General features: G+C 50.4%; 6 protein-coding genes and 1 long non-coding RNA gene across 9 annotated transcripts in view; 4 read left to right on the forward strand and 3 right to left on the reverse strand.

Moving 5' to 3' along the window:
- The window catches only part of LOC124469521 (glutamate receptor-interacting protein 1-like), a 4,145-nt gene extending 2,893 nt beyond the window's left edge, over window positions 1–1,252 (forward strand). Inside the window, exons 6-7 of the mRNA XM_047022872.1 lie at window positions 487–633; window positions 715–1,252. Of these exons, the coding sequence (XP_046878828.1) occupies window positions 487–633; window positions 715–1,035 (468 nt within the window). The 3' untranslated portion in view covers window positions 1,036–1,252. The remainder of the gene's footprint in view (window positions 1–486; window positions 634–714) is intronic.
- Window positions 1,253–3,915: 2,663 nt separating this feature from the next.
- LOC124469535 lies at window positions 3,916–7,699 on the forward strand. 2 transcript variants are annotated; one of them, XM_047022893.1, is made up of 5 exons: window positions 3,916–4,106; window positions 4,916–5,091; window positions 5,199–5,300; window positions 5,720–5,845; window positions 6,494–7,699. In XM_047022893.1, exons 1-5 carry the CDS (start codon window positions 3,983–3,985, stop codon window positions 6,626–6,628), a joined length of 663 nt encoding a protein of 220 aa, XP_046878849.1. In that variant the 5' UTR covers window positions 3,916–3,982; the 3' UTR covers window positions 6,629–7,699. The 2 variants fall into 2 exon arrangements, with proteins under 2 accessions (XP_046878849.1, XP_046878850.1); XM_047022894.1 differs by having other exon boundaries at window positions 3,989–4,106; window positions 4,935–5,091.
- Window positions 7,700–11,866: 4,167 nt separating this feature from the next.
- Window positions 11,867–28,281, forward strand: shank3b (SH3 and multiple ankyrin repeat domains 3b). Its single transcript, XM_047022617.1, is given in 25 exon segments — window positions 11,867–12,361; window positions 13,449–13,658; window positions 13,824–14,027; window positions 14,174–14,245; window positions 14,377–14,485; window positions 14,592–14,743; window positions 14,832–14,999; window positions 15,230–15,346; window positions 15,480–15,557; window positions 15,692–15,758; window positions 15,898–16,129; window positions 16,229–16,283; window positions 16,285–16,399; window positions 16,597–16,710; window positions 16,877–16,952; window positions 17,078–17,160; window positions 18,254–18,378; window positions 18,478–18,610; window positions 18,829–18,909; window positions 19,325–19,455; window positions 19,609–19,702; window positions 21,204–21,712; window positions 22,811–24,192; window positions 24,541–24,570; window positions 25,311–28,281. Coding segments are annotated over 24 exon segments (4,896 nt in total). The 5' UTR covers window positions 11,867–12,361; window positions 13,449–13,475; the 3' UTR covers window positions 25,897–28,281.
- An 89-nt stretch (window positions 28,282–28,370) lies between these two features.
- LOC124469375 (thymidine phosphorylase) lies at window positions 28,371–35,103 on the forward strand. The gene is made up of 10 exons (XM_047022618.1): window positions 28,371–28,582; window positions 29,058–29,252; window positions 29,409–29,611; window positions 29,717–29,815; window positions 29,905–30,034; window positions 30,282–30,400; window positions 30,611–30,773; window positions 31,614–31,841; window positions 33,732–33,872; window positions 34,185–35,103. The coding sequence occupies exons 2-10, from the start codon at window positions 29,117–29,119 to the stop codon at window positions 34,328–34,330; spliced, it is 1,365 nt and encodes a 454-aa protein (XP_046878574.1). The 5' UTR covers window positions 28,371–28,582; window positions 29,058–29,116; the 3' UTR covers window positions 34,331–35,103.
- A 436-nt stretch (window positions 35,104–35,539) lies between these two features.
- Window positions 35,540–36,826, reverse strand: lsm8 (LSM8 homolog, U6 small nuclear RNA associated). The gene is made up of 4 exons (XM_047022619.1): window positions 36,668–36,826; window positions 36,405–36,445; window positions 35,993–36,120; window positions 35,540–35,805 (listed from the first exon to the last, which is right to left on the reverse strand). Exons 1-4 carry the CDS (start codon window positions 36,696–36,698, stop codon window positions 35,715–35,717), a joined length of 291 nt encoding a protein of 96 aa, XP_046878575.1. The 5' UTR covers window positions 36,699–36,826; the 3' UTR covers window positions 35,540–35,714.
- Window positions 36,827–37,335: 509 nt separating this feature from the next.
- Window positions 37,336–41,025, reverse strand: LOC124469507. Of its 2 annotated transcripts, XR_006956305.1 has the most exons (6): window positions 40,853–41,010; window positions 40,131–40,158; window positions 39,471–39,667; window positions 39,304–39,339; window positions 38,897–38,976; window positions 37,336–38,132 (listed from the first exon to the last, which is right to left on the reverse strand). It is a non-coding gene; the product is annotated as an uncharacterized LOC124469507 (long non-coding RNA). The 2 variants fall into 2 exon arrangements; XR_006956304.1 differs by lacking the exon at window positions 39,471–39,667 and having other exon boundaries at window positions 37,339–38,132; window positions 40,853–41,025.
- Window positions 41,026–42,061: 1,036 nt separating this feature from the next.
- Window positions 42,062–68,161, reverse strand: part of LOC124469343 (plexin-B2-like) — a 31,063-nt gene continuing 4,963 nt past the window's right edge. The window contains exons 2-37 of the mRNA XM_047022570.1: window positions 56,035–56,543; window positions 55,276–55,602; window positions 54,836–55,123; window positions 54,234–54,545; window positions 53,935–54,032; window positions 53,712–53,838; window positions 53,418–53,574; window positions 53,212–53,323; window positions 52,888–52,999; window positions 52,530–52,631; window positions 52,162–52,260; window positions 51,878–51,965; window positions 51,560–51,726; window positions 51,293–51,441; window positions 51,037–51,199; window positions 50,672–50,808; window positions 50,402–50,587; window positions 50,187–50,298; window positions 49,454–49,660; window positions 49,166–49,348; window positions 48,845–48,981; window positions 48,670–48,770; window positions 48,355–48,584; window positions 47,587–47,768; window positions 47,190–47,256; window positions 46,597–46,743; window positions 46,324–46,480; window positions 46,116–46,216; window positions 45,909–45,990; window positions 45,506–45,657; window positions 45,052–45,209; window positions 44,308–44,455; window positions 44,152–44,216; window positions 43,857–43,932; window positions 43,590–43,664; window positions 42,062–43,494 (exon numbers count right to left, since the gene is read on the reverse strand). Of these exons, the coding sequence (XP_046878526.1) occupies window positions 43,390–43,494; window positions 43,590–43,664; window positions 43,857–43,932; window positions 44,152–44,216; window positions 44,308–44,455; window positions 45,052–45,209; window positions 45,506–45,657; window positions 45,909–45,990; window positions 46,116–46,216; window positions 46,324–46,480; window positions 46,597–46,743; window positions 47,190–47,256; window positions 47,587–47,768; window positions 48,355–48,584; window positions 48,670–48,770; window positions 48,845–48,981; window positions 49,166–49,348; window positions 49,454–49,660; window positions 50,187–50,298; window positions 50,402–50,587; window positions 50,672–50,808; window positions 51,037–51,199; window positions 51,293–51,441; window positions 51,560–51,726; window positions 51,878–51,965; window positions 52,162–52,260; window positions 52,530–52,631; window positions 52,888–52,999; window positions 53,212–53,323; window positions 53,418–53,574; window positions 53,712–53,838; window positions 53,935–54,032; window positions 54,234–54,545; window positions 54,836–55,123; window positions 55,276–55,602; window positions 56,035–56,541 (5,616 nt within the window). The 5' untranslated portion in view covers window positions 56,542–56,543 and the 3' untranslated portion in view covers window positions 42,062–43,389. The remainder of the gene's footprint in view (window positions 43,495–43,589; window positions 43,665–43,856; window positions 43,933–44,151; window positions 44,217–44,307; window positions 44,456–45,051; window positions 45,210–45,505; window positions 45,658–45,908; window positions 45,991–46,115; window positions 46,217–46,323; window positions 46,481–46,596; window positions 46,744–47,189; window positions 47,257–47,586; window positions 47,769–48,354; window positions 48,585–48,669; window positions 48,771–48,844; window positions 48,982–49,165; window positions 49,349–49,453; window positions 49,661–50,186; window positions 50,299–50,401; window positions 50,588–50,671; window positions 50,809–51,036; window positions 51,200–51,292; window positions 51,442–51,559; window positions 51,727–51,877; window positions 51,966–52,161; window positions 52,261–52,529; window positions 52,632–52,887; window positions 53,000–53,211; window positions 53,324–53,417; window positions 53,575–53,711; window positions 53,839–53,934; window positions 54,033–54,233; window positions 54,546–54,835; window positions 55,124–55,275; window positions 55,603–56,034; window positions 56,544–68,161) is intronic.

The raw sequence follows: 68,161 nt of genomic DNA on the forward strand, positions 1-68,161 counted from the left end.
GCGTGGTTCAGGACAGGTGTGTTGTATCCAGGTGAGCGTGGTTCAGGACAGGTGTGTTGTATCCAGGTGAGCGTGGTTCAGGACAGGTGTGTTGTGTCCAGGTGAGCGTGGTTCAGGACGGGTGTGTTGTATCCAGGTGAGCGTGGTTCAGGACAGGTGTGTTGTGTGCAGGTGAGCGTGGTTCAGGACAGGTGTGTTGTATCCAGGTGAGCGTGGTTCAGGACAGGTGTGTTGTGTGCAGGTGAGCGTGGTTCAGGACAGGTGTGTTGTATCCAGGTGAGCGTGGTTCAGGACACGTGTGTTGTGTCCAGGTGAGCGTGGTTCAGGACAGGTGTGTTGTGTGCAGGTGAGCGTGGTTCAGGACAGGTGTGTTGTATCCAGGTGAGCGTGGTTCAGGACAGGTGTGTTGTATCCAGGTGAGCGCGGTTCAGGACAGGTGTGTTGTATCCAGGTGAGCGCGGTTCAGGACAGGTGTGTTGTGTGCAGGTGAGCCTGGAGAAGGAGTCGGACCTGGAGGACTTTGGCTTCAGCGTGTCTGACGGCCTCCTGGAGAAGGGTGTGTACGTCAGCAACCTCCGCCCTGGGGGCCCCGCAGAGCTGGGGGGGCTCAAGTCCTACGACAGGCTGCTACAGGTACACTCACACACACAGATATAACATACACACAGACATTCCCCCCTAGACACCACACCCAAGGTAACTGTGCCTCTCCAGATCAACCACGTTCGGACCCGAGACTTCGACTGTTGCCTGGTGGTTCCACTCATTGCAGAGTCTGGCAACAAGCTGGAGCTGGTGATCAGCAGGGGCCTGGCTTCCGCTCAGCCAGTCTGCGAGCTCCACAACACCCCCGCAGACCTGAGCCACTCCCTCGCAGACCCCCTGCTGAGCTGGAGCGAGGCTGGGGGGGGAGGGAACCCGCTGGGGGGGACCCGACTGTCCACAGACTCACTGTCTGCTGGCCTGCAGCTTAACTCGAGGCTGGGGCCGGGGCTGGGGCTGGGGGAGGATAGAGACCCCAATAAGACCTTATAGCAGAGTGAACGGCCTCAGAGTGAACGTCCTCAGAGTGGACCGCCTGGATCTCCTTGGTGCTACTGACTGTGGTCCCCCTGTGTGGATGTGTAGCTCTATAAAGCACAGACTCACTTCTGTCCTGGAGACATGGCCTATAGGGCACACACACCAGGAGTCTCCTTCTTCCTCCTGTTCCTCGTCCTCCTGTTCCGCCTCCTCCTGTTCCTCGTCCTCCTGTTCCTCCTGTTCCTCCTCCTCTCCTCCTCCTGTTCCTCCTCCTACTGTTCCTCCTCCTTCTCCTCCTCTCCTCCTCCTCTTCCGGGAGGAGAGCAGAACACCGTCACTCCTGGACTAATGTGAGTCTGAAACAGTGACCAGTGCCATCATTATCTCTCCTACCCGTCTCCACTGGGCTGGTCTCTCCTACCTGTCTCCACTGGGCTGGTCTCTCCTCCTGGTCTCTCTCCTCCTGGTCTCTCCTACCTGTCTCCACTGGGCTGGTCTCTCTTCCTGGTCTCTCTCCTCCTGGTCTCTCCTACCAGTCTCCACTGGGCTGGTCTCTCCTCCTGGTCTCTCTCCTCCTGGTCTCTCCTACCTGTCTCCACTGGGCTGGTCTCTCCTCCTGGTCTCTCTCCTCCTGGTCTCTCCTACCTGTCTGTGCTGGTATCTGGTCTAACCCTGACTACCACATCATGTGGACCCTGTTGGGTGTTTACATGTGCTGTTGGACTGGCTGGTCTGTGTGTGTGTGCGTGTGTGTCTGTGTGTGTCACACAGACACACACACTTTCCTGTTGATGTATTCAGTCTGTTCACTGTTCAGGCTTTACTAAAACACTAAGACCTTCAACACACACACACACACTCATATGTGTGTGTGAGTCAGAATACACTACCCCTAGTCAGCACAAACAGTCAGTCTGTCCCTCTCCTGACCCCCCCCCCCCCCCCATGACCTCCTGACCTTTGACCCTTGACCCCTCCTCACGCCACAGACCTTCAGCTGGCTGCACACGTCAAGCATGATGTCATCTTTTGTGAATCCTGAGCCATCCAATCCCGTCTCCCCCTTTCTTTGAGTAAATATGAATATGCTAATCTATGTGCTACTACTGGCGTTGTTACAAGTATGTTTTTGTACGTTTTATCGTTTTCTGAGGTCGCAGCCCTGAAGGCTTTACTAACCATGTGTAAAATAGAGAATGGTTGTTGTGGGTTTGAAACCCGGGCCATTATGATGAAATCTGTGTCATTTCTCACCAACAAAGTCACAACAACGGATTTCCAGGATATTTCTTACAAAGTACAGCTGCTCTGCATCAAAATATCCATTAGGACAAAAAAAAGGCCTGTTTTAGTCAGGCTAGCGACGTTCCTCTCGTATCCCGTGGTGATGATTGATGTCCCGCCCTGTTGTCAGTGCTCACCCAATCACATTGTCTTCTCACTATTTAAACTGGCTCGGCAACCAATCACAGGGCTCCTTAACGAAAGCCACAACCCCGTCCCACGGTCACGTTGCGAAGACTGTTGAAGCCATTCTGAGATTGGACCCACACTCGGGTCCTGTACTGCATCTCTAATGCGTGTCTACTGTGTCTAATGTTTGAATGTGTCTCTCCTGTCAACAAGGTCCACACCTGTATCTTCATTTTTACTCTTTTACTTTGTGTTGTTTCTATTCTGTTTTCTACTGTAGCTCTACTGTAGAGATACCACTGAGGTCTCTCCACTTCGCACAATTATACCCTCATTCCACAAACACTGGATTCTCCACTGATAGTTTGTGAGTTGGTCTTGATTTGATTGACTTGATGTCTACTGCTACATCTATTCCTCAGTAGAGTGTTAAGGGTTTCTGCAACAGGTCCTGTCCACTGCTATATGGGCCAGACTGTCGCTTCGCACCCTAACCTTTTAGCTGTTGTCGGTAGAAACACCAATAATGTGATGTCTGGACTGTAGAACCGCCCCATCCCATCGGGGGCTGGGCCAATCATCTTTCAGTTTGTGTTCCTCTGGATGGTATTGGACTGAAGCACTGCCAATTGAAATAGTGGGTAACCATTCTCTATATATGATCTGTTTGAAAATCAGTTTCACTGTTAAAGTCCCAGAAAAGAAAAATGTATTTTTATTTCTAATGGACAGGTATTATGAACTATGTAAAGTATTTTTGTACAAATTTAATACTTTGGTAGCATGATATTTATCGTGTATGTATAACTTTGGGAATTCCTACAACTGTTACCCTTTGTATGTAAGAAAAGACAAACAAAATAAAAATAAACACAGAGTGGGAAGTCCTAGTAGTGTTCTGACATAAACATAAAGACCTGCTGGTCTAATCCTAAAGCTAACCTGGGTTACTATCAACATTCATGACAATGAGCTCTCTACTGTTTCATAACTCAAATGTATAGAAACGTAGTCTACAACATTACAACATTCACAATAACTGATGTTGTTGTTGTTGCAACAACTGTACAATGTGTTGTACTGTACAACATTCACGAAAATGTTAATGAATAGTAATGGTTAAAAGTAATGCAAACATGTATAGGACAATATATGGAAGCACATCAGTCACATGGCATTGACAGGTGGGCACCACCTAATTTGTTGGTTTTGAATTCACCTCTTTAAAATGGAAAGCTGATCACAAAATTCTGATTTTGATCTATTTGAATTTCTGAAGCTTGGATTTATTTTTTTACAGTTCACATGTGAATTCAAACCAACAAATTCGGTGGTGTTTAAATTTCAATTAAAGTACTCAGCCTTTTAAAATTCTAAACATTACGTCACTGACTTGCTTCCATAACCCCTACACATGGCCTGCAGATCATGAATATGACTGACGAACTGACGTATAGGCACATGTGACTGAATGCGGAAAAAGCGGAGCGAGCCCAAAACGACGGAGGGTCATACCCGCTGATCCGGAGTCAGCCCTCTGTTGCAGATGCCGCTTGAAGCCAAGACATTAGGAACCTATCGCAGACCAGTGACCACAATCTCGTATCATGCACGGTCTAGTGGCGCGAACTTCAGTACAACTCCTTTCACAAGGGCTCCCGCGTCTGCAGGTAAGACACGTGCAGATTAAGTTAGCGGCTGCGAACGGACGCTCGGTACATTAGCTGTCAGACCAGTCAGACGTTACCGTGCTTAGATTTACCTTCATGGGACTGTGTCTGTGAAGCGCGTTCTAATACGAAGGATGTTTTGGCCTGGTAACATGATTAGCTAGAGAGCTACAGCACACAATCAAGACCTGTCCATTCAAGAAAGATACTTTAGCGGTCAATTTAAATAATTTAGCAGGTGCCTTTATCCAAAGCTACATTAAAATCAAGGATCAGAAGTGTTTAATTCTAACAGTGTATCGGTGGTCAGAGTCAAGGAACGGTCGGTATTTACCAGACACTGTAAAGTAACCACATCTCGGCTACCAGGGGCAACAGTAACATGAGTTACAGTAGGACTAGTACAGCGCAGCGATACAACCTCATATCGGTCAGCTGGAATGGAGCCACGCTAAATACAAAATAATGAACCAAATCTCAGCCACCTCAATAAGTGGATGTACTGTAGAGACTGTGTGGGATCAGTTGCGTAGCCAGAAAAATATTGGGTATGCATAGAAAAATATGGATAGGCATCTGTAAAACATTTTTTTTACTTATTTACTTTGCGATGTGCATCCGGAGCATAATTTTTCAGCAATATTTTCGTTTTTGGGTAGGCCTTAGAACAAATTGGGTAGGCCTGTGCCTACCCGTGGCTACGCCCCTGGTGTGGATGTGATGTGTGTGTGTGTGTGTGTGTGTGTGTGTGTGTGTGAGGGGTGAGTGGCTGTAGAGTGTCACTGTCTGTCTGCACATACTCTGTACAGACGTCACATCTCGCCCCAGCATGCCGTCTAACGTGGAGATCAAGGCCAGGGTGAATGACTACAGCCTATTTGCTGAGAGGGCCGGTCAGCTCAGCCAATCAGAGGGTGTGGTGATCCGTCAGCAAGACACCTTCTTCAACTGCAGCAATGGACGGCTGAAACTGAGAAACCTGATGGTACACACACACCTCACACACACACACATCTCACACACATATACTTATTAACACCTGACACACACATTTACACAGGTGTCCACGGTGTGTGGTGTGTGTGTGTGCAGGATGGGAGTGGCCAGTTGATCTTCTATGAGAGACCAGACTGTGATGGTCCTAAACTGTCCCGTTATTCCATCTCCCCCACCCAGGACCCTGAGGGGCTGAGGGTGAGACTGCTGCCTGTCTGGCTGTCTCTGTCTGACTGTCTGTCTGTCTGACTGTCTGTCTCTGTCTAACTGTCTATCTCTGTCTGTCTGTCTGTCTCTCTGTCTCTGTCTGACTGTCTGACTCTGTCTAACTCTGTCTGACTCTGTCTGTCCGACTCTGTCCGACTCTGTCTGTCTGTCTGTCTGTCTGTCTGTCTGTCTGTCTGTCTGTCTGTCTGTCTGTCTGTCTGTCTGTCTGTCTGACTGTCTGACTGTCTGTCTTCCTGCCTATCTTGTCTGTCTGACTCTGTCTGCCTGTCAGTGTGTGTGTTTGTTTAAGTGTGTAGACAATGCTAGCAGATGCTCTAGGCTTCAAAGGAGGAATAGGGGTTTAACTGTGTGTGTGTGTGGGTTGTGTGTGTGTGTGTGTGTTTTTGTAGACGGTGCTAGCAGATGCTCTGGGTATCAAAGGAGAGGTGAGGAAGGAGAGAAGGCTGTTCCTGGTGGGCCAGACCAGAGTTCATCTAGACACAGTGGGAGGACTGGGACACTACATGGAGCTGGAGGTCTGTGTGTGTGTGTCTGTTCCAGCCTGTGTACCAGTGTGTGGTGTGTGTGTGTGTGGTGTGTCTGTTAGACTGTCTTCCAGCCTGTGTACCAGTGTGTGGTGTGTGTGTGTGTGTGTGTGGTGTGTCTGTTAGACTGTCTTCCAGCCTGTGTACCAGTGTGTGGTGTGTGTGTGTGTGGTATGTCTGTTAGACTGTCTTCCAGCCTGTGTACCAGTGTGTGGTGTGTGTGTGGTGTGTCTGTTAGACTGTCTTCCAGCCTGTGTACCAGTGTGTGGTGTGTGTGTGTGTGTGGTGTGTCTGTTAGACTGTCTTCCAGCCTGTGTACCAGTGTGTGGTGTGTGTGTGTGTGGTATGTCTGTTAGACTGTCTTCCAGCCTGTGTACCAGTGTGTGGTGTGTGTGTGGTATGTCTGTTAGACTGTCTTCCAGCCTGTGTACCAGTGTGTGGTGTGTGTGTGTGGTGTGTCTGTTAGACTGTCTTCCAGCCTGTGTACCAGTGTGTGGTGTGTGTGTGTGTGGTGTGTCTGTTAGACTGTCTTCCAGCCTGTGTACCAGTGTGTGGTGTGTGTGTGTGTGTGGTGTGTCTGTTAGACTGTCTTCCAGCCTGTGTACCAGTGTGTGGTGTGTGTGTGTGTGTGGTGTGCAGGTGGTGATGAGGGAGGACCAGAGCCCTGAGGAGGGGGAGAAGGTGGCGCGAGGCCTGATGGAGCAGCTTGCGGTGGGGCAGGACAGCCTGGTGACTGGAGCCTACATGGACCTGCTGCTGGAGGCAGCGGCCTAGCCTCTCACACACACACTATATGCACCACACACATACTACACAAACATTACACACACACACACTTCTTTTGTACTATACTTTGTAATACCTAAAGTGTGTGTGATGACACACTGTAAGTTCTGTTTATAGTTCTGGTGATGGTTGAAGTGTTTCCTTAATAAACTGACCTTGGGTCTGGTAGTCTTGGTTGAAGTGTTTCCATAATAAACTCTTGCTGACCTTGGGTCTGGTAGCCTTGGTTGAAGTGTTTCCTTAATAAACTCTTGCTGACCTTGGGTCTGGTAGTCTTGGTTGAAGTGTTTCCTTAATAAACTCTTGCTGACCTTGGGTCTGGTAGTCTTGGTTGAAGTGTTTCCTTAATAAACTCTTGCTGACCTTGGGTCTGGTAGTCTTGGTTGAAGTGTTTCCTTAGTAAACTCTTGCTGACCTTGGGTCTGGTAGTCTTGGTTGAAGTGTTTCCTTAGTAAACTCTTGCTGACCTTGGGTCTGGTAGTCTTGGTATTCCCTCCAAAAACGCCCAGAGGCGACGGAAGGCCAACGGACGCGTTGTCAAGGTAACGTCCTGGTTGGCAAGGTAACGTCCTGATTGGCAAGGTAACGTCCTGGTTGGCAAGGTAACGTCCTGATTGGCAAGGTAACATCCTGGTTGGCAAGGTAACGTCCTGGTTGGCAAGGTAACATCCTGGTTGGCAAGGTAACATCCTGGTTGGCAAGGTAATGTCCTGGTTGTTTGTTTTGTGGTCTGGGGTTGTTGTTCTGGTGCTTAGCTGTCTGAGTTGAGCTTTGAAAAATGATCTGTCCAGCACATTCAGACGGTGTTATATAAGACCATACCAGTACCACCATGATAAAGGCATCAAGCCTAGTTGTAATTATAAAGGGGTTCTAAACACATCTATACAATAGAAACCTACACCTATATCCATGATAGGGGAAGGTACAGCTCAGCCTTTAACTCCAGAACCAGAGGTCACAAGTTCAAATCCCTCTGTAAGGAAGCATGTTACATGATGTTGTAGGGAGTTAGGTGGCTGAGCGGTTAGGGAATCGGGGGAGTAATCAGAAGGTTCGATTCCCGGCCATGCAAAATTACTTTGTGTCCTTGGGCAAGGCACTTCACCCTACTTGCCTCGGGGAGAATGTCCCTGTACTTACTGTAAGTCACTCTGGATAAGAGCGTCTGCTAAATGACTAAATATAAATGATGACATCATTCCGAATGCAGGTTTTGTCCACCAGGGCGCAGCATCGACCCATCACGGTCAAAACACTTCACATCACCTAGCTTTGGTGTACACACCCACCCAGCCCTCCTCACCCCCCACTCACCCAGCCCTCCTCACCCCCACCCAGCCCTCCTCACCCCCCACCCACCCAGCCCTCCTCACCCCTACCCAGCCTTCCTCACCCCCCACCCAGCCCTCCTCACCCCCCACCCACCCAGCCCTCCTCACCCCCACCCAGCCCTCCTCACCCCCCACCCAGCCCTCCTCACCCCCCACCCACCCAGCCCTCCTCACCACCACCCAGCCCTCCTCACCCCCACCCAGCCCTCCTCACCCCCCACCCAGCCCTCCTCACCCCCCTCCCAGCCCTCCTCACCCCCCTCCCAGCCCTCCTCACCCCCCACCCAGCCCTCCTCACCCCCACCCACCCAGCCCTCCTCACCCCCCACCCAGCCTTCCTCACCCCCCACCCAGCCCTCCTCACCCCCACCCAGCCCTCCACACCCCCATCCAGCCCTCCACACACCTCCTCCATGAGGAGTTTACATTCAATTATCGCTCCTGAATGTGAAAGCTAACTACTAATGAACGATGAGTCATTTTGTTTGGAAGGGAAAATAAGACATTGAATCATCCATGGAGCGATCACCAAAGCGAGCTCTCTATCTAAACACAGTGGATCGGCCTGTGTGTGTGTGTGGTGTGTATACATTGTAGTATGTATAGTGTAGTATGTATAGTGTAGTATGTATAGTGCAGTATGTATAGTGCAGTATGTATAGTGCAGTATGTATAGTGGAGTATGTATAGTGCAGTATGTATAGTGCAGTATGTATAGTGGAGTATGTATAGTGCAGTATGTATAGTGCAGTATGTATAGTGCAGTATGTATAGTGGAGTATGTGTAGTGCAGTATGTATAGTGCAGTATGTATAGTGGAGTATGTATAGTGCAGTATGTATAGTGCAGTATGTATAGTGGAGTATGTATAGTGCAGTATGTATAGTGTAGTATGTATAGTGTAGTATGTATAGTGCAGTATGTATAGTGTAGTATGTATAGTGTAGTATGTATAGTGTAGTATGTATAGTGTAGTATGTATAGTGCAGTATGTATAGTGTAGTATGTATAGTGTAGTATGTATAGTGCACAGCAGCATAAGCTAACTCTGGGGTGATTAGGGATCTACTAATAACCACGTTGGTGGTTTAGTGCCGTAAAGTCACATTACTGATGTTTCTGCCATCATGCCGCAGGAACTGTATCAGAACAGCTGATTGGAGATGCCTGTCTCTATAACGTCTCCATAGCAACGGGCCACTCCCCCATCTCCCACGCTATGTAAGCCCTGTTTTTACTCTTTTTCTCCCTCTCTCTCCCTCTCTATCGCTCCCTCTCTATATCTCCCTCTCTATATCTCCCTCTCTATATCTCCCTCTCTATATCTCCCTCTCCTCACATCCTCTGTTTCTGTGCCAAGCATTTCCTTTTCCCATTTCTGGCAGATTCTCTGCCTCCCTCTCTTTCTCTCCATCTTTTCCTCTTTCTCTCTCTCTCCATCTTTTCCTCTCTCTCTCTCCCCCCCATCTCTCTCCCCCCATCTCTCTCCCCATCTCTCCCCTCCTCTCTCACTTCCTCTTCATCCATCTCTCCCTCCCTCCTTACTGCTACTGAGAAGCCTGAACAAGTGTCAGAGAGAAAGAGAGGGGGATCGAGAGAGAGAGATTGGTGTAGGTCGGGCCCACGCATTGGAGTGGGAGACAGCCTTTCTATGCATGCACACACACACACACACAGTCAGTGTGTCATGGTTGCAGTGTGGGCTGAGTCGAGCATTTTTGTCATACAGTAACAGCACAATCTCTGCCTTCGCTCTCCATCCTTTCTGTCCACCTTCTCTCTTTCCTCTCTCTCTCCCTCCATCTTACCCTTTATTTTTCCCTCTATTCCTTCCTCTCCCCTCCTTTTCCCTTTCTGTCTTTCCTCTCTCTCTTTCTACCTCCCATCCCCTCTTTCCTTCTTTCTCACACACGAGTTTGCAGGAGTGAGAATCCGGTGATGGAGTTTCTGAGTCTGTGCTGCTCTGGGTGAGTCCTGATTCCGTTCTGATCACGCGTGTGTCTGAAAGAGGAGATGGATAGAGAGAGAGATTGAGAGATGGACAGAGAGATTATAATGTTGAAAGAGAGATGTAGGGAGATAGATGGGGAAAGTATTTATATGCATACATGTGTTTGCATGTGTCTGGGTTATGTGTGCACATCTGTGTGTCACCTGTCATACATGTGTCTTCTTGACTTCCGGATTGCAGTCGTGATTCTGGAGCTTCTTTAAGTCTCTCGCCCACACAAACCTCTCCCATCTTCCTCCTCCGCCTACACTCTTCCCTCTTTTATTCCTCTCTTCCCCCTCTTATTCTCCTCCTCCTCTCCTCCTCCTCTCTTCTTCCTCTCTGCGCCTCACACACTCTCTTCTCAACTATCTTCTGACATGCATCCTTTCTCCTCCCTCCTCTCCCAGCCCTCCCCTCTCCTCCTCCCAAACAAAGTGACAAATCGGCATCAATTATGTTTCATTTATGGTATTTTGTAAACCACTCATTGTAATCATGTCAGTGTGTTGTTGACTAGAGTGTGTGTGTGTGTGTGTATTCACTATGTGTGTGTGTGTTTGTGTTCAGTACTAGTCTGTGTGTGTGTGTGTTCAGTACTAGTGTGTGTTTGTTCAGTACTAGTGTGTGTGTGTGTGTTCAGTACTAGTGTGTGTGTGTGTGTGTGTGTGTTTAGTACTAGTGTGTGTGTGTGTGCTCAGTACTAGTGTGTGTGTGTTCAGTACTAGTGTGTGTCAGATCCAGTCACTCTCCAGGTCGTCTCTCTGTGGTGTCATGGCAACGCCTCATCTCCACTCCAGTTACATAAAAGCTCTCTTTCTCCTCTCAGCTTAGTTACAACTTGCTAGTTAGTAGCAGAAGTAGGGCTAGCTAGCAAGGAGCATAGGTAGGGCTAGCTAGCTAGCTAGCAGTGTAGGTACATCTTGCTAGTTAGTAGTGTAGGTAGGGCTAGCTAACTAGTAGCATAGGTAGGACTTGCTACTTAGTAGCATTAGTTAGGGCTGGCTAACTGACTGCTCACCTTGTAAATTGGTTTGGTAGTCCTTCTTAGTTGATCATGTACGACTATATTTGGTGGATCTGGTTAGCTAGTAGGTCAGCAAAATAGGATTAGTTACCAGCTATGTAGGATGCTAGAAGGTTAGCAGATTAACAGGTAGTATTAGCAGGTTATGCTAGCAGGTTATGCTAGAAGGTTATGCTAGCAGGTTATGCTAGAAGGTTATGATAGCAGGTTATGATAGCAGGTTATGCTAGCAGCCGCTACTTTAGGCAGTGCGACTGTTCTGTTTGATGAACAGCGAAACCATGTCTCTGGTTACTATGGTAACAACCTGGGGAAGAGCAGGAACACATTAGAAAATACATTCCTCGGCACTTCCATAACTTTATACGTGTGTACGTCTGTCTGTGTGTGTGTGAGTTAGTGTGTGTGTTAGTGTGTATGTGTGTGTGTGAGTTAGTGTGTGTGTTAGTGTGTATGTGTGTGTGTGAGAGAGAGAGAGAGAGAGAGAGAGAGAGAGAGAGAGAGAGAGAGAGAGAGAGAAAGAGAGAGAGAGAGAGCATGAGAGAGAGAGAGAGAGAGAGAGAGTGAGTGTGTGTAGGAGGAGGAGGAGGAGGAGGGGGGGTTATCTTGGCTTTGCAGCTCCTTTGGTTTTTCCTGTTAAACATCCGTCTCCACGGGAACAGAGGCAGGAAACAGGAAGGGCTGCTCTCTGGAAGGGTGTGTGTGTGTGTTTGTTTGTTTGTCTATGTGTGTGTGTGTGTAAAGGGAAACTTTCTGGAAGTGTTCAGACCACCACACACACTCCTATGAGACAGAGAGACAGAGAAGGGGTGGAGAGAGGGGGGGTGGAGGGTGAAGGGGGGGAGAGGAAAGGAAGGGTGAGGAAGGGAGACAGATTTAGACAGGCTAGGTGGGGTTGATCAGGGCCAAGGATGAGATATAATATTAGGATGTCACATTGTTACACAAGACAGCACGCCATTGGCCATCCCACCCGGGACATGCGCTCTCGGACATCTCATTGGCTGGGGTTAAGTGTCTGGAAGCGAGGGATTGGTGGGTGAGGAGGAAGTGAGTTTCCTCTGCTGTTTCCTCCCTGTGAGGAGCTGCGGTCCTGCCCAGAGCTCACAGCAGACACACCAGCTCTAGAAGGCCTTCAGACACCAACAGAACCTGGAACAGACAAGCACATTCTGGAACAGACAAGCACATTCTGGAACAGACAAGCACATTCTGGAACAGACAAGCACATTCTGGAACAGAAAGCATTCTAAAGCCTGATAAAGTAGATTCCAAGAGATTTGGGATTCAGCTCAGAGTAGGACAGGCCAGGTGAACTAGTTAGTAGAAACATTAGTGGAGGCGGCTCGTTTTCATGTGATACGATACAGGTGACTATGACTTTTGAACATGTCTGCGTGTGTGTGTGTCTGTGTGTGTGTGTGTCTGTGTGTGTGTGTGTCTGTGTGTGTGTGTGTCTGTGTGTGTGTGTGTGTCTGTGTGTGTGTGTGTGTGTCTGTGTGTGTGTGTGTCTGTGTGTGTGATGGGCTGGAGAAATGTGTTTTTTCTGTATAATTTATAGTGAGAACAATTCTGCAGAATGTGGCGTCACCATAGTAACTGGGGGAATGCAGAGGAGGGTCTTTTTCTAAACACACTCACACACACACACACACTCACACTCACACACACTCTCACACACTGTCACACACTGTCACACACACACAGCGCTGGGCGGATCTTCAGTAAACTGCAGAGAGGAGGAGGGACAGGATTCCCTGAATTCCCCCTCTTTGCCAGTTTCCATGACAACCACTCACAACTTGTGAAGGCTTGTGCTCTGATTGCGACAGTGTCTCAGCAGATAGGAGAATGACATGGGGGGGTGGTTGGGGGGGTTGTAGGAAGGAGCAGGTGGGATCATTTCATTCAGTGGAATGCATTCAAGATCTAAATAGCTCAGCATTTGACTGCAGATCAAGAAGGTTGCAGTTTCAATTCCCCCCTGCATGTCCCCCCCTGCACGTCACTCTGTAGGAGAGAGCGCTGGAACGCAATCTGTTGTTGTTAGAGAAGGGAAGGAGGACAGAGGCTTTGGGTTAGGAGACAGTACACGCAGTCTGCGCTGGAACGCACGCCTGGGGTGGCACTTTGTTCTCCTAGTGAATAACAGGAAGTGAAGTCATGCAAGTGGGCAGGAACATGGTTCTTCCACAACTGCAGCTGTTATCAGAGTTTGAGACAGGACAAGTCTTCACATAGCAGTGGGCGAGAAGGGCTAAGAATGTTCTGGATTCCCTCTGGCTTCCGCAGAGATCTAGAATTTCCGCTTCTAGAGTAAAAAGGGTTCTGAGGCTGCTGTGATGGGGATTCTAGAATGCTGTTGGTTCTAGAACGTTGTTGTTGTACACTACATTAGGACACTGCTGTGTGTATGTGCGTCCTGTGTGCAGGTGCTGAGTGTGTGTGTGTGTGCAGGGCTGTGAGCAGACAGTGACAGACCCCATGCCTCTGAGTCCGGCTGCTGACGCCAAGCATGACCCCCCAGACCGACCCCGAACACACGCCGCTACCAACGGCAACCAGCTCGCTTCCACCGTCGCCAGGGACGATGGGGCAGATAACCTTGACGACCCCCCTGAAAACAGTATCGTCATCCGCATTGGAATCCCTGACCTGCAACAGACAGTATGCACTCATTCATGCATACACACACATTCCCTGAAACTTAACCCTAACCCTCACTCTTTCTGTATTCATACACTGTGTGTGTGTGTGTGTGCGTGTGTGTGTGTCTATGTGTGTGTGTGTGCGTGCCTGTGTGTGTGCATGTGTGTGTGTGTGTGAGAGCAGAAGTGTCTTCGGCTAGACCCAGATGCAGCAGTGTGGAGCAGTAAGCAGCTTGTCCTGGTGACTCTGACCCAGAGCCTAGTGGACGTACTGAATTACGGCCTCTTCCAGCCAGCCTTCAACGGACGCGCCGGAAAGTTCTTAGACGAGGAACGCCTGCTGAAGGAGTACCCCCTACCCCCAATAACCCCCATCCCCTACCTGGAGGTACATCTACCCTCCCCCCCTGCCCTGCTCTGCCCCCCCCTGCCCTTCCCCCAGTAACCCCCCTGCCCTGTCATACCTTGCCCAACCCTGTCTCCTATATACTACGTCCTACACACTACCCTACAATCCTGCTTGTCTGGTTTCAGTTCCGTTACAAGAGGCGTGTCTACACTCAGAGTTATGTGGATGACAAGCAGCTAGCCAAGCTGCACACCAAGGTAGGATGACACGCATGCTAGCATTAGCACTGGAATACACTGCCAGCCTTAACAGTGATATATACCATACAATTAGCCTAAGCATTGGAAGACAGCATGCTACTAGCCTTGTTGTTAACACCTTGTCCCAGGCCAACCTGAAGAGGTTCATGGAGTACGTGCACCAGAGGAACCTGGAGAAGGTGTCCAGGTTCCTGGAGAAAGGTCTGGACCCCAACTTCCACGATGCAGACACTGGGGGTGAGCGCTCCCTCACACACACACACATTTACACACACATTTACACACCCACACATATACAAAGTAAACACAGGTCAACGCTGCATGTGTGTGTGTTTGTGAGCAGAGTGCCCTCTGACCCTGGCTGTTCAGCTGGAGGCGTGTGCTGACCTCATAAAGCTTCTGCGGAGCGGAGGAGCTCATCTGGACTTCAGGACCAGAGATGGCATCACCGCCCTGCACAGAGCTGTGCTTTGCAGGAATGCCCTGGCTCTCACTGTGAGCACACACACACACCAAACATCTGCATCCCCCAGACCCTGCTGTCCCTGCCCCCCCAGACCCTAACCCTGTCCCCCTCCCCCAGACCCTACTGGACCTGGGCGCGTCCCCGGACTACAAGGACAGCCGCGGTCTGACCCCGCTGTACCACAGCAGCATGGTGGGAGGAGATCCGTACTGCTGCGAACTGCTGCTGCAGGACCACGCTCACATCGGCAGCAGCGATGAGAACGGCTGGCAGGAGCTGCACCAGGTACACACACACACTACACACACACACCACACACCACACACACACACCACACACTACACACACACACCACACACCACACACACACACCACACACCACACACACACACCACACACACACACCACACACCACACACACACACCACACACCACACACACACACCACACACACACTTGAAGTTATAGGGCCCATTTGTCATGTTTCACTGTACCTACACTCGGTCTGTCTGTAGGCGTGTCGTCATGGTAACGTGCAACACCTGGAGCACCTTCTGTTCTACGGAGCGGACATGAGCTCCCAGAATGCATCAGGAAACACAGCACTGCACCTGTGTGCTCTCTACAATCAGGTTCCCTCACACACACACTCACTCATACTCATACACACACACACACTCACACACTCACCCATACACACACACACACACTGATACACTCACTCGTACACACACAGGCCAGGTGGTTTGACCTCTGATCTTGCAGGATGGCTGTGCAAGGGTTCTACTGTTCCGTGGAGCCAACAAAGACATTAAAAACTACAACAACCAGACTGCCTTTCAGGTAAAACAACTACAACAACCAGACTGCATTTTTCCAAACTAGAACAGAATATACAGTATGTTTAGTATAGTGTGTGTGTGGTGTGTATGGTGTGTGTGTGGTGTGTGTGTGGTGTGTGTGTGGTGTGCGTCCAGGTCGCCATCATAGCAGGGAACTTTGACTTGGCAGAGATCATCAAGATCCACAAGACATCTGACGTTGGTGAGTCCTCCATCGTATGAGGTGTGTGGTGTGTGTGAGGTGTGTGTGTGTGTGTGTGGTGTGTGTGTGAGGTGTGTGTGTGTGGTGTGTGTGTGTGGTGTGTGTACGGTGTGTGTGTGTAACAGCTCCTGTGTCTCAGTGCCTTTCAGGGAAAGCCCGTCCTACACAAAGCGCCGACGAGGAGGCGGACCCAGAGCTGCAGGGGGGAGTGGCCTGTCTTCTCCCCGCTCTCTGATTCGCTCAGCCAGTGACAATGCCCTGGAGAGCCCCGCCTCCACGTCCCCTGGCCCCTCCCTCCATAGCCTGGAGACCACGCCCAGCCGCCCAGGAGCCGACACACACAGCCTGCGCAGACACACACGCCGCCTCAGGTACACACACACACACACACACACACACACTCACTCACACAGACAATGTGTGTGTGTCTCTGTGTCTTTCTAAGTGTGTATCTTTGTGTGTGTGTGTAGCCCCAGTGGCAAGGTGCAGCAGGAGCCCAGCCCCCCCCCCCTCCCCCCCCAGCCCGCGGAAGAAGAGGAGGCTGTACAGCGCGGTGCCCGGACGCACCTTCATCGTGACGCGCTCACACACACCCCAGGGCACCGGGGAGATAAACCTGCACCGAGGGGAGAGGGTCAAAGGTCAGCCCACTTCCCTCTGTCCAATCAGACATCATCTTGGCTCTGCTTGTCCAATCACACTTCACCTGTATGGCTAGAAGGCTGCTACTTTACGACTGCACACAACAGTCCTGCCTCACACTCCTCCCTCTAATCTCTGTCTTTATCCTATCATGCTCTTCATCTCACTTTCTCTTCTCTGTCCCCCCCTCCCCCAGTCCTGAGTATAGGAGAAGGGGGGTTCTGGGAAGGGTCTGTGAAGGGCAGGACCGGATGGTTCCCTGCTGACTGTGTAGAGGAGGTCCAGATGAGACAGTATGACCCACGTCTAGGTAACACACACTCACACACGTATACACACTCACACACACACACTCACACACACTCTCACACACACTCACACACACACACACACACACACACACACACACACGTATACACACTCACACACACACACACTCTTCAGTGGGAGCCCTGGGGGATGTGTGTGTTGAGCAGAGACCAGAGAGGACCGCACCAAGAGGCTGTTCAGACACTACACTGTAGGATCCTACGACAACTACAGCTCTTACAGGTACCTCACACACCCGCACACACACACACCTCCTACAGGTACCACACACACCCACACACACACAGAGGTCCTACAGGAAAGAGCAGATCTATAGTGTGTGTACCTGGTGTGTCTCCATGATACAGCGACTATGTGATCGAGGAGAAGAGCGCTGTGCTGCAGAAGAGAGACAGCGAAGGGTTTGGCTTTGTTCTGCGAGGAGCTAAAGGTGAGAGGAAGGGGAGGGGGGGGGAGAAGGGGGGGGGAAGGAGGAGGGGAGGGGGGGTGAGGGGAGGGGAGGGGTTAGAGAACAGCAGTGATTCAGAGGGGGGATAGAGAGAGAAGAGAAAGTGAGAAAGTGAGAAAGGGATGGAGGGATGGAGAAAAGGAAAAGAGAACGAGGAAAGATTGTGTGAGAGAAGGAGATGGAAAGAAAGAAAGAAAGAAAGAAAGAGAGAATAGAAAGGAGAGAGAAGAGAGGAGTGCATCTGGACTTTGTGGCATCCCCATCTATACGCCCACAAGTAACCATGGCAACAGCAGACAGTCAAGAGCTCTCTGTCAACTCAGTCAGCATCAACTGTGTGTACGTGTGTGTGTCTGTGTGTGTGTACCTGTGTGTGTGTACCTGTGTGTGTACCTGTGTATGTGTACCTGTGTGTGTACCTGTGTGTGTGTCTGTGTGCGTGTACCTGTGTGTGTGTACCTGTGCGTGTACCTGTGTGTGTGTACCTGTGTGTGTACCTGTGTGTGTGTCTGTGTGCGTGTACCTGTGTGTGTGTCTGTGTGCGTGTACCTGTGTGTGTGTACCTGTGTGTGTACCTGTGTGCGTGTACCTGTGTGTGTGTACCTGTGTGTGTACCTGTGTGTGTGTACCTGTGTGTGTGTCTGTGTGTGTGTCTGTGTGTGTGTACCTGTGTGTGTGTCTGTGTGTGTGTACCTGTGTGTGTACCTGTGTGTGTGTACCTGTGTGTGTACCTGTGTGTGTACCTGTGTGTGTGTACCTGTGTGTGTACCTGTGTGTGTACCTGTGTGTGTGTACCTGTGTGTGTGTACCTGTGTGTGTGTCTGTGTGTGTGTACCTGTGTGTGTGTCTGTGTGTGTGTACCTGTGTGTGTACCTGTGTGTGTACCTGTGTGTGTGTACCTGTGTGTGTACCTGTGTGTGTGTACCTGTGTGTGTACCTGTGTGTGTACCTGTGTGTGTGTACCTGTGTGTGTACCTGTGTGTGTGTACCTGTGTGTGTGTACCTGTGTGTGTGTACCTGTGTGTGTACCTGTGTGTGTGTACCTGTGTGTGTGTACCTGTGTGTGTGTGTGTAGCCGAGACCCCCATCGAGGAGTTTGCCCCCACCCCTGCGTTCCCTGCCCTGCAGTACCTGGAGTCTGTTGACCTGGAGGGCGTGGCCTGGAGGGCAGGGCTTAGGACTGGGGACTTCCTGATTGAGGTAAGGCCCCGCCCTCCATCATCACACCAGATATTCAGCCTGTTGAAGTTGCTGACAATGGGGCCCTGTGTGTGTGTGTGTGTGTGTGTGTGGGAACAGGTGAACGGGGTGGATGTGGTGAAGGTGGGCCACAGACAGGTGGTGAGTCTAATCAGACAGGGGGGCAGTCAGCTGCTCATGAAGGTGGTGTCTGTCTCCCGCAAACCTGACGCACACCTGCTGCGCAAGAAAGGTACGCTCCCACGGGGGGGGGGGGGGGGGGGGGGGGGGGGGGGGGGGGGGGGGCTGTGTGTGTGTGTGACTGTGTGAGATGGAAGAGAGTGTGTTGTGTGTGTGAGAAAGAGAGAAAGCGTGTGAGTGTGTGTTCACTGGGAGAGTGAGAGAGAGAGAGTCAAACTGTAGGGGATTTCCTATGATGTGATTGGTTGTGGCCCTGCTGTGTTGTCCTAGCCCCGCCCCCTCCCAGGAGAGCTCCCAGCACCTCCCTGACGCTGCGCTCCAAGTCCATGACCGCCGAGCTGGAGGAGATAGGTGCTCACACACACACACACACACACACACACATGGATACACACACACATGGACACACATGGACACACATGGACACACATGGACACACATGGACACACATGGACACACACACTTTCTCTTTCACATGCACAGACACACACATTCTCACATACAAACACACCCTGGTCAGATAGATGCTAATCTGCTCTCTCTCTGTAAGCATCAGCCAGGAGGAGGAGAGTGGGTGAGTTATGGTCTGTAGTCAGTCTTGTTGTCTTGTTGTCTAGTCTTGCTGTCTAGTCTGCAGTCAGCGGTCTGAGTAGGAGGAACACTGTGGTGTGCTGCCCTGCCGAGCGTGTGAACAGTGTTGTGTGGGGTGTGATGTGAGTGTTGAGAGCAGCTTTCCTCCTCTCACCCTGGGCTGTTTGTGTCACAGACAAGTTGGATGACATGCTGGCGGGCACACAGGAAGTGGTCATGAGAACCCGCCCCTCTGAGGCGGACTTCCGGGCGGCCACAGTGAAGCAGCGTCCCACCAGCCGGCGGATCACCCAGGCAGAGATCAACGTATGACCTTCCTGCTTCTGTTTGTAGCTGGGGGGGGGGGGGGGGTGGATATACATTTTTAAATGGGTTGTCTGACTTAACATTTTAGGAAAGTATTTTCCTCACAACAATCTCTCTTCTCCCTGTGTGCGCGTGTGTGTGTGTGTGCTCCAGTCCCTGTTTGAGAGGCAGGGCATGCCTGTGCCTGCAGGGTTGGAAAAGGTGACCATGCAGCTGCCCAGAGGCATGTCCAGGACCAAGTCTTTTGGTGAGATCATCCTCATCACACCAGTCCAGGAAACCACCCTGTCCTGTCCTCCACAACCATCTCCTGTCCTCCACAACCCTCTCCTGTTCTCCACAACCCTCTCCTGTTCTCCACAACCATCTCCGGTTCTCCACAACCATCTCCTGTACTCCACAACCATCTCCGGTTCTCCACAACCCTCTCCTGTTCTCCACAACCATCTCCGGTTCTCCACAACCATCTCCTGTACTCCACAACCATCTCCTGTCCTCCACAACCATCTCCTGTTCTCCACAACCATCTCCTGTCCTCCACAACCATCTCCTGTTCTCCACAACCATCTCCGGTTCTCCACAACCCTCTCCTGTCCTCCACAACCATCTCCTGTACTCCACAACCATCTCCTGTTCTCCACAACCATCTCCTGTTCTTCACAACCGTCTCCTGTTCTTCACAACCGTCTCCTGTCCTCCACAACCATCTCCTGTCCTCCACAACCATCTCCTGTACTCTAATATATTGGTACCTGTTCTACTCTACTCTGCTGCACTTTACTCTGTGCTTACCCTTACCCTGCCATACTATAAACGTCTTTCTCTACTGTGTCTCTACTGTGCTCTACTCTACTGTGTTATATTCTACTGTGTCTCTACTGTGTTCTACTCTACTGTGCTCTACTCTACTGTGCTCTACTCTACTGTGCTCTACTCTACTGTGCTCTATTCTACTGTGTTATATTCAACTGTGTCTCTACTGTGCTCTATTCTACTGTACTCTATTCTACTGTGATCTACTGTGCTCTATTCTACTGTAATCTACTGTGCTCTATTCTACTGTGCTCTACTCTACTGTGCTCTACTGTGCTCTACTCTACTGTGTTGTACTCTACTGTGCTCTACTCTACTGTGCTCTACTCTACTGTGTTCTACTCTACTGTGTTCTACTCTACTGTGCTCTACTCTACTGTGCTCTACTCTACTGTGCTCTACTGTACTCCACTGTGTTCTACTCTACTGTGCTCTACTCTACTCTACTGTGTTCTACTCTTCTGTGTTCTACTCTACTGTGTCTCTACTCTACTGTGTCTCTACTGCGCTCTACTCTACTGTACTCTACTCTACTGTGCTCTACTCTACTGTGCTCTACTCTACTGTGTTCTACTCTACTGTGTTCTACTCTACTGTGTCTCTACTGCGCTCTACTCTACTGTACTCTACTCTACTGTGTCTCTACTCTACTGTGTCTCTACTCTACTGTGCTCTACTCTACTGTTGCCCTACTCTACTGTGCTCTACTCTACTGTGCTCTACTCTACTGTGCTCTACTGTGCTCTACTCTACTGTGTCTCTACTCTACTGTGTTTTATTCTACTGTGTTCTACTCTACTGTGCTCTACTCTACTCTACTGTGCTCTACTCTACTGTGCTCTACTCTACTGCGCTCTACTCTACTGTGTTTTATTCTACTGTGCTCTACTCTACTCTCCTCGTTTCCACTGCAGCTACTCTGTCTCCCCCTGCAGGCGCTCCAGAAGACGACAGGATCTCTGCTCTGATTGGAGAGAACCGGTTTCCGCGGAGCTCCTCCATGACGGACAGCTTCATCCCGCCCCCTCCCCAGACCGCGCCCCCTCCTCCCCCCTCCCCCTACTACCTGGAGTCCGGCCCTCCCCCCGCATTTCTACCCCCTCCACCGCCCATCCGGGGGGCGGAGCTAGCCCGCTCCAGCTTCAAACCGGGGGCGGAGCCTAGGCTGCACGAGGCCTGTGATTCACCCACAAGGAGCCACGCCCATGCAGAGCGCCAGAGGAAGGCGCGGTCCATGATCATCCTCCAGGACTCCCCCTCCCTGCTGCCCCCCGATCCCGCCCCTGCCCCTGGCCCCGCCCCTGGCCCCCTAACCTCTCACCCCGTGTTGGAGCGCCGGAGGCGGGGCCGGCCGGTGGAGAACCCCTATGCCAACGTTGGCCAGCAAGCTCCGCCCCCCAGCAAGCCCCAACGCAGGAAGTCTCCACTGCTCAAACAGCTGCAGGTCAGACTGCTGCTTAACACATGAACGGATGAATGGATAAGTATGGCAGCAAATCTGTGACATGTTTTGAATTTTAAAAGGCATTGAATACTTAATATTGAAATGTAAACACCACCGAATTTGTTGGTTTTGAATTCACCTATGAATTTAATTCAATTAATAAAAAATTCTGATAACACATTTTTTACATATATATTTGACCTGAAAATATTACACCCTAAAAAGAAATTGAAGAAAAAATCCCCCCAAAATCTGACATCTGACAAAATCTGCAACATCCGGAATACCAAGGATAGTTAAGGCAATCGAGCCTGAATGCAATCGAACCATCTCCAAGAAGTGCTCAATCCCAGCCCTCTCTCCTCAGGCCCCTCTCAACCAGGGGTGGCTGCAGGGAGTCATACAGAGCCCCAGAGCTAGCCAGGTGTAGCTGCAGGGAGTCATACAGAGCCCCAGAGCTAGCCAGGTGTAGCTGCAGGGAGTCATACAGAGCCCCAGAGCTAGCCAGGTGTAGCTGCAGGGAGTCATACAGAGCCCCAGAGCTAGCCAGGTGTAGCTGCAGCCAAGCAATACCTTGGTATCCCAGATGTTGCAATCAGATTTTTTTCTTATTCGCTTATTTGTTTAGCCTCAACATTTTTGGCCTCAACATTTTTAGGTTTAGATATCTTCGGTTTGGATTTCTTCGGGTCAAAAAGGTCACATTTTTGGGCCAAAAAGTTTTTTGCCTCTAATTTTGGGGATAAACATTTCACTATTCGAATTTGAGCAGCCTGAATTTTGTTCAATTTAAAGAGGTGAATTCAAAACCTACAAATGTGGTGGTTTTTCAATTTAAATATTAAGTATTCAATGCCTTTTAAAATAAAATAAATTCTGTCACTGATTTGCTTCCATAGATGAGTGGATGAATGAATGAGTGGATTAACAAAAAAATGAGTGAACAAATTAATACATTTTTGAATATTTCAATGAATTAGTGATACATATTCATGTATCATATGTAGTCCTAATTTTCTTTTACATTTTTAAACAAACTCACATTTTCATGATCATGAAGATGCTGATGATGAGGAAGGTCTTGTTCCATCCATCTAGGTGGAGGAAGGGGGAGGAGCCAATCCCAGCAGGGCGGAGCTATACCAGCAGCAGGTTCTCTCTGAGCGTGCTCGCATCCAGGCCACGCCCCCCCAGGGACGACGCTCCTCCCTTTTCCTGTCTGTGGAGGGGGCGGGATCAGAATCCTCAGCTCCTCTCCTCCTGACCCAATCACATTCCATGGACGACCTGGGGGAGCTGCCTCCACCAATCCCGGTGCTGTCCCCTTCCCCCTCCCCCCAGGGCTCCACCTTTCTGCACCCGCTGACGGGCAAGCCCCTCGACCCTGCCTCCCCGCTGGCATTGGCGTTAGCGGCGCGGGAACGAGCGCTCACTGCCCGCACACCGAGCCCAGAACCCCGTCACAAACGCACCACGCCCCCCCAGACCAGCCCCGAACCCCGGCACAAGCACATAGCCCCGTCCCTCTTCCTTGACGGGCATGTGGAGCGACCGGAGACGGAGGGCGGGGCCACCTCCCCCGCCGCCCCCTCCCCCGAGCGCTGGAGGCCCTCCCCCCTGCCCCTGCCCATCAGTCAGGTGACCATCAGCGTGACCAGTGAGGGCCAGGCGCCTGTGCACATAGAGGCACAGCGTCAGGCGGAGAGGAGGCGGAGCCTAACGGTGGGGAGCTCAGAGGAAGAGGGCGGGGCCTACACCGTGACCCTGCCCCCTGCGCTGCTGTCGTCCAGTGACGAGGAGACAAGGGAGGAGCTTCGCAGGATTGGGCTGGTGACTCCGCCCCCAGGCTTCACTGCATCCCCGCCCCCCACCCTCTCTGCCTCCCTCAGCCTGTCTCCACGGCGACCCCAGCCTGGCGAGGTGGGGGGAGGGGGAGGAGGCGGAGGGGAGTCGGCCCCGGATTCGGGGGTGGAGGAGGGGGAGGACAGGAGTGCCAGCGACCCCCACCTGGACGCCTCCATCTCCCCTGGCAGCACCCCCGCCCCCAGCCTCCCCCCGTTGCCCTCCCCGGACCTACACCAGCCCCAGCCCAGCCCCATCCCCTCCCCCAGCCCCGGGGGGCCCCCGGACCCCCAGGGCCTGAAGCCCCGGCTGCGCTCCCCTCTGGGCCGGGGGCGCTCCGCCCTCAGGGACCCCCTCCTCAAGCAGTCCTCCGACAGCGAGCTGCTGCCCTCCAGCGGCTCCAGCCCCGGACGGCCGCCCCGCTACCTGTTCCAGCGGCGCTCCAAGCTGTGGGGGGGCGACTCGGGCGAGCGGCGGCCCAGGCAGGGCAGCCCGGAGGAGGGGAGGCCCCAGGCTGTGGGGGGGCAGGGGCTGGAGCTGGCTTCAAGGCTGCAACTGCTCAGTAAGGACACACACTCGCTGGGGGAGGAGCCTGCGCTGCTTGACCCTGGGAGGAGGTCGCCGGTGGGCGGGGCTAGGTATGTGTCATCACCAGCCAGCCAATCACAGCTTGTTTTTTTACACTCTATTGGCCAATGGATAGCAGATGCAAGTTCACAGAACAGCTTGAAGTGGTGTAGGGGAATTTGAGGGGGGAACTGGTCAAAACTAAAATAGGTTAACTAACAGACTACTCTGAGTCCATTTGTAAAGGTGCTGTTTACTAGTTTACAAAGTATTGTAGGTTAACTAGTATGGGTTAACCAGGTAGGTTAACTAGTATAGGTTAACCAGGTACGTTAATTAACATGGGCTAACCAGGTAGGTTAACTAGTATGGGTTAACCAGGTAGGTTAACTAGTGTGTGTTTCCCTGTATTCCTGCAGATGTGACCAGGACAATGGAGACAGTAAAGCGTAGGTTTTTAGCTTGCTGGTAAACACCACCTTCTTCCCTACCCTAACTAACTTAACTAGCCATACTAACCTTACTAGTCTAACTAGCTTAACTAGCCATACTACCCTAACTAGTCTAACTAGCGGTAGGCTACTAATGTTTCAGCTTGGTAGCTAACGACGTAACTAACTACGCTAGTTAGCCTACCTAGCCATACATGTGTAATTTCACTAACCCTTACTAGCCTAACTTGGCTTTACTATGTGATGCTAAGATATTTTAGCTAGCTTAACTGTGCTAACCAAGCTAATTAACCAAACTAACCATACTAGTTTAACTTTGTCAACTAGGCTCAAACAGTAGCCCAACTGGTTTAACTACTCTAACTAGTTTAAATTCCCTAACTAGCCAAACTACTCTAACATTACTAGTATATTTTTGCTAACCATGACCAGCCTAACTAGTTTGCTCCTTTCCTGGCCAGGACAAACTAACCCTTTCTAACCAGGAGAGCACCAAGGATATAACTATCCCACTTGCCCTTCCTCTCACCTCAGTTTTAACTGCCCCCTCTCACCTCAGTGTTAACTGTCCCCTCTCACCCCAGTGTTAACTGCCCCCTGTGCCCTCACTAGGTGAAACAGGGGGTTCTACTATCCCAGCATTAACATTCTCCCTACTTCCTGTATCATGTGACAGACCATCGTGTGTATTCACTCAAGTCTTTCATCTTCTTCACTCCCCCCCTCCCCCCTCCCAGGTTGTTCAGCAGTTTGGGGGAGTTAAACACCATATCCCAGAGGGCCTATGGCACCACCTTCACTGTCAGACCAGGAAGTCGCTACCCGGTGACGCGGCGCAGCCCCTCCCCCTCCCCCTCCTCTGAGAGGCCGGAGGCCCTGGGGCCTGGGAGGGGTTTTGCGATAAGCCCCTCCCACCACCACCACCACCACCACCACACCATCCTGAAGTCCTCCAGCCTCAGCCTGCCCTCCGAACCAAAGGAGGTCCGCTTCGTGATGCGCAGCGCCAGCGCCCGCACACGCTCCCGTTCTCCTTCCCCCTCCCCCCATGCCTCCCCCTGCCCCTCCCCCGTCCTGGGGGGCCCCCTGCTGGCCCTGCGGCCGTGGCGCCAGCGCCCCCTGGCTCTGTGGAGTAAATACGACGTGGGGGACTGGCTGGAGAGCGTGGGGCTGGCGGAGCACCGGGCTCGCTTCCAGGAGCACGAGATCGAGGGCTCGCACCTCCCCGCCCTCACCAAGGAGGACTACGCTGAGCTGGGGGTCACACGTGTCGGCCACCGCATGAACATCGAGAGGGCGCTACGGCAGCTGCTCGAGAGCTGAACCCCGACCCTTCAACCTGTTAACCGCTGACCCTAACTCCCTGAACCCTGACCTCTTAACCCACTGAACCCTGACCCAAAGATCGTTGACCCCATAACCTCCCCTGAACCCTAACCCCTGACCTGCTGGCTCCAACAAGGTCCTGAACATAGTTTTGACCCTGATCCCAGTCTTGAGACTGGAACCCAGACCTACCCTGACCCCTGACCACATCGTGTGGAGAAGGACTGCGATCCAAAGACAGCTTCCTAAGGAGTCGAGTGTCGAGACAAGAAAATACCTCCTCCATCTCAATATCTCCAATAGTTCAATATTTTACCATTTATAAAAATCTACTTTTTAATCTTTGACATACTGGTTAATGAGTGGATATGTTGAAAGTTGTGTTAACTCATAAGTTGTAAAGTGTTATGAATATGAAAGCATATTAACCCTCTGGAGTTGAAACACCCTCATTTGAATGACAGGGAGACTCTAGACCCCTTAATGTGAGTGTGTGTGTGTGTGTGTGTGTGTACATTTGTGTATGTCTGTCCGAAAGCCTGTTTTCCAAGGTGTGTGTTTTGTATTTTGAGTCCTTCTTATCTGTTTTTGGGTCTCAACCTGCCAGGAGCGCTGGACTGCGTTGTACCACCTCCGCACAGCAGGTGACGCTGTGGGTCCACCTAAACCCTCTCTTCCTCTGGTAGTGACGGACACTCAACGTTGACGACTTAAAGGTTTAATGGAGATTTATTACTGATTTCATGTAGTTATAGATGATTTTTGAACGTTTATCAAATATTTAACTGAGATTTTATCAAAGCCTTCTCAAAGGTATCAATGACTCATGACGATTTATTCATGATTTCAATTTAAGAATTTAACTACAATTTAGTGATTATTTAATGGCAATTTTGGTTGTTTGTTGGTGGGTGTGTTCATGCAGGCCGTGCCTCTCACAGCACCAGTCTGAGTCTTTATGTAAGACTGATGTGTTATTGTTTAAGTACCAGCCTCAAGCAATGCACACGACGCTGCTGACAGCCATGATTTCTAATGTGAACAGTGATGTATGTAGATACGTGGGCCGGTGTGTGCCCTGCGTATTACCCTGGCTGGAGGCCTCTCTCTCTAGGAGGGTTAACCCTGCGTATTACCCTGGCTGGAGGCCTCCCTCTCTGGGAAGGTTTTGCACAGCAGTTGGTGCTATATCTCACTGAAGCCATGTGTACAGACTTACACTAACCCCAACACAACCGGACACCTTCTAATAACCCCACCCTCCTACACCACCCCTAACCCACCTTTACCCTCCTAAACCACCCCTAACCCACCTACACCACCCCTAACCCACCTCCACCCTCCTACACCACCCCTAACCCACCTCCACCCTCCTAAACCACCCCTAACCCACCTCCACCCTCCTCAGAAGATGCGTCCCATTGGCTCTCTAAACTGGGAGGGGCCCATCTTGTCAGTCAGGCTCATAGACCAATCAGGGGAGGTGATCCCTCCCCCAGCCTTCTGTGACCTGTTAGAGCTGGTCACTGTCACCTCCCTAACCAATCATGGTCAACCAATCGGACAGGAACGGTTTAATCAAGCAAATTATTCATTAGTCAATCAATCAAGAGTTAAGTACATATCAATGTACTTTTTAACCAAACTAAAACTGGTGTGTCTGATATGGGTGAGGATGCCGTCAAGCAGAGTGAAAGGACATTGTGAACATAGTTATCACATGCAATAAGCAGCATCGCCTGTTCTCAGCTCTCCAGAACCGTCTACCGGCCTCGAGCCGGTACCGACCCAGGTAGAATAACAACCTTGGCAACACCTTTCTCTCCCTCCACCTTCCTACCCTGACGGACAACTCTGAACACAAAAATACCAGCACTGCAAAGCAGCCTGCCCCCGAATGAACTCAAATATGATATATTTACTATTTTTGGTTTGTTAATTTTTTAACCCCTCCCTTGACAATCACATCGGAATGTATCAATTTTGATGTTTCTTTCATTTCCGCTTGCTTTCCTTCGAGCGCCCTCTGCCGAACGTAGGGAGTTAGTTAGAACAGCACGGTTGATTGTAAACATTCTAACTTGTTTTTCGATCAGCTGAAAGTGACAACGACGATGATGATAATGATGATGATGTGTGAATGTCTTACTTTCGATGAATTTCCACTAATTCAGTCAAATTACTTGTATTTTAGGCAAATAGATACGTATAGTTTCAGTGTGACGGTAAGCGCTTGGTGATGGAATGTCTGTTTTATTCTTACTTGAGGTTCTTTTCCTCCATATTAAAGAGCCATTTATCCGCGTCCCGGGAAGCACGTCGCTTAGACCTGGTGTGTTCAACTGTGTGACAAACTTTCTAATAAACTCATATTTACTATCATAGTTGTGTTAGTGTGTTACCCCCCCCTAAAAATGATATCGAAGCTATTTCTTCCGAAGAGACACGTGATATTATGTGTCCTATTGGTTAATAACTGACTTATCATTTGTGTAGCCTGCCGTTGACTTTCCAACAAAGCACGCTGACCAGCACAAGCATCAGCGGCAGGGCGCTAAAACGTAAAACCTTCAAGAATTTTTAACAAAAAACGTTTATACAATTTAGACTAAATTCATTTATTGCTGCAAGACGATTTTAATTCCAAAGCGACTAAGAGAAGCTCTCCAAGGGGAAATACACGGTAGGCTATTTGGCGCGATCAAATCAAATGGTCAATTTGGAACAAATGTTTTAGCACCTGTTTTTGTAGTGTAGCCTAGTTATATTCATTCTTGATTTGCTCTAGCCTATTGAGGTTCATTTATCAGAACATTTCTTAAAAGCGTCGGATGTGCAATTTATTTTATTATGAAAATATTGCACATTCACTTGTATAAAGACAAACCTTGTCTAGTTTTCCTAGATGGGTGAGTGAGTTAATACGTGTGATCAGCTGCCTGTGGTGTCCAGTCTTGTTTCTCGTTTCCAAAGTTCAGTTCTGTCTAACTCAATTTATGGGTAGAATGTGTGTAACAGACTATAAATAATGATTGTTTTATCATCCTAAAATATATAAACTACTGGGGTAACCTTCTTTCGCCGATATTTTGCTGGTATACAAGATTAGATATTGTGATTATATAATAGATTTACCTTTGTAGTCTGTATGTTTTTAGCGAATGCAAAAGTCAGTTGTGTCTGTCACGCGCACCTGTGAGACCGTCCGACCGCGGAAATGTCGCATGCACAAACTTCAGCCACGTACCAGGAGCTGATCCGGAAGAAACGAGACGGGGGACAGCTCACTGACCGGGAGATAAGAGACTTCGTGCAAGGCGTCAAATTGAAGACCATCCAAGAAAGTCAAATTGGTGTGCGCACACACATGCTGTCTCTCACATTATCTCATGGTTGTGGGCCATGTATTATTTAATGTCATTAACTTGTTTGTGCGTATGTGTTAATATGCCTCTGTGTGTGTGTGTGTGTGTGTGTGTGTGTGTGTGTGTGTGTGTGTGTGTGTGCAGGGGCGATGCTGATGGCGATCTGGCAGAAGGGGATGGAGACGGAGGAGACTCATGCACTAACAAAGGAAATGATGCTGTCGGGGGAAGTGATGTCATGGCCAGCGGAGTGGGAGGGGCTTGTGGTGGACAAGCACTCCACGGGGGGGGTGGGAGACAAGGTCAGCCTGGTGCTGGCCCCCGCCCTGGCTGCCTGCGGCTGCAAGGTGTGTGTGTGTGTGTGTGTGTGTGGGGGGGGGGGGGGTCTGTGTGTGTCTGCAAGTGTACATATTGTGGGTGGAGACTGTATTTCTGTGTGTGTGTGTGTGTAGGTCCCCATGATCAGTGGTAGAGGTTTGGCACACACAGGTGGCACCCTGGACAAACTGGAGTCCATCCCAGGATTCAACATCTACCAGCCAGTCCAGCAGGTCACAGCTCTCTATCTCTTTCTCTCTGTCTGTCTCAAGTGGGTATCTTGTTAGTGTGTGTTTTTTGACAATGGTGTGTGTGTGTGCAGCTCCAGAGGATCCTGGCGGAGGTGGGCTGTTGCATTGTGGGCCAGACGGAGACGCTGGTCCCTGCAGACAAGGTTCTGTACGCGCTGAGAGACGCCACCTCCACGGTGGACAGCCTCCCTCTCATCACTGGTAGGAGACAGGAGGACAGCCTCCCTCTCATCACTGGTAGGAGACGGGAGGACAGCCTCCCTCTCATCACTGGTAGGAGACAGGAGGACAGCCTCCCTCTCATCACTGGTAGGAGACAGGAGGACAGCCTCCCTCTCATCACTGTTAGGACAGCCTCCCTCTCATCACTGAAAATCACACCTGAAGGGAACTTGTGTGTGTGTGTTTGTGTTTTAACATGTGTGTGTTTTAACGTGTGTGTGTACAGGCTCCATCATCTCTAAGAAGGGTGCTGAGTCTCTGAGCGCTCTGGTTCTGGATGTGAAGTTTGGGAGAGCAGCTCTGTACAAGGACTTGGCCAGCGCCAAGACCCTGGCCCAGTCCCTGGTAACCCCTGGTAACCCCTGGTAACCCCTGGTGACCCCTGGTAACCCCTGGTGACCCCTGGTGACCCCTTACCCCACATAACCCCTGGTGACCCCTAACCTTTGATCCTAACTGTAATAATAATCCTTGGAACCTCAGACACCAGATGCTATGCTACCACAGTCTTACATTAGTCACCATAGTTACTCCTGTCACCACGGTGACGTGCAGGTGACGGTGGGGAACAGCCTGGGCATGCGGACAGGGGCGGTACTTAGCCGTATGGACGCTCCGATTGGCCGCTGCGTGGGAAACAGCCTGGAGGTGGTGGAGTCTCTGGAGACCCTGAAGGGGAGGGGCTCCCACACCCTGATAGACCTGGTCACCACCCTGGGTAACACACACACACCACACACACACACACACCACCCTGGGTAACACACACACACAAAACACACAGTAACTGACTTGGGACTATACCAGAAAGCTGGTTATAAAACATATCCAGGTAAGTGAACTCCTGGTCACCCCTGGTGACCAGCCTGGGTACACACACACACAGAGTGACAGTTCAGTTGAGTTCTGGGTTTAGAAGTGTTTAGCAATCTGCAGATAGAATCACCAGACCCCTGACCAGACAACATGGTCTGGATCAACATGGCCTGGATCAACATGGCCTGGATCAACATGGCCTGGATCAACATGGCCTGGATCCACCACATCTCTCCTGTGAAGGCCACAGGACAGGAACACAGGGACACAGGGACACAGGACAGGAACACAGGACAGGGACACAGGGACACAGGGCAGGAACACAGGGACACAGGACAGGAACACAGGGACACAGGGACACAGGACAGGGACACAGGACAGGGACACAGGGACACAGGACAGGAACACAGGGACACAGGGACACAGGGACACAGACAAGACAGATGAGGCATTAACAGTTTCCCAACACTCACACAGATGTCTGTCTCGGAGGGGGGAACTTCGTGGACTTTGTACAGGCTGCTAACCGGCTGACAGGATGTAGTTCAATATAAACGTCTGTACGTTTCTGCCGTGTCTGTTCTGACCTGACAAAATGTGGGCATCAGAGCTAGTGGGCCGCTAGCTGGGCCTGAAACAGGCCGCTCAGCACACTGCCCAGATCAGCATCTCATCTTGTGATTTGTATGTGTGTGTACATGTGTGTGTACATGTGTGTGTACATGTGTGTGTGTGTGTGTAGGTGGTCTGCTGCTGGTGATGAACTCCAGATCCGCCAGTCTGGAGGAGGGTAAGCGGGTGGTTGCTAGGACCCTGCAGGACGGCTCTGCCCTCGCCAAGTTCCAGGCCATGATGCAGGCTCAGGGAGTAGCCAAACACGTGGCTTGCTCCCTCTGCTCCGCCCACACGGAATATTACAGTGTCCTGAGACGAGCCCAGAACCAGACTGAGCTGGAGACACAGAGACAGGGTGCACACACACACACACGCAAGCATGCACACACGCAAGCATGCACACACACGCAAGCATGCACACACACACACACACACACACAAGCGTGCACACACACAGGCCCAGAACCAGACTGAGCTGGAGACACAGACAGGGTTCACACATGTAAATATCCACATACACACATGTAAATATCCACGTTCTCATTTACTCAGATCTTCAGTATATGTATTTGTACGTTAGTATATATGTGTGCATACAGTGGGTGAAATAAGTATTGAACACGTCACCATTTTCTCAGTAAAAATATTTACAAAGGTGCTATTGACATGACATTTTCACCAGATGTTGGTAACAACCCAAATAATCCCTACATACAAAGAAACTAAATTCAGGAATTAAGTTGTGTAACAATGTGAAATGACACAAGAAAAAAGTATTGAACCCAAAGAAAGGGAGGTGCAAAAAGGCATGGAAGGCCAAGACAACAATAGAAATCTATCAGTAATTAAAAAGCAATCCAGCCCCTTGTCAGTGCAAATGAATATCAGCTGGTTCAGTCCCAACTGATGACCTACAAGAAGGTCTCATTGCCAAGGTGTCACACAACACACATCTAATGATGGCTAAAAGCAAAGAGCTGTCTCAAGACCTTTGCAACCTAATTGTTGCAAAACATAACGATGACATTGGTTACAGACGCATTCCTAAGCTTCTGAATGTTCCAGTGAGCAGTGCTGGGGCCAGAACACGGAAGTGGAAAGACGATCATTATAATTTCAACATGAATTGGCCTCGAGCAGGTGCTCGATGTTAGGTGTCACAAGATTTCTGACAGAGGAGTAAAAAGAACCATCAGAAGAGATGTCCAAGAGCCAAGGACCACTCGTGGAGAGCTTCAAAAAGACCTGGAATGAGCAGGTATTGTGGTCTCAAAGAAAACAGTAAGTAATACACTGCACCGCCAAGGGCTGTATGCACGCTCAACACGCAAGACTCTGTTGAAGCTCTTTTCAAGTTTGCTGCACAACACTTGGAAAAGCTGGTGAAATGCTGGGAGTGTGGTCAGATGAGAGCAACTGTTTGGATGCCAAAATACACACCATGTTTGGAGGAGAAATGGCTCTGCAAATCACCCTAAAAACACCAGTGAAGTTTGGAGGTGGGAACACCATGGTGTGTGGCTGCTTTTCAGCAAATGGTACAGGCGAACTACACACATTGAAGGACGGATGAATGGACACATTGACAGAGACATGATTGACAAAAATCTGCTGCCATCTACCAGGATCATGAAGATGAAACGAGGGTGGCCCTTTCAGATCCCAAACACACAGCCAAGGAAACTCTCCATTAGTTTCAAAGACAAAACTGAAAGCTGCTAAAATGGCCCAGCCAATCACCTGTTTTAAATTCCGTTGAAAATCCATGGAAAGAACTGAAGATCAAGATTCACTGAAGATTAAGATTCATAGAAGAGGCCCATGGAACCTTCAAGATTTAAAGACTTGAGTGGAAGAGTGGACCAAAATCACACCAAAGCGATGCATGCCACTAGTTTCCCCATACAGGAGGTGTCTTGAAGCTGTCATTACCAACAAAGGCTTTTGTACAAAGTACTAGATAAATATCAGAAAGCGTGTTCAATACGTGTTCAATACTTTCTCCCTGTGTGATTTCACATTATTACACAACTTAATTTCTGAACTTATTAGTTTTGGTTTCTTTGTATGTATGGATTACTTGGGTAGTTACCAACATTTGTTGAAAATGTCATGTCAATAGCACCTTTGGATATATATTTACTGAGAAAAAGGGTGGCGTGTTGAATACTAATTTCACCCACTGCATGTATATGTATATTTGTGTGTGTGTATACTAACGTGTGGTGTGTGTGTGTGTGTGCAGGCACGGTGTTGGACGTAGATGGGATGGTTCTGGCTGAGGTGCTGCACAGTTTGGGGGCGGGGCGTTCAAAGGCTGGGGAACCAATCAATCACAGTGTGGGGGCGGAGCTTCTGGTATCTATAGGAGAGCAGGTAGACAAAGGTGAGAAGTGTGTATGTGAGGTTCAAAGGTGTCCAACCAGATGTGATGTTTTCCACGGCCGGGCCAGGCCGTAGCCATGGACTCAACATTGGGGGGGATGAATTACATTTGTTATGATCATTTCAGTCAGCGTGCGTGGTTGCCTGTCGTAGCGTAGCACAATTATATTTTTATATCATTTATATCGGGGTGGACATTTTGACCAGATTTGAGTATTGGTGGGGGGATGTGTCCCCCCCCATAAATATTATGATTCCGGCCTTGCCGCATGGTCCGGCCTTGCTGCATGGTCTGACACGCGTGTCCCTCCAGGTCAGCCCTGGCTGCGTGTCCACTACGAGACCCCGGCTCTGAGTCCAGCCCAGACACTCCTGCTGCAGGACATCCTGAGCCTTGGGACCCCCTCACTGCAGCACACACACACACACTCTCTAGTGGTAGAAACCATCCTTCCTTAGGAATTTACACACACAATCTCTGAACTCTCAGATTTTAAAAGTTCAGATGTTAAACATTTCTAGAAATAGCGGTGAAACTCAAAGTTCACACTGGAGGATGTGGACCTAGCGTAAAACAGGACCCTTACTTTGAGGGCACGCAGACAGACATGCACACACACTACTTCCACTACATACTACACTAACTACTTCATACTAAATCAGGAGTGCACAACTAGAATTCAAAGATGTCCAGTGACTAACATCTTCTCCCCCCAAAGATCCAAACCATTAAAATGTCTAACATGTGCTATGATTTGGGGCGTCATTCTTGAGTGTGTAGTTACTACACTCCCTGAGGGAAGGATAAAGGTATATCTGTTTGTCTACTTTGAAAGCTCGATGTTCTGCTTCGACTTGACTGACCTGTGCCCACGCCCCTTCTCTCCCTTCTGCTCTCCGTCTCCTAACATGAATTGTACAACTTTGCTTTGACTGAGTTTTGTGAAGTGATTTAAATGACGCACATGATGGGACAATGTCGTAGTATGGATAATAACGGTTGCTTCATCAGGATTTAATTTAACAATTAACGTATCTAGATCGCAATAGAACCTTCACTTGGTCTGGACACAGACTGAGGAGCACTCCCCTTTACTAGACTATACTACTTCATACTGGTTGCATGTAGATTAGACTGCTTCTTTCTAGAGTACTGGTTGCAAGGGTGTAAGGGACCAAAGCAGGGAGTCAGGTGGCTGAACGGTTAGGGAATTGGGCTATTAATCTGAAGGTTGCCAGTTAGATTCCAAATGATGTTGTGTCGTGCCAAATGACGTTGTGTCCTTGGGCAAGGCACTTCACCCTACTTGCCTCGGGGGAATGTCCCTGTACTCACTGTAAGTCGCTCTGGATAAGAGCGTCTGCTAAATGACTAAATGTAAAGCAGCAGAATCACAGAGAGATTGAGCTCCATTCTCCAAACCCAATTCTTTAGGGATGCCTCAGTAATGGTGCTCTCCCGCCACCTAATGGTAAAACGTAAACATGACACCTGCCCACTGTACCCAACACCAGCATGGCCCTGCATGTGTTCCCTACAGAGACTCTTAACACTGACCTGGCAGCCTCCTGCCTCCTGCTGCTCCACGCTGCTCCTCTCTGAGTGAATGCTGGTTTGGGAATAATGTAAGTTAGTGAATATGGTGTGTGTAAGAATGCAATAAAACATCCGTTTATAGTTTTTAATACAAAAAACAACTAAACAGCCTCATGAGTCTGACCTCAGAGAGATGAAAGGTGAGGGAGAGGGGGGACAGAGAAAGTGGAACTCTCAGCATCACACACGCACGCACACACGCACACACGCACACACACATACATACAGCGTAGTGGCAGGGACAGGTTAGTGGGCTACTGAGTTCAGGGGCTCTGCTCTGATGTTGCCCAGGTCCAGATTGGAGTCTGTCTCCTCGTCAATCTCTCCAATCACAGCCCTGAAACACACAAACACCCTCAATACCAAGACAACCAACAAGAAGGGTACTTTTGACTTTAGCAAATTAACAATAAACCTGAAACTTTACAGAATCTTCTTGAACACTACATGCATATCTGTAACACTATTACTGCTGACGAGTCCTAGGGGGTCAGGGTTGGCGGTAAAGGGGAAAGGTCACTCACACGTTGTCTCCCCTGACAATGTAAAGGCCCAACACCACCTGCTCCACGCCCTGAGAGGAGCTGAATACTCGCTCGTGGCTCTCGTCCAGAATCAGGTTAATTGTCTGGTCGAAGCCCTTCAGCGTGCCCTGCAAAACACACAACGTTTTAGGCACGTTAGTTCAGATTAAGTACATTTCTGTTAGCTAGCGGACTACAACGCAACATGTACAACAACAAAAAACAGGCGGTCTCAACTCCGAGTTGAGTGGACATCTTGAGGAGGAAGTAAAGTCTTGTCATTTTCATTCAACAGAAACTGGAAAGCTATGTGTGCGGTGATGACGTTAGGATACTGAAGCTAGCTAGAGGCAGTGGTAACATAGCAACAAGCAAGATTAACTAACTAGGATAGCGGCGCAACAACACTTACTACAATCATGCGTCCGTCAGAGGTGATGATTGCAACCGTGCCTGAAACAAGAGGGTTAAGGAAACATTTGTTCAAGCCTTGAAGCTAGCATAAGATTATCGTGTATACATACGGTAGCTAATATAGCTTGAGCTACAATACGTGAATGGCTACTCATGTTTGGCTAGCGAGCATGTCTCGCTAGCAGGCCAGAAAACACCGATCTAAAAACAAGACTCGATTAAAACTCGTTATCCTCTCATGGGAGACCAAACAAAGGATACGGTTGATGTAGGTCTCAAGGGCAGTCGACATGTTTAATGAACGGTACGCTACGTTCAAATCCGGCGGGGGTGGTTTAGCAGAAACAACAGATGAAAACAGGTATCCGCTCTTGCATCGACACGCAGGACTTACGGCAACCAGACCTTGCCAGAGGATTGTCGAGTTTACAATCGACGATGAACAGCAGCGTCATACAACGTTGTCGTTATTCCCAGTTAATAAATCAACGAGTAGATGGACAATGGATTTCTGAAATAATTTCTTGTCTGTTTTTGTTGTATGTTACCTGTATGTTTTAGAACACTAAGACTACCATTACAAACGGGACAGATACACATTTTTTTTTTAAGATTAGACAAGTTAAGTGATGATGTGGTTAATAGTTTCATAAATCCATAAATCAAGGATGAGAGCGAGAGAGAGATAGAGAGAGAGACACACAACAGCGGGAAATGAGTGGCCTTTGGCTGCTTGATTGCTGGTTGTAAAAGGTTACATTGATGAGCGATTAGCATATTTATCCCTACAGCTGCATGTGAATGTCACCATCAACCAGGTGTACACAGCTAACACACAAACCTGCAGCTCAAGATCTGTATAGGACGTCAGAAAATAAACAGATTATTTACACACAGTACACATGAAAACTTTTATCTACTTAAGTCTTAAGTAGATTTGTCTGGTATCAGGACTTTACCATTTTTTATTTTCCCTCCTTAAATTTTCTATACACAAATATCAGTACATTTTCAAAACAGACTCGTTACTTAAGTTTGAATCTGTTTTTGGTGGCATGGTCAATATTATTTACTGTCATTGCACGCCTTTTTTCATTTCCTGCCTATGACGCACAACAAACATAAGCTAGTCTACGAAGCTACCATGGAGCAAGAAGCTACCACGGAGCCAGGCAGAAGGCAACAAGAAAAAACATGAGTATCTGTACTTCTACTTGATTGAATGATGTGTGTACTTTTGCCATCTCTGCATCTAAGACAATAGACAAGATGTGTGCCACACAGAGCTACAGTACAGAAGGGCTTTATTGTGACAGTTGGACAGATAAAAGGCTTCTAGCGGCAAGTTCTCACTACAGCATATATCTTTACTGACTGCATTGCATCCTTACTGTGTAGCCTCCTTCTCCTGATTGGCTGTCTGGGGGCCCTGAACCGGCGGGGGCGGTGGTGGTGGTGGGGGGGGGGGGGGCAGCCGGTAAGGGAGCAGAGGTGGTTGGGCGAGCTGGTGTGGGGAGGACTATGACAGTCTCTAACCCTTCAGCTCAGTTCAGAAGTGATGAACAAAGAGTGACAACTGGAGTTTACAGTCAGTCTGTTCAGGTTTACTTCCTGTCCAGGTGATCTACTTCCCATGGCAGACTTCCATCCTGATCCCAGACCAGTCCTGACCTCATGACCTCAGGAACTGACAGGTGATTGGCTCCCCCAGGATTCTACTGCTCCCCTGGAAGTCAGATCAGAGGAATTACACAGATCCATCCTTAAATCTCTCCTCTTCCCTCGCTCTTTCCCTTTCTACCTCTCTTCCCATTCCTTCTCCCTCCCCCCTCTCCCCTAGATGGGAGGATAGTCAGTGTAGGATGACACAGTGACAAGCAACTCCTGTTCCTTCCTGTCGTGGTGACCATGTTACTTCCTGTCGTGGTGACGATGCATTTGGGACGCCAACCCACCCGAGCAGGTAGCAGCAGAAGTGTTTGTTGTGGATTCACTTATTGTCTGAGGAGGCCGGGAGGTGACACACTCACACAGCTTCATTAATATACAAGCATTACCCTCAAATAAACCTGCAACTCCTAGCAACTACCAAGTCCCTCAGGAGACAATCACCACCTCCTTCTCAGTCCCTTAACACACACATATAACCTGCTGAGCAGCAGCTTGGAGAGGAACATTACTCTGTCTCTCTCTCTCCCTCTCTCTCCTCTCTCTCTCTCTCTCTCTCTCTCTCTCTCCCTCTCTCTCTCTCTCTCTCCCTCTCTCTCTCTCTCTCATCCTCTTTCCTTTCTCTCCCTCTCTCATGCTCCCTGCTGACCTCAGATTCCAGACAGGAAATTGAGTATTGGTGTGTGTATATGAAAGAGGGGGTAGAGAGAGAGAAAGATGGAGAGGGAGAGAGAGGGAGGGAAAAGAGCGAGGGGAGGGTTTGGCATTAATGTGGAGCGCAGCTGTGATGTCATGGGTGATGTCATGGGTGATGTCACATACCTGTGTGTGACGAGGGGAACAGCACAGCAGGAACACCACTCAGGTCAGCTGGGATCCCCACATACACACCACCATAGTTACTGTAACACACACACACACACACCACCATAGTTACTGTAACACACACACACACCACCATAGTTACTGTAACACACACACACACACACACCACCACCATAGTTACTGTAACACACACACACCACCATAGTTACTGTAACACACACACACCACCATAGCTACTGCAACACACACACACCACCATAGTTAATGTAACACACACACACCACCATAGCTACTGCAACACACACACACCACCATAGTTACTGTAACACACAAACACCCACACCAGTTACTGTAACACACACACACACACCACCATAGCTACTGCAACACACACAGGAACTCACATCCTCCTCTCGTCCTCTGGGGAAGGTTCCTCCGTCCTGCAGATACACAACAGTCAGCAGCAACACACACACACACACACATCTCCCAGACGGTAAACAATTCAGTTTGTGCCAGCAGCCTTAATCATTAATTCTAGGAAATTGTGTTTTTGGTATGTTATACCTACGTGTGTCTGTGCTCTGTCTTAATCAGCAGGTGTGTCTGTCTCTGTCTTAATCAGGTTAACAGGTTCTGGACTCTGCTGTGGCTACATGGGACCAAGGTCCGGGTGATGACTGCTGGTTAGAGCTCTCTGGCTGACTCATGCATTCTGGGAAATGATGTTTTGTTTGTACCTACGTCGACTTTCAGTGACTCATTGTACTGGTCCCAGAAGCAAACAAGGTGGAGTGTGTGTGTGTGTGTGACACACAGATAGAGACAGAGAGAGAGGGTTTGTGATTGAATTGGGGGGGAGTGAGAGAAAGGAAGAGAGTGTGTGTGTGTGTGTGTGTTAGTAATTGTTGGGTTAAACAGTGAGGTGGAAGAAATATTGCAAACTAGAGTTTTGGGAGGGGGGAGAACAGGGGCAAAAATGCTGTAAATCTGTTTTACAATAATAATCATTCAGTCACATGTATATTACATTTACAGTAAATATTACTGTCTGAATATTACTGTAGAACAAACCTCTTTATGAATATATTCATTATCATCATTCTATAGATTTAGTCAAATTTTCCCTGAATTGTCCATGGTTTGGTTTATAAATCAAGGATTTGGAACAGCAGTGAAGTTTGATGTGAGATGGACATGAGGACATGAGGAGACAGAAGCAGATACTCACTCTTCTTCTTTGGATGGTTCAGACTGACCTGAGAAACACAGCCTGGATTACAGACTAACACAGACACACACTGATATCATCTCATAGTGCCAGCGTGATGTGACCTCAGTGTTCCAATCTCATCAGTAGCATCACCTGAACACCTGTGGACCATCCGCTCACCGCGCAAACACACACACACACACACACACCCTCAGGGACACCCTTAAAGGAAAGTGCTGTGCAGCAGTTCTGAACCTGTTGTAGTTTAGATGACTGTGTTTTATCTTCCTGTATCAACACAACCCTGCTGACAGCAAACACCCTGACATGTAGATACACACACACACACACATACCCACACTACTGTTGCAGGATATACGTGTGTATACACAGTATGTATACATACATTATTATACACACACACACTATACATGTACAGATTTGGTAATATACCGTATATATGAAAAGACAGTGTTCAGCATGTGTCAGTGGAAACATATGAAGCAGATTAAATACTGAATATTTGCCTGACCTTGAGTACACTGAATACATGAAGTGTTGTATCCAAACAAAACACACTGACACTAGGAGATAAAGTTCCTTAATTTCTAGAACTTTCTACAGCTTATCCCCTCTGCTGCTGCTTACACACATTCAACGAACTGCACACACACACATTCTATGTCACTCTCTCACACACACACACATTCTATGTCACTCTCTCACACACTCAATCTCACCTCCTCCAGTTGAGCTAGTTGCAGCGGAATTTCCACAACCCATCTCCCGTCCAACTGGCAAGGTGCACAAACGACAGAATAAACACGAGAGACAGACACAGAGAGGAGGAGAGAAAGACAGACACAGGAGGGAAAGAGAGAGGGAGAGATAACCAGAACAAAGAGGGAGAGAGATGGGGAAGGGGAGTGTGAGTGGTAGAAGGGAGAGGAAGGCAGAAGGAGAGGTAGTGTTGGAGAGTGAGAGTGAAGAGATGGAAGGAGAGAGGAAGGAGAAGAGAGTAGAACAGTGTTCTTCCTCTAGCTGTGAGTCTGCTGGTGGAGGACACTTTAGAGACAGGGAGGAGAGAGAATGATAACGGAGGGGGAGGAAGAGAGGAAGAGAAAAAGGGGGAGGAGAAAGGAAGAAAGGGGGAGGATGAGGGGTGGTGTGTTCATAGAGGACAGACCAAACATTGATGTTACCTTAATACCTTATTAATAACCATTCAGTGCTTTGGCATTTCAGATATCTTAGAGTTAGAGAGTGAAAGTTAGAGAAAGAGACAGGGAGGGAAAGAGAGGGAGGGAAAGAGACAGGGAGGGAAAAGTGAAAAGTGTGAATGTTGAGAAAGAGGAGGAGGGGGGGTTCCACCGCCACACTTGGGTTGCCCAGGTAACAAGACCACATGCATGAGGACTGCTTTATTTACAAGAAGAAGGTACTATTCACAGACATCTCACACACACACACTCACTCTATTACACACACTCCAGCACAATAGGGTCAAAGGGGCAGGAGGTTCTGTCATCTTCAATTAGGTCCAGAGGGAAAGTTCTGGAAGAATGGAACCCTAAAGGGGGACTGAGGAACAAGTGTGTGTGTGTAGGGGGAGTGTGTGTGTATATATATATATATATAGCATGAGGTATACCCACTCATCTTCCAGCCCCCCCCCCTCCTCAGGGCAGTACCGGCTGTCCAGCAGGGGGCAGGACAGCCCCAGCAGCTAACACACAGCTGCTCCAACATCCAGGCTGAGGGGTGTGTGTGTGTGTGTGTGTTTCTGGGTCTTGAATGATGTAGTTTCACCCACAGGCTGCCTGTTCAATATGTACCATGTCCTGCTGTGACCATGCCAGAAGGTAGGAGTGTGTGTGTGTGGGGGGGGGGGGGGTGAGTGATCTCAGCCCCGATATTAAAATTCCTGTTGAATAACTGGCAAGATGAAATATACTAATAATAAACTGTATTTAGGAGTGATTAGAAACATCCATTTGCATATTTTAAAGATAATTCTTGGCAACAAATTTGTCAAAAACTGATTTAAAAACATTTTAGTTTGACAACGGACAACAGAAAAGAAGCAGCATTTCACATTCTGATTCTTCCGTCAGAACCGTCTGTAATAATAATGTACCATCTGCAATAATGTACTACTGAACTACAGCTGTTATTGTAAGAGGACAGATCATCTGCTCTGCTCTATCCGTCTGTCCACACACACAGTGTCTCCACCCAGTTCTTTAACAGAACATATACACACACACACACACAGTGTCTCCACCCAGTTCTTTAACCTCAGAGCAGTTCTTGTTTTCTGTGAGCAGACAGGTTCTACGTTCCCTGCAGGGTGCAGAGTGCTGGAGAACATTCTAGAACAGGAGGAGGGGTACCATGGCGAGGAAACTCTTGACAGCGGAACAGAAAAGGTGAATAAACATCTGAACAAAAAGCAACTAAAACAGAGTTATGCTTCTCTTATCTGGGATTAAGCACAAACTGGTCTCCTTGGAAACATTACAAATGGCAGCCAGCCAGTAGCGACGGAAGGCGATTATACACAGGAAGCAACCAATTATTAACAGGAAATGAGTCATCAGAACACCCTGCTTCACCAACTCTCTTCAAGACAAGCTGAAGATCCAGTTCATACATCATTCATCCAGTCAAAAATAATTTCATTTTATCGTGTAAAGCCTGCACCATAAAAATATTATATACAAACCAAAGCTAGTCAGTGTACAGAGAGGATTAGACATCTGATTATCAGTCAGTACATATTGACCCTGGGGTGCAGTCCTGTCCGGATAAAGCCAAGCAACAGAAGGAAGAATCAATCAAGGTTCTTTGTTATCAGTCAGTTCATAGTTGTCTCTTCCTACTGAGCATGTCCATGACTGGTCAGTGGTGTACCGTGGTGGCTGTTGATTGGTTTACAGCCTGTTAGCTTCCGCTCTGCTCGGTGAGTCTGCCCTCTGGTGGTCCAATCAGAGAGAAGAGAGGGAGAGGAGGGGCTAGGGAGGAAGACGGACAGTCAGAGAGAGAGGCTGGACTAGCTTCTTAGAGCTGACCGTATAAAACCATGATTCAGTCCAGGCTCCTCCCCCTCACGTCCAGAGGTGGAGATATGTCAACTTCCTGCAGGGCCATGAGTCCACAACCAATCAGAAGTCTTACACCAGTCCCAAATCTGCATATCCCATCTTTAGTCCTCCTTATATGGTCGCAGGCCCCTCCCACTCCTGTCCACGGCCCTGCACTAGCCGGCGATCAAAGGTTAAAGGTCGGTGACCTTGTTCTCGAGGGCGGCGGCGATCTGCTGCAGACGCACAGTCAGCTGTTTGCTCTGGGCCGTCGGGTCCTCCTCCAGGGATTGGATGATCTGGGAGGAAGAGGCGGAGTTACACGGTGTACCATAGTACTGTGTAGTACACCTCAGTACAGGGTAGGAACACGGTAGTCCTGTAGGGAACCTACCCCATCGTAGTACTTGCTGGCGTACTGGTAGAGCTGGTGCAATGCCACCTGGGTGTTCAGTTCATCTGTGTGTTGCTGAAGAGGAAGGAGAGGGTTAGGGAGAGGATTAGGGAGAGGGTTAGGGAATCACTCTGATTAACAGCCACAGGCCTTTCTTTCCTCTGTGACACACACACACACACACACACTGTACACACACACTGTACACACACTGTACACACACACTGTACACACACACTGTACACACACTGTACACACAGTACTCACCCTGGAGACTTCTGCCAGGTGTGTGTTCATGTCCTGGTCGCTCACAGGCACCATCTGTCTGATGCCCCTGTAGTAACTGAGGAGAGACAGGGTCAGGGCTCAGCAGGGTCAGGCCTACCTTCTAACTGCAAGTCAACCAAACTACCACGTTCTACAGTGACAGACAGTTATACAATGTACTGCATCTATGTATCTAGAATGTGCTTTGTTTCTGCATCTGGAGTGGTCAGTCCTAGAGTAGAGAAGGTCGTGATAACCGTGGAAACCAACTCCAGACCCTCAGAGGACAACTTACTCATCCACCATCTTCTTATAAGTGGAGATCTCCTTGGCATAGAGCAGCTTATTACTGGGAGACTCCTGGAGGGAGGGAAGAGATGGTCGAGAGTCAGACAGTACATCAGTGTGCCCCGTCACCCCCCTCACCCCGCTCACCCCGCTGACCCCTCACCCTGCTCAGCTTGTGTTCTGTCTTGGTGCAGGCGTCCATGAAGGTCTGAGCGATGACGTGCAGCGACGCGTCCACCACCTCGCCCACCTGCACGTCCAGGATGAAGTGAGGACTCTTCAGGATGTTCACCCAGAACCTCAGGGGCAGGCTGGAGGGAGAAACGCGAAGCTGAGCCTCTGCTGTGGGCAGGTGTGTGTGTCTGCAGGTGTGTGTGTCTGCAGGTGTGTGTGTCTGCAGGTGTGTGTGTCTGCAGTCGTGTGTGTCTGCAGTCGTGTGTGTGCAGGTGTGTGTGTACCTGTTGGTCTTCCAGATGTGTGTACTCAGGTGTGTGTGTACCTGTTGGTCTTCCAGGTATGTGTGTGCTCAGGTGTGTGTGTACCTGTTGGTCTTCCAGGTGTGTGTGTGCTCAGGTGTGTGTGTACCTGTTGGTCTTCCAGGTGTGTGTGTGCTCAGGTGTGTGTGTACCTGTTGGTCTTCCAGGTGTGTGTGTGCTCAGGTGTGTGTGTACCTGTTGGTCTTCCAGATGTGTGTGCTCAGGTGTGTGTGTACCTATTGGTCTTCCAGGTGTGTGTGTGCTCAGGTGTGTACCTGTTGGTCTTCCAGATGTGTGTGTGCTCAGGTGTGTACCTGTTGGTCTTCCAGATGTGTGTGTGCTCAGGTGTGTACCTGTTGGTCTTCCAGGTGTGTGTGTGCTCAGGTGTGTACCTGTTGGTCTTCCAGGTGTGTGTGTGCTCAGGTGTGTACCTGTTGGTCTTCCAGATGTGTACGGTGTCTTCCTCCACGTCATGTTTCAGTGCCTGCTCGTCCAGGAAGTCGAAGAAGTACTTAACAGCAGGAGGCACCACCGAGCCAGAACATAACACGCTCCTGAAGAAGTCATCCACAAACTGCTGCAGTGTTCCCTGCAAGACACACACACACACACACACACCCTCAGTATCAGAAGTGTGCCTACACCCGCACTAACCCCCCCAGGGTACCTTGACCCCCCCCCCCCCCCCAGGGTACCTTGACCCCCCCCCCCCCCCAGGGTACCTTGACCCCCCCCCCCCCCCCCCAGGGTACCTTGCCCCACCCCCAGGGTACCTTGCCCCACCCCCAGGGTACCTTGCCCCCCCCCCCCCCCCCCCCCCCCCCCCCCCCCCCCCCCCCCCCCCAGGGTACCTTGACCCCCCCCCCCCCCCCCCCCCCAGGGTACCTTGACAGACAGCAGTCTGGTCAGGTAGATCTCGGTGATGGCCTTGGTCAGGGCCTTGTCCTTCAGACTGCCTCTCTTGGACTTCCCCTCATCCAGCTCATCTGCTGGTCGCACCAGGTGGAACACCTTCTCATCCTCCAGGAGGGCGTTCCCTGGACACACACACACAGTTCAACCAAGCTGGTTAATAATTAAACAAACCCATCTCATTCAAGGTTAGACAGCTAGTTTGTTTGTTTGTAGTGTGCTAGCTCTGTGTGTGTGTGTGTGTGTGTGTGTGTAGTGTGCTAGCTCTGTGTGTGTGTGTGTGTGTGTGTGTGTGTAGTGTGCTAGCTCTGTGTGTGTGTGTGTGTGTGTGTGTAGTGTGCTAGCTCTGTGTGTGTGTGTGGTGACACAGACTTACTCTCTTCAGGGCTGTCCTGGTGCTGGGTGAAGGGGAGCGTGTGCAGCACTGTGGACAGAACCAAGGTAGCGTTGTCTCTCACCTAGACACACACACACACGAAGACACACACACATGCACATTAGCTACCGACCCCATCTTCAGCCCACCAGTGTGCTCACAGACGATAGGTTCGGGCTGTGATTGACAGGTGAGGCAGCCACTCACGTTGTAGTGTGCCAGCGTGTTGACCCTCTTCCAGCGCCCCTCCTTCTGGGAGGTCAGGTCCAGGTCAGACAGGATCTGCCCTGTGGAGCCAGGGCGCCACTCTGGGGACAGGAGGGGCATTACATCTGTTACACTCTACACTGTGTGTGTGCACGTGTAGGCATGCCTGTGTGTCAGAGTGTGTGTGTGTGTGTGTGTCCGGCCTTACCCAGAGCCACTGTCTCCACCCTGGGTCTCTGGGAGTAGGGCATGTTCCTGTACACCTGCTCGATCACCTTCTCCTTCACTTGGGTGATGGAGTCACAGCTCAGCACCTTGACCGGGGTCACGTCCGGACCCTCCCCGTGCACCAGCACCTGCAGCGTCTGAGAGGACACACAGCAGGCCATCATCATAGAGTCCTAGTGTGTGTAGCGTGCTAGCTGTGCGTAGCGTGCTAGCTGCGCGTAGCGTGCTAGCTGTGCGTAGCGTGCTAGCCCACCAGGGTGCTGTACTCCACGTCGTCCCCCAGCAGGCCTGTGTCGTTCAGGGTGTACTTGGCCTTCTTCAGCCGGGCATCCACAGGGCCCTTCTCCACCTGGTGCTTTATAGCCTTGAACAGCTTGTACAGAGGCTCTCCAGCAGTGTCCTACACACACACACACACACACTTTATTAACAGGTGTCCAATCTGATGAGTAATTTCAGGAGATACAGCTGGGTTCTTCTGGGAAGACTGAAGATGAGGAGGGGAGAGAGGGGGAGGAGAGAGAGGGGGGAGAGAGAGGGAGGGGAGAGGGAGAGAGGGGGAGGAGAGGGAGAGAGAGGGAGGGGAGAGGGAGAGAGAGGGGGGAGAGAGAGGGGGAGGGGAGAGAGGGAGGGGAGAGAGAGAGGGGGAGGGGAGAGAGGGGAGAGGAGAGAGGGGGAGGGGAGAGAGGGGGAGGGGAGAGAGGGAGGGGAGAGAGAGAGGGGGAGGAGAGAGAGAGAGAGAGAGGGGGGAGAGAGAGGGAAGCGAGAGAGAGGGAGAGAGAGAAGGGAGAGCGTGGAGGGGAGAGAGAGAGAGAGGGGGGGGGGAGGTGGAGGATAGATTGTTACCCTGAGGAACTGGTAGAGGCAGATGGCCATCCAGTTAGACAGCATCCTCTCCACCACCGTCTCAGACCTAAACACACATGGTTGTAGTATAACCAGCGATGGGAAGTAACAAAATACAAATACTTTGTTACTGTACTAAAGTAGATTTATACCTTTTTTTATACAGTATATATCCCTGTGTGTGTGTATGTATACCCGAGTATGCATACAGTATATATCCCTGTGTGTGTGTGTGTGTGTGTGTGTGTGTGTATACCTGGGTATGCATACAGTATATATCCCTGTGTGTGTGTGTGTGTGTGTGTATACCTGGGTATGCATACAGTATATATCCCTGTGTGTGTGTGTGTATACCTGGGTATGCATACAGTATATATCCCTGTGTGTGTGTGCTCACCTGCGCAGCATCAGTTTGGGGTTCCTGCTGGTGACGTGCTGGTCCATCAGCTCCAGCAGCAGGGTTCTCATGATGTCAGTGTAGTACTCCAGCTTCCCATGCAGCGCCACCGTGAGGAGGGAGGCCAGGTACACACGCGCCCGCGGCCCAAAGTCAGGACGCCCCTCCAGGGTTCGAATGAACTGAGGGGACAGAAACACCACAACCAGGTCAGTCAGAAACACCACAACCAGGTCAGAAACACCACAAGCAGGTCAGACAGACACACCACAACCAGCGTCAGAAACACCACAAGCAGGTCAGACAGACACACCACAACCAGAGTCAGAAACACCACAACCAGAGTCAGAAACACCACAACCAGAGTCAGAAACATCACAACCAGGTCCGGTCAGACAGGCAGACAGACAGGCAGACAGGCAGACAGGCAGTGACAGACAGACAGACAGACAGGCAGGCAGTGACAGGCAGACAGACAGACAGTGACAGACAGACAGGCAGGCAGGCAGTGACAGGCAGACAGTGACAGACAGACAGTGACAGACAGGCAGGCAGGCAGGCAGTGACAGACAGACAGGCAGGCAGGCAGTGACAGGCAGACAGTGACAGACAGACAGGCAGGCAGGCAGTGACAGGCAGACAGTGACAGACAGACAGACAGTGACAGACAGACAGGCAGGCAGGCAGTGACAGACAGACAGTGACAGACAGACAGACAGACAGACAGACAGACAGACAGACAGAGACAGGCAGGCAGGCAGGCTTTACATTGATGAGGAAGGTCTTGCTGTTCAGCAGGTTGGAGAACTGGTTGAGGGCCTGGGACACAATGGCCCTGCGGGATTCTGGGATATCGAGTTTCCCTGTGATCATGACGTCGTTGGTGCCGTCCTCAGACGGCAGGAAGAAGTTGCGGTCGGTGTAGTTCTTGTAGTCCAGGAAGGGGATCCGTGCCTCGCTGAGGTCACTAGTGTGGTCCTCCATCTCTATCATCAGGTCTGGGGAGGGGGGGGGGGGCAGAGAGAGTCAGACATTTTGACAGAGAGAGAGAGAGAGAGATAGAGGAGAAGAGCGAGCTCTCACCAGTGAACTCCTTCTTGCAGCGATCTCTCACACTCTCCTCCAGGTTCTCCAGCTGGTGCCTCACCTTCTCATACTCTCTCTCTGCCTGCTGGCTCTTCCTCCTACACACACACACACACACACACATCAGTACAAGCTTAAGGCAGAGGTGCATGCTGGGAGCAGTAGTGTGTACCTGTAGCAGTAGACAGACACAGCGATGAAGAGCAGCATTGGCAGGATGACTCCAGGGATGATGACAGCCAGAGGAACCTCGTACTTCCTCTCATACTGGACAAGCCCCACCACCCACACACCCTGACCAAACTGGATCTGGAGGGGAGGAAGAGCAGCAGGCACTTAAAGAATGATGTCCCCCCCCCCCCTCCCTTCTCTCCTCTCCTCCCCACCCCCTTCCCGCCCCTCCCTTCCCCCCTCCCCCCCTCTCACCCTCAGCTCCAGTGGTCCCCTCCCTTCTCACCCTCAGCTCCAGGGGTCCCCTCCCCTCCCTTCTCACCCTCAGCTCCAGGGGGTCAGTAGAGGAGGTGTCTCTGCGTTGCAGCCTGGAGCTGTTCCTGGGTTGGGAGGACGGAGCCTCCAGGAAGATCTTATCGTCCTGAAGGATGGTCACATGACACGAGATGTTCCCTACAAACGCCTGGGCCTCCTTCACTGTCATGGCCCTGCTGAAGCCTCGCCCCTGGGGGGAGGAAGAGAGGGAGGTCAGGAGGGGGACCAGAGGAGCAAGCACGAAACAAGTGAATAAAGAATCACTCCCCTCCCCTCCTCTCTCCCCCCTGGTTACCGTGACGTTGATGATGCTGGCCTCTGTGATGATGTTCTTGTCCAGCTTGTTGAAGGTGGGGTCTGGGTGGTACTCGAAGCTCTTTAGCTCCAGTGCCTCTCTGTCCAGCTGCAGGAAGGTGACAAAGCCCTGCTCAGCGGGGCCCCTCACAGGTGGGGAGAGGAACTGCAGGACCGTGTCGTTTTTACTGAGGAAGTCCAGGGAAAACTGGGGGAGGAGGGAGTGGTAGAGGAGGAGAGGGAGAAAGACATGGACCAGAGAGAGAGAGAGATTCAAACACACGACTGAATTGTAAACTCAAATTGCCCCATAATCTTTACAAAACGTTTTCCCCACACACACAGTTTTTTAGTAATGTATTTTTCAACCTTTAAATTTTTTTTAACATTGTATCAAATATTTATTCAACCTTTCGAAACGGAAAGTATTTTTTAAACTTTTTGTCAAAAGAAAATTCTGAACTTTTTGAACTTTTTCTTTTTTTCCTACCCACACGAACCTTAAGTTTTAAATAAAAAATATCACATATAATAAAACTAAATATATTAAATAATGTTTCTACATTTCAAAAGTATTTTTCAAAACTTCTTTTATTGTTGCCTTCTGCTTTGTCAATGGTAGTTTTGTAGACACACACACACACAGCACTCCCCCACCCACCCAGCACACACACACACACACACACAGCACTCCCCCACCCAGCACACACATACTCCCCCAGCAGAGGACCCACCTCTGCAGTAGTGGTGTTGTACACTTCCTCGTCAGTAGAGGGCAGCACTGTCATGGAGGCTCTCTGGATCAGGTCAAATCCTGACCCCTGAACCACAACCCTCCTGCCCCCACTGGAACACACACGCAGTATAATTAAATCAATGAATCAATCAACCAGTCTAGCATTAGATCAATCAGTAGGTGGAGTGGCCAGTCCAGACTCAGCTGCCTCACCAGTGGAAGCTGGTTTTGGGGTTGTAGTCTGTGACCTTGGGGTTGTCCCAGTACTGGAAGTGATGACCTCGGACCTCCCTGGAGGTGTTCCGGCCGTAGCTCACGATGACGGGTAAGGGAGGGGATGGCAGCTTCTGGCCCGCGTACCCCCCTGTCCGACAGGTGAGGTGACTCCCAAACGACAAGCTGGGGGAGGGGGGGGGATGCAGGTGAGTTGGACAGTCCAATCAGCGAGACGTACTTTAAAGATATTACCCATCATGCCCTTACACTTGGCAGGGCACGCCCCCCACGGTGATGGTGACATCATCTCTAGTGGCCGTGTCCAGGCTGGTGCCTGTGATGGTGATCACCGTGCCTCCTGCCGCTGGTCCTCGCTCAGGGTGCACCGAGGAGGGGGCGGGGTCCTGCACACACACACACACACACACGTTGATGGGCATGGCAAATTTAAGAAGCTTTTTAAGAATGATCAACTTAATGCAACAAATTAACCTCTGTCTCTCTCTCTCCCTTCATTCCTTGGGGAGAGCCAGGATTGAGAGCACTTAGACAGCTCAACCCAATGATCACACGACAGAGAGAGAGAGAGAGAGAGAGAGAGAGAGAGAGAGGTATGTGAGAGCAGCTCTTACCCTGTAAGTGAAGACGACCTGTGACCTGCCCCAGCGCCCCCCCTCCACTTCCACCTTCACCTCCCCCGCCCTGCCTTGAGAGGGGTCTGCTGGGGGGGGCAGGTCTGCTGGGGGGGGCAGGGCGGGGGCGGGGGGCCATGCTGGACCCACCTCACACACCACACTGAGGGGGAAAGGGGGATTAGACAGGAGCAGGGACACACAACCATGTCACACACACACACAGTCCCCACACACACACTCCCCTCCAGCTGACCTGGTGGAGACGGAGTATCTGTCCTCCAGGTGAACACACTCCACCCCGGCCACAGTGATCCTCCTCACGTCCCCCGCCCTCACCCCCAGGTTGCTCCCCCGCAGGGTGAGGGCGATCCCACCAGCCAGCGGGCCGAACAGGGGGGAGATCTGGAGGGGGAGGGAGAGGGAGAGGATCATACAGATAGATTTGATTAGATTGATGGTTAATCAGAGCACCTTGAGGTGTGTGTCTTTTTATTTATCAATATGTGTGTGTGTGTCTTACTCCAGTGATGGTGGGGCTGGGGCAGGTGGGGGGCTCCGGGGAGGAGGGGCAGAGCAGAGTGTGTGTGCAGGTCCTGGAGGAGGGGCACCACACACACTGGAACCTGGACTCAGCGCTCCTGCACAGGCTGCAGTCCTCACGGCCCACAGAGCAGTTATACACAACCACTACACAGAGAGAGAGAGAGAGAGAGAGAGAGAGAGAGAGAGAGAGAGAGAGAGAGAGAGAGAAGTGTGTGGGGGGGGGGGGGAGGCTCGTGTTGTGTGTGTGTATAGTATACATGCGTGTGTATGCCTGTGTGTGTGTGTAGATTCCTACCCGTCAGTGTGCTGTCCACTCTCCTCTCTGTGGAGCTGTCTTTGATGTGGAACGACACGTTTACCTCCTGCTGTTTGTCATAGGTAAACTGAACACACACACACATTAGAAAGAGAAGGATAATCAGGAACAATTTCAGAGTGATATGGACTCTATTTAGAAAAGAGAAAAAGACAGAAGAGAGAGGTGTTGAAAGGAGAGAGGGATGGAGGGGTTGAGAGAGAGATAGAGGGAGAGAGAGCGAAAGAGGGAGAAAGAGCGAGAGGGAGTGGTTAAGTGTGTACCTCGTAGCCACTGAAGGATCCCTGGTTCGAGTCCTCATCAAACACCACATCCTCCTCCACCTGCTGCATCAGCTCAGTCCCAATCCTGAACCGTCGACCCTGGGGGGGGAGAAGGAGGAGTCAGATAGTCTACCCAGAGGGGGAGGAGTCTACCCAGAGGGGGAGGAGTCAACAATCTACTCAGAGTAGATATGAAACATGTTGACAAGGTGGTTGCCTAAACACCTCTGGTTGATCAGAGAATGCCTTGCACAGCTCTCCTAGTGAAGAACCAGAGAGAGGCTAAACACCACACCACAGAAGAAGACAACCCAGGAAGTAACCACAGGAAGTGAAGGCAGAAATCCAGGAAGTGAGTGGTGTCTGACCGTGTAGCTGTCCAGGTTCCTGCCCTGGAAGCGGAGGGGAACACGAAGACCCACCGGGAGCAGTTGAGGGTCTGGGCTCTCAAACTGGGGACAGCTGTCCTTCTGGAGAGAGAACACACTTCAGCACCAGGTCACTCATGGGTTTGGCTTATTTCCAATTAAAACCAGGTTTGTACAAGATTTGAACCAAGTTAACACCAGTGTTACCAGTTCAGTGATGGGTAGAGATCAGCCTTTGACTACAGATCATGAAGTCACAGGTTCAGTAGCTTTGGATAGAATAATCTGCTAAAGGAATACTGCATGATGACAACATGATGAGGTTGTTTAGGGCAGGTTGCCTGTGGCCCCTCCTCACCTGCAGAGGTTTGATGACGTGAGCGCCCCCTTCTGCCTCGGTGCTGTCACTGCACACGTGATCACGGCTGTTCCACTGGCAGCCCCACTCACTGGTCACGCACGAAATACACCTGCACGGCCAATCACAAAGCAGGGGCAGGGCATCACGGGGAGGACTAGCCAATGAGAGTGGAGAGCTGACAGGGAACTGATCCAGCTAACAGCGCTAACCCGACGCTAACCTGGCGCTAACCCGGCGCTAACCCGGCGCTAACCCGGCACTAACCAGGCGCTAACCCGGCGCTAGCTTTTGTAGCGGCGTCGGACAGGAAGTGGTACTCACGGAGTGTTCTGGGACTTCCTGGTGGTGGCGGCGCAGCTGTAGAAGAGGTACTCTCCAGACGTCACCGTGATGCTGCCGTTAACCAGCACCGTGACCGGCACCGCCACAAAGTCTGCACGCAGCACAGGGATTGGTTGATTGATTTGTTAATTGCTTGTCAGGTTTTCAACCTTTACAACCAGAGGAGCAGCGTGAGGACCATCTACCTTGACTGTCAGGAGTGGGCGGGATGTCCTCAGGATCAGGCAGGCTACAGGTCACCCTGCTGTCAAACATCACCGCCTGGCTTTGGAAGGAGCCAAACACACACTTCAGCCTATCAGAGGGCCCCAACCTGGGGAGGGCGGGAACTGTGATCTCCACCTGGGAAGAGAAGAAAGAGAGGGTTGAGAGAAAGACTAAATTGGAAAAGTGAGAGTGAGTGAGAGTGAGAAAGAGAGTATGTGAGAGAGAAAGAGAAAGAGAGAGAATGTATGTGAGTGAGTGAGTGAGAAAGAGACCTGCTGGGTCTTCTTGTTGCTGAGGTTGGGAGGGTTGAAGGTCTGGATCTGGACACACTGCTGATTGGGGCTCCACAGCCAAGTGTTGTCCTCCGCCGACCTATCACACTCCCCCTTTCTGGTACACCTGAAGGACGACAGCCAATCACACACTGGCTTGAACTCCGGGTTAACCATACATGGGCGTTGACAGGAGGAAACTACATTTCCCATGAGCACTCACCTGCTCTCCAGGACACACCAGCCACAGTAGGGGTCCTTGAGGGCCATGCAGGACTGGCAGTCTGGCCTGTTACACGCCTGCACCGGTACCTTGGAGATCTGAACACACACACACACACACACACACACACACACACACACACACATTAACAACCCTGACATACAGGACTCTGATGATACAGGTGACATATCTCAGGTGACATATCCAGCCAAACTCCCATGTGATCAACCACCCCATGACCTCACGGTCACTGGGATCGATCGTCACGGAGAGGTTCGACCGCATCCGCGGCAACTGACCTTCGTCTCCGTGGCGACGTACAGGTGCGTGAGGTGTGAGCTGAGCAGCAGGTTCTTGTTGACTCTGCCCCCCGACCCGTCAGAGGGGGTGCGGCCGTACACCTCCGGCCGGGACGACAGGTGCAGCTTCAGCACCTCCCCCTCGCCCGTCCCCAGGAACGCCACAGCATGCTCCGTCTCCACGGCAACCGCCACGGCCGTCAGGTGACCCTTCCTTGAGTAGGCGGGGTCGGAGGTCAGGGCGAATTCGGACTTGCTGGCCAGTGGGGAGGGCAGGAACTCTGCCCCACAGCGGTACTTGGAGACCATGTCCTGGAAGGGGACACCACAATCATGCCTGTCATACACCTCAGGGTGGGTGTCCTCTGTGTGTGTTCCTGTGTGTGTGTTCCTGTGTGTGTGTGTTCCTGTGTGTGTGTTCCTCTGTGTGTGTTCCTCTGTGTGTGTGTTCCTGTGTGTGTGTTCCTGTGTGTGTGTTCCTGTGTGTGTGTTCCTCTGTGTGTGTTCCTCTGTGTGTGTTCCTCTGTGTGTGTTCCTGTGTGTGTGTGTTCCTGTGTGTGTGTGTGTGTTCCTGTGTGTGTGTGTTCCTGTGTGTGTCTCACTTCGCTCTTGGTGATGCACAGCTCCTCTGGTTTGGAGGAGTAGGGGGTGTATACAGCAGGACGGTCGTTGATCTTGCCAGCGTGGTTGTAGCAGGCTGAGATGATCTCCACCAGCCGCTGGTTCACTGCCTCCAGGGGGTACAGACACAGCCCTGAGCTGGAGCCCCCCTCCTCCTCTGCACTCAGCACCACAAACAGGACGGGGTCCCCAGGCTTCACCACGCCCCAGCGACCCGACAGGGTCAGGTTACTGGCCAAGGCCGAGCCAGGCTCAGACACATAGGCAGCCTGGGGGGGGGGAGGAGGGAGAGGAAGGAGATTTAGAAATATTCTGGTGTGGTTGTAGTTCCCTCTAGTTGTGGTCCTAGTCCTGGTGTAGGTCTGGTCTTAGTCCTGGTGTAGGTCTGGTCTTAGTCCCAGGTCCAGTCCTGCCCTCTCACCTGAACCTTGTTGAACCTGTTGGTGGCGCTGCAGTTGAGCTGCAGCTCAGTGTAGGAGAAGTAGTTGTGGTCGTTCTCACACATGCGGGACAGGAAGGTGTATGTGCGGCTCTCCTGGGCGCTGAGCGTGCGCGAGTACAGGAAGTACACAAAGCCGTCGTGCTTGAAGACGAAGCGGAAGTCGTGCAGGTAGCTGGGCACAAAGGGGCTGGCCTGAACCCCCGACGCCTCGATGATGCTGTCAAACACTACCCAGTCAGAGTAGTCCTGCAGGACCCGCGTGCTGATGAGCTTAGTGCTGTCCTGACTGCCGTAGCCCTTCCCCACCTGGGCGAGGGAGGGAGGAGAGAGAGGGAAGGAAGGATGAGGTATTAAATGATACTAATATTTCAATCATTCAAATGGATGCACCAATACAGATACCAGAAAAGAAATGTGTACTCGTACTCGGTCCATCCCTAAAATTAATTGCACTTTCATGGAGACCAAATCTAAGAAGTATCGGTTCTCGGTATCGGCAAGTACACAAATAGAAATACTTATACTGGTTTGTAATCGGTGCATCCCTAATTCAAATACAATTTTTGATATGTCCACATCCTATTAACTGCATATCACGGGCCCTGCCTTATCCTGACCACAACCCCTAGCCCCAGCCTCTAACCCAAGCCTCTAGCCCCAGCCTCTAACCCCAGCCTCTAACCCAGCCTCTAGCCCCAGCCTCTAACCCCAGCCTCTAACCCCAGCCTCGCCCCTCACCACAAACACCGTCAGGTTCTCGCTGTTCTTGGTGATGAAGTATGACATCACCCCGACCACGGACACGGCCTCCTCGGCACTGGCCACATAGGTCTTCTCCCCCTTGGTGTCGCTGAAGTAGATGAGCTGCTCCACGTCCGACAGGTTCCTCAGGGAACACAGCCCCCTGAAGACGCTCCCGCACAGCACCAGCTGCCCCCCCGGCCCCACCAGCAGCAGCTTGTTGTGGTTGTCTGTCTCCTGCCTCTCCGTGCAGGCTGCGGTGACGGGGGGCGTGCAGGAGCGGCTGTCCTCCACAGGGCCGGTGCGGGAGCGGGACTGGAGCACCAGCTCAGAGGAGAGCTGCAGCACAGCGTTGACGGCACCCACGTACACGCGCCCCGTGGCGGGGTCACGCACCACGTTGTTGATGAGGGTGTCGGACGAGAAGACGGGGTCGCCCGCCTGGGTGGAGCTAGGGTAGAGAGACGCCAGGAGGCACAGGGCCGCCCGCCACCACCCCTCCATGTCTGGGAAGCAGAGGGGGGAGGGGGGGGAGAAGAGAGGGGAGGGGGTGAAAGGGGGCGAGGGATGGAGAAAGGAGGAGAGAAAGTGGTTTAATTAGTTCTAACATGCACAGTGGTTCCATTAGTCAGTCTGTGTACCTGTGGTGTGTGTGTGTACCTGTGTACCTGTGGTGTGTGTGTGTGTGTGTGCAGCCTGAGCCCGCAGCAGTTGAAGCAGGAGGTTGTAAACATGACGTTATCCAGAAGTTAGGAGACATCAGCTCTCAAAATCCTTCTCACAGCTGTCAGCTAAGAAACCCTCCTCCTCTCTCCAGTAAGGTGGTCAGAAGAACAGTTTGACCACAGCCCATCTGACCCTACTGTATAGCTGTCCACACACACACACACACACACACGTCTAGCTGGCTTCAGAGGCACTCACACACAGGCAGCATTGTACCACTGAGGGACATGGTTCCATACAAAAGCTGACACTGGAGAAGACTAGACAGAGGGCGTGTGTGTGGTGATTGTGTCCGTCTGACAGTGTGTGTGTGTGTGCATGCGTGCGCACCTGCGAGAGAGAGATATATATCATTTATACTCTATTTTTTCAACCTTTCAAAACCTGTTTTTTGAAACTTTAAAAAAATTATTTTTTTGTTGTTGTAAAGTCTTAAAGTTCACTTGCACGTTCAAGTGTAAGTGAAGTACTAGAAACATCTATTTCAGTACAGTAACAAAGTATTTGTTTTATGTATATTTGTACTTTGTTACTTCCGAGGAGGGACTCTAGTTTGTGGACCTTGGACCCACATACAGTATGGGCACACACACACACACACACACACACACACACCACCCACACATACACTCCAAGGCTGGCGTCCTTATTGTCAGTGGAGGAAACAAAGGATTATGGGGGATTACAGGTTCACACACACACACACACACTGTCAGACGGACACAATCACCACACACACACACAATGACCTGGCAAACCTGTAGGACTGGATCATGTTTTAGTCTGTTCATACTGATATGAAACAACACATTGTTAGTGTCTCTCTCCTTTCATCTCTCACTCTCCTATATACAGGAGCACATTTAATTTAGACTTCAGTTTAAGTGCTGGTTAGTACCCCCCCCCCCCCCACACACACACACACACACACACACACACACAGCAGGGATAATCTAGGCTATGCTAGCGCACATGATAATGAGTTTGGTGAGAGGATCATCTTAATCATCATCAAACTGCTGACAACACCATTATGGAGAAACTGTGTAAGTGTGTGTGTCAAAAGGAACACAGTCTAGTGAGAGGAGAGGAGAGGACAGGAGGGGAGGAGAGGTAAACAGTCTAGTGAGAGGAGAGGAGAGGAGGGGAGAGGGGAGGAGAGGAGTGGAGAGGGGAGAGGTAAACACAGTCTAGTAAGAGGAGAGGAGGAGAGGAGTGGAGTGGTAAAGTGTTTTTTCCTGGAGACCATTCTCCTCAACCAGGAAACAAGGACTGAGAAAAACGTTTCCTCTGTAAGGAAAGTTAGCTGATTTATATTACACTAACCCTACAGGAGGAATGACATCACTGTGCCAACTGCTTCCTGGCTCCTCTCTTGTCTCTCTCTCTCTCACTCACACACACACACACACACACACACACACACTCACACACACACACGTTAAGCCATCATCAGTATTTAAAACGCTGATCCCAGTAAGCAGTGGGATGTTCTTCTGGTATGATGAGGGAGGGATTGGATCCGCACGGCTGATTCTCTGAACTTCTTATTCTCACGTTCCAGTGAGTGACATGATCTAACACATAGTTCTATAGACACATCTAAGACTGTGTGTGTGTGTGTGTGTGTGTGTGTGTGTGTGTGTGTGTGGGAGGGAGGGAGTGTGCCACACATCTAAGACTGAGCTGGACTGAACTCAGATAGCAGTACTATCCAAACTCTCTCCATCCACCACATCTCTCCATCTCTGACTGTCACAGTCTTTCAGCCTGAGGTTTAAGCAAGATAGTGACACACACACATCACTGTCAGAAGGATGATCAGCCTTCTCACTGATAGAACTGCTCTCTTGTATCTGATAGTATCTATAGGAATCTGAACACAGGAATATTCTCCATGTTAGCCCTAAGGACTGAGAGAGAGACAGAAACCCTAACCCTTCTGAAAGTTAGTTAACTCTGTAATTGAATTCAGACCACTTGTCCCCTCGTAAACTACAACTGCTGTGAAGAGTCAGTGTGTGTGTGGTGTGTGTGTGGCGTGTGTGTGGTGTGGGTGTGTATCCCTGTAGATCAGGGTGAGGTGGTAAGATGACTCATTGATCTGTCCATGGGGGTCAATAAGGAGGGGGGGGGGGGGGCAGTATTTATGACCACATCTACAGCTGTGTGTGTGTGTGTGTCTTTATGCCGAAAGCCACAGAGAACTGGCAGCAACATTACACACACACAGCCAGAGAGAGAGAAACAACTGAGACAGAAGAATCCCCTCTGCCTCTCCCCCCCTGTCCCCCCCCTCTGCCCCCCCTCTGCCCCCCTCTCCCCCCCTCTCCCCCTCTGCACCATCAGGAAAAATGCAGGGAAAGAGAGAAAGAGGTACATAAAAATCCCTGAGGGCTCAACTCAGTACAGCACACACACACACACACACACACACACTCAGCGGTAGACTGGGGCTGAACGAGGCATTGGCAAACACAGCACCCAATGCTACCCTGGACCCTGCTCCCATGGCAACGTCATCAACCATGAACCCTGCTCCCATGGCAACGTCATCAACTCTGTCCCTCCTGACTACGACATGAGAGAGAGAGTGATGGAGTCAGGAAGGTGTGTGTGTGAGTGTGTGTGGTTTAGACAGACAGTCTGGGAGGAAAACAAGCCCTTCAAAGGCCTGGGGTCTCCAATTAACCCCTGAACTCTGTATCTGACCCCTGAACTCTGTATCTGACCCCTGAACTCTGTATCTGACCCCTGAACTCTGTATCTGACCCCTGAACTCTGTATCTGACCCCTGAACTCTGTATCGGACCCCTGGACACACACACACACACACACAGCCTCTCTGTTCTGGCTGATTATCAAGAAGAGTTCTGCACATCTCTAGAGAATAGCACATGTTACCAGCAGAGAGAACACTGCTTCACTGCCCCATCATTCTGTCAGACACAGAGAGACAGAGTTAGAGGGTGATTTCAGAGATTAATGGAAGAATTGAGAGAGCGAGAGAGAGCGAGCGAGCGAGAGCGAGATAAATAGTTGGGGAGAAGCAGTGTGGTGGTCCTGGCATTGGCGCTCTGAGCTCATCTACTCTGGTCTGGCAGGATGAAGGGGATCGTTTGGGCAAGTCTGAAGATGGATGTGTGGGAGGCAAACCCAACAAACAGATGCATGCCTGCAGATACACACTCTTTACTCATGAACACACACATCTTTTTTTTGTATCTCTTCCTCCACCGTCACTATAAATCAGACCCATTGCTCTCTCCTCCTCACACACACACACACCCTCTCAGAGCCAGAATGCAGTTCAAGGACAGAACACTGTGTTTCTGGGGCTCAGCGTACAAACTATTTCTCTCCTCCTGACAGAGTAGACATGGTTCTGGTGTCCTCTTTAGAGGTGTGTGAGTCTGTGTGTGAGTCTGTGTGTGTGAGTCTGTGTGTGTGAGTCTGTGTGTGTGAGTCTGTGTGTGTGAGTCTGTGTGTGTGAGTCTGTGTGTGAGTCTGTGTGTGAGTCTGTGTGTGAGTCTGTGTGTGAGTGTAGTGTGTGTGAGTAGTGTGTGTGAGTAGTGTGTGTGAGTCTGTGTGTGAGTCTGTGTGTGTGAGTCTGTGTGTGAGTGTAGTGTGTGAGTCTGTGTGTGAGTAGTGTGTAGTGTGTGTGAGTGTAGTGTGTGAGTCTGTGTGTGAGTAGTGAGTAGTGTGTGGTGTGTAGTGTGTGGTGAGTTCTGCAGAGTTGCTGACAGTGAACAGTACAACTCTAGGGGGACGTCATATCAACAGCTCTTACATCCTGCTGCCCCAAACACACAGTCCTACACTGTCCAGCTTGAGGCCGCCACACACACACACACACATGCCCCACATGACCTAAAGCAAACATCCCTTCCTCTCGCTCCCTTTCAACTCCCCCTCTAATTGTGTTCTCTCCATCTCTCTTTCTGACATTCTCTCCCTCCCCCCTCCCTCCCTCCCTCCATTTCTTATCGTTTCTCTCTCTCCGTGTATCCCCCCCTCCATGTCTCTGCCCCCTCCCCTCCAGCAGCTCCAGTCCAGTGATGGGAATCAGGACCAGCACCAGGACGCCTCCCAGTGATCTCTGCCCAGGGAGGGTGAGGGTTCCTGGGGTGAGAGGCCACGGGGAGAGGGGTCAGGGGGAGTATCCACATCTGGCTCTGCTCAGAATGTTTCACATTCCTCTTGGGGGGGGGCGGGGCCTGCCTGTCTGCCTGTGTCACCAGGTCTGCCTGTCTGTCACCAGGTCTGTCTGCCTGCCTGTCTCTCTGTCACCAGGTCTGTCTGCCTGCCTGTCTCTCTGTCAACAGGTCTGTCTGCCTGTCTGTCTGTCTGTCACCAGGTCTGTCTGCCTGCCTGTCTGTCACCAGGTCTGTCTGCCTGTCTGCCTGCCTGTCTGTGTCACCGGGTCTGCCTGTCACCTGTATACACAAACACACTTACTCACACTCGCATGCACGCTGTCACACACACACACACACACACGACATGAAGCAGCAGTGAAGCTGTCTGACCAGCTCAACACAGACCCCTGAAAACCCAGGCAGGCAGACCCGGTGACAAATATATATATATATCTATCATGCTTCAGCCTTCACAGCTGCACCCACCCTCATATATATATGACAGTGGGTGCAGCTGTGAAGGCTGAAGCATGAACTCACACAGAGAGACAGAGAGAGACAGAATCAGTGCGAGTGAGTGAATCAGTGAGTGCGAGACAGAAGGCCCTAAACAAAGATTGAATTGGCTAAATATCGTTATACTGTCAAAGACACAAAACAGAGACAGATCCTGACCAGTACATGATCAGTGACTACAGTCTAGCCACTGAAAAAGGCAGACACATTTACATTACATTTTATGCATTTAGCAGACGCTTTTATCCAAAGCGACTTCCAAGAGAGAGCACACATAAAAACCTAGTTACCAAAAGAATCCAGAGTAGTCACTGCATGACAGGTGAGGTAGAGACAGAGATGCACTTCTACTACACTGCCAACAATACAGACATACCAGACTGCATTTCTTTAATACATTTGAAACCCTCATACCATCGTTCACCACACTGTCTGATGAAGATGAAAGTACTCTTAGGAGAGGGACACACAGCCCCCCTATCAGGACGATTTCTTAAAGAGTGCAATGAGATGAGGGAAACCCTGAGTGTAGTGTGACCAGCCTTGAAGTGTTGCCTTCTATTTGTAATATGTGTTGTCCATTTCACTGCAGCTATTCACTTTGGTTGTTTTTGTTTCATTTTTCACTGTCTTGCAAATGGTAGTTTGAGCGAAGCGAGAGAGCGAGAGTGTGATTCTGTATGTGACCCTGTGTGAGGATCAGTGACTTCCTGTGACATCATCAGCAGCTGTGAGGAGGAGATCCTCTCCTGGAGGAACACACTTCCTGGAGCAGGGCGGCGGCCACATCCCCCCCCCCCCCCTCTCATGGAGCTGATGAAGATGTGAGTCATTCTAGGGCTGGGCGATAATTGTTTTAGCGATTTATCGAAGTAATGACTTCCCTCAATAACGATATAGTAACATTAATTCATTTTCAATAATATCGATGATGTAAATGGAGAATAATTAGGAACAGCAGTCCATTTAATTTCTGTGATGCAGCTGACTTGAGGAAGAGACTTATTTTGCTACTACTATGGATCTGTGGTCTATCGTCTTAATTATCGTTATCAAATGGAAATATAAATGTCTATATCAATAATGTTTTACCCATATGGCCCAGCCCTAACTCATTCTAACACAGCCAGGAGCGGGTAGAGAGACATCGAGAAGAGAGAGAGAGAGGCTGGGAGAGTGTTTCTCTAATAAACAGTGATCAGCTGGTCTGGCTCAATCAGCCAGAAGAGCTCTCTGGGCCCAGACCACACTAATCAAGCACCCACACCACCAATCACAGCCCCTTGTCAGACCTTCCACCCCAGGCAGTATTCATCTATTCCAGATTAATGGAGTATCAAGTCAAGAGACTTCTCAAGGTCAGGCTGACACAGGCAGTAACCTTGCATGGTGTGTGTGGTGCTTGTGTACATTTGGCATGGTGTGTGTGTGTGTGTACACCTTGCAGTCATCAAGGATAGATGGATTTATAGAGGATGTTTGCATTGAGAGAAAGAAAGAGATAAAGGGAGAGATTGCAGTACGGTATAGCATAGTATAGGACAGTGTTTACTTGTGTGGTTAATATGGTGTTGCAGGGAAGGTGCTCTACATACACAGCAGAGAGAAAGCAACAGGATATAGCTGAGGGTGTACGTACCAACAGGATATAGCTGAGGGTGTACGTACCAACAGGATATAGCTGAGGGTGTACGTACCAACAGGATATAGCTGAGGGTGTACGTACCAACAGGATATAGCTAGGTCCTGAGGGTGTACGTACACACGCGTGCACACACACACACGAAAAGGCCAGAGGAGCATGAATTAAAATCTTGAAATCACTTTCTCATGCCCCCTCAGGTCTCTCCCTCTGCCCCGCCCCCCCCCAACCACACTTTCCTCAGGAGCACACACATCTCTTCCTCAGGAGCAAACACACACACCTCTTCCTCGGAAGAAAACACCCACCCACACACAAGTAGGAGCTTGTGGAAGCCTCCTAGACAAGGGATGTCCTTTCATATCTAACCCTAACCCAAAGCGTTGAGGTGAGGAGTGTGTGGGGAGATCAAAACCCACTAGACGCGCACACACACACACACACACACACACACACACACACACACACACACACACACTCACATCCCTTTTCTCCCGCGGAAGTTTTGGAGACTTAATTACAGTGCAACTACAAATGGCCTCATGCATTAACCAGAGAACAAACATCTGATTAAACCACTGCAGCTCTTTGAAGATTTCTGGAGCAGGAGCTCCCCAGCTGGGCCCAGACCTGTGTGTGTGTGTGTGTGTGTGTGTGTGTGGGCCCAGCACTGCAGACGTGTGTGTGTGTGTGTGTGTGTGGGCCCAGCACTGCAGACGTGTGTGTGTGTGTGTGGGCCCAGCACTGCAGACGTGTGTGTGTGTGTGTGTGTGTGTGTGTGTGGGCCCAGCACTGCAGACGTGTGTGTGTGTGTGTGGGCCCAGCACTGCAGACGTGTGTGTGTGTGTGTGTGTGTGGGCCCAGCACTGCAGACGTGTGTGTGTGTTTTAATGCTTGTTTATGCGTGCATACCTGCGTGTGTGTCCATCTCCGAGCTGTGACCATGTGATTGTGGGTAATGTAGTGGAGGAAGAGGACAGACCATGTGATTGTGGGTAATGTAGTGGAGGAAGAGGACAGACCATGTGATTGTGGGTAATGTAGTGGAGGAAGAGGACAGACCATGTGATTGTGGGTAATGTAGTGGAGGAAGAGGACAGACCATGTGATTGTGGGTAATGTAGTGGAGGAAGAGGACAGACCATGTGATTGTGGGTAATGTAGTGGAGGAAAACAGACCATGTGATTGTGGGTAATGTAGTGGAGGAAGACAGACCATGTGATTGTGGGTAATGTAGTGGAGGAAGAGGACAGACCATGCGATTGTGGGTAATGTAGTGGAGGAAGACAGACCATGTGATTGTGGGTAATGTAGTGGAGGAAGACAGACCATGTGATTGTGGGTAATGTAGTGGAGGAAGAGGGCAGACCAGCCAGACACTTGCATGAACACACACTCTGCCCACTCCTTAATATCTTCCACTCATCTCAAACCCTCTCTATCGCTCTCCCTCCCTCTTTCCCATTTCTTCTCAGCTCAAAGACGCCATAGAGACAAACAGAGACAGAGCGACAGACAGACAGAGAGACAGACAGAGACAGAGCGAGCGACAAAGCCAGAGAGGATTTTCCAGAGAGAGTCTCTAGGCTGCAAGTGAAACAAGATCAAATCAGACCACCAGAGCAGGTTCCAGAACATCTGGAAGGAGCCACACTTCCAATGCTGTTGGTTTAAACAGGCTCATTGAGGAGAGAAAGAAGCTAGGCCAAGCTACACTGGAACCAACTAGTGCCACAGGAAGAGTTAGCCAAGCCTAGCCTAGACAAACTGGCTAGCTCGTATTGGACAATTTGGGACACACACACACAGTATTGACAGTAGACACACAGTATCCAGGGAAGAGATAAGGTTAAACCAGGAGGCCATGAGGTGGAACTTGCCTATTGGCTGATCTGGTCAGAGAATGAGATGCTAGGTCAGACTGGTGAGTTTGTTGTAACCTTGACAACAGAGACAGGTTGATCTACTAACCAGAAGCCACACCCCTTTTCTCCTATCACTTCTCTCCTCCTATCACTTCTCTCCTCCTATCACTTCTCTCCTCCTATCACTTCTCTCGTGACAGCCTCCTCCTCTTCGGCCGTTAAGTGGCTCCACCTGGGCCGGTGGTCTCTTCTCCTTCAAAAGGACGTTGGAAGCAGAGGATCCTTCCTTTTGTTCGCAGCACGTTTTGTTTTGCGTTGTGGCAACCTTTTTGACTTTTGTTAATACACCCTTCAACACTGTTCACTATCATGAGACGTACACACACACACACACCACTGACTTACTGACCTCCATACCTCACCTTACCTTTTTGTTGTGTTAAATTAGTATGACCACAGGTGGCGCCACTTACTGCCCGAGGAGGACGGGCCCTCTCCTCCCCTCCACAGCCCCTCCACCAGACATACAGAGAGGATTCAGATAGTGAGCATGACCTCCAAACACCGTGTGTGTCATATTTAAAATGTTACACACCTTGGTGGACACACACACCACTGAGCATTACTAGAGAGAGAGAGAGAGAGAGAGAGAGAGAGACACACACACACACACCCTCAGAAGTGGCGTCTGGCACCGGGCTGGCATGAGCTGCATAAATGCTGCTGGCAGCCTGCCATGTGTGTGTGTGTCTGTGTGTTCCTACACACACGCATAAGGACTGTGTGTGTGACTGTGTGTTCCTACACGCACGCATAAAGGACTGTTTAGAGCAGACCCCGTTTGTGGACACGCAGTGATTCAGAGACAGAAAGACAAAGAGCTCTGAAGCGACAGAACTTCAAGCCTACTGCAGGTGACTGGACGTCAGGAGAGCAGGCATGTGCAGCAGAGATGGAGAGATGAAGGGATGGATGAGGGAGAGGGGAGGAGTACAGAGAGGTGTGGGGGAAGCGAGCAGGGGATGGAAGGAGTTGGAGGAGTAGGTGTATGGAAGAAACGAGACAGAGAGAGATGCCCATCTGTGACCCCCCTGTAAGAGGGGACACAGTCACACACACACCAAGGACAGAGGGTCCATCAGTCATCTGACTGGCATGGCTGTCATCCTAGAGACACCCAGGTTCATTACACCAACTCCTCATCAGCTGTGTGTTTCCTGGTAACAACAAGCCATCACACCATCTGGGTCATCAGAGGGCCTACTGCGTGATGGTCTGCTGGCTCTGTTCTTCAACATGCTTCATGACAAACAGACTCCAGTACAGCCCAGAGTCTTATCTACTCAGACCACATGGCCGAGAGAGACAGAGAGAGAGAGAGAGAGAGAGAGAGAGAGAGAACAGAGAGAGGGGAGAGAGAGACAGAGGGAGGAGAGGAAGGACAATGTGTTTAATGGATGTTAGACAGAGCTGCTGCGCAGCAAATCATAACATGTATGGCTGCCTCACACACCACATTCTCCCCCTCCCTGTGCGTGAGAGAGAGAGAGAGAGAGAGAGAAGAGAAAAAGAGACAAAGTTCAATTGAAGCCAAACACTAATAATACTTTTTTTTTCCTCTCATTTACTCGCACCTTGTACCCTGTTGCCATTGGAAACCAGACCTCCTAATCTCCAGGACATCCCATAATAGGCCAGCTCGTCGCAGGCTGTTGTCAGGTGAACGATAAGGGGCTATTTATAATCTATCACTGTTTATGGAGTGGTTATCACACACACACGGACCAGGAAACAGAGGACAGAGGGAGGGGAGAGAGAGATCTGAGAGAGAGGGTGTAGAGAGAGAGGGAGAGAGAGGGTGTAGAGAGAGAGGGAGAGAGAGGGTGTAGAGAGAGAGGGTGTAGAGAGAGAGAGAGAGAGAGAGAGGGTGTAGAGAGAGAGAGAGAGAGAGAGAGAGGGTGTAGAGAGAGAGGGAGAGAGAGGGTGTAGAGAGAGAGGGTGTAGAGAGAGAGAGAGAGAGAGAGAGAGAGAGAGAGAGAGGGTGTGTAGAGAGAGAGAGAGAGAGAGAGAGAGGGTGTAGAGAGAGGGAGAGAGAGAGGAGTGTAGAGAGAAAGAGAGAGATCAGGGAGAGAGAGGGATGTTTAAAGTCGCCATCGGAGGAATGTGCTCCCTGTTGAGCTGAACCACAGGTCACTTATCTGTCACACTGATGGGAGACACCGTGTGTGTGTGTGTGTGTTGTGGTTATACAATCCCTGGGGATGTACATTCCTTGGATAAACAACAGAGGCAGGATATTACTGAGACCAAAATTAATGACACAAAAACAACCACAAGCACACACACACACACATATGTAGTCATGCCAGAGGGCAAGTTGAGCTTCTGTTCAAATTTGAGAGCTAGAGAGAAATAAATGGAGATATCATTAGATATGCATTTAGGGATATAATTAGAGATAGTTATATACTTAAAAAAGGTCAGACTGAAAGAGAGAAGGGAGGAAGGAGAGAGCAGGGGGAGGAGAGAGGGAGGAGGGGAAGGAGAGAGCAGGGGGAGGAGAGAGGGAGAAGGGGAAGGAGAGAGGAGGGGGAGGAGAGAGGGAGAAGGGGAAGGAGAGAGGAGGGGGAGGAGAGAGGGAGGCAAGAGGGAGGTGAGAGGGAGGAGGGGAAGGAGAGAGCAGGGGGAGGAGATAGGAAGGAGGGGAAGGAGAGAGGAGGGGGGGGAGAGAGGGAGGCAAGAGGGAGGAGGAAGAGGGCAGGAAGGAGATATGAGAGCATTTGGGAACAGACTACGGGAGTTTCTATTACAATGTAAATAAACCAAGTCCAGATGACTAATTGACCACATAATGGAGATAGGAATTTACAACAAGGCGTCCGGCAGTCACACACACACACACACACACACACACACACACACACACACAGGAAGAAGGAGAAACTGAAAATCAGCATAAAAGAAAGGCTACAGTTGAGTCACATTCCAGACACATGCAGTGCTATTAGACACAGGAGGCCAGGCGTGCGCACACACACACACTCACATTCCAGCTGATTGTGTACCATCATGGCTGATCATGTGACGAGATCGTAAACAGCATTAGTGAACAGGACAGAGCACATATCCAGTATGTCTACTGACTCGCAGCTATTAACAATCAGCTAGCAGCAAATAACTAACAATTCAACAACAGCTAGGAACAGCTAGCAGCTAACAACAACTAGCAGCTAAC

The sequence above is a fragment of the Hypomesus transpacificus genome, chromosome 7 (assembly GCF_021917145.1).
Source record: "Hypomesus transpacificus isolate Combined female chromosome 7, fHypTra1, whole genome shotgun sequence".
Lineage (NCBI taxonomy): Eukaryota > Metazoa > Chordata > Actinopteri > Osmeriformes > Osmeridae > Hypomesus > Hypomesus transpacificus.

Bases quoted from the DNA above. Each gene is read 5' to 3' on its own strand.
- LOC124469535 (XM_047022893.1), top strand. From the start codon at position 3,983: ATGCCGCTTGAAGCCAAGACATTAGGAACCTATCGCAGACCAGTGACC. The intron at 4,107-4,915 runs GTAAGACACGTG...TACTCTGTACAG, and splicing joins AAGGGCTCCCGCGTCTGCAG to ACGTCACATCTCGCCCCAGC. The intron at 5,301-5,719 runs GTGAGACTGCTG...GTGTTTTTGTAG, and splicing joins AGGACCCTGAGGGGCTGAGG to ACGGTGCTAGCAGATGCTCT.
- LOC124469375 (XM_047022618.1), top strand. From the start codon at position 29,117: ATGTCGCATGCACAAACTTCAGCCACGTACCAGGAGCTGATCCGGAAG. The intron at 29,253-29,408 runs GTGTGCGCACAC...GTGTGTGTGCAG, and splicing joins CATCCAAGAAAGTCAAATTG to GGGCGATGCTGATGGCGATC. The intron at 30,774-31,613 runs GTAACACACACA...GTGTGTGTGTAG, and splicing joins AGACCTGGTCACCACCCTGG to GTGGTCTGCTGCTGGTGATG.
- lsm8 (XM_047022619.1), bottom strand. From the start codon at position 36,698: ATGTCGACTGCCCTTGAGACCTACATCAACC. The intron at 36,121-36,404 runs GTAAGTGTTGTT...TGTGTTTTGCAG, and splicing joins CTGACGGACGCATGATTGTA to GGCACGCTGAAGGGCTTCGA. The intron at 35,806-35,992 runs GTGAGTGACCTT...TGTGTGTTTCAG, and splicing joins ATTGTCAGGGGAGACAACGT to GGCTGTGATTGGAGAGATTG.